The 72,089-nt window shown below is 49.2% G+C and overlaps 9 non-coding genes and 1 pseudogene across 9 annotated transcripts; 6 read left to right on the forward strand and 4 right to left on the reverse strand.

Annotated features, from left to right (window-relative positions):
* Nucleotides 1-2,459: 2,459 nt before the first annotated feature.
* On the reverse strand, nt 2,460-2,531 carry TRNAD-GUC (transfer RNA aspartic acid (anticodon GUC)). The gene has a single exon. It is a non-coding gene; the product is annotated as a tRNA-Asp (tRNA).
* Nucleotides 2,532-3,047: 516 nt separating this feature from the next.
* Nucleotides 3,048-3,133, reverse strand: TRNAY-GUA (transfer RNA tyrosine (anticodon GUA)). The gene is given in 2 exon segments: nt 3,048-3,083; nt 3,097-3,133. It is a non-coding gene; the product is annotated as a tRNA-Tyr (tRNA).
* A 2,062-nt stretch (nt 3,134-5,195) lies between these two features.
* TRNAE-UUC (transfer RNA glutamic acid (anticodon UUC)) lies at nt 5,196-5,267 on the forward strand. Its single transcript has one exon. It is a non-coding gene; the product is annotated as a tRNA-Glu (tRNA).
* Nucleotides 5,268-5,988: 721 nt separating this feature from the next.
* Nucleotides 5,989-6,060, forward strand: TRNAQ-CUG (transfer RNA glutamine (anticodon CUG)). Its single transcript has one exon. It is a non-coding gene; the product is annotated as a tRNA-Gln (tRNA).
* Nucleotides 6,061-10,139: 4,079 nt separating this feature from the next.
* On the reverse strand, nt 10,140-10,212 carry TRNAA-AGC (transfer RNA alanine (anticodon AGC)). The gene has a single exon. It is a non-coding gene; the product is annotated as a tRNA-Ala (tRNA).
* Nucleotides 10,213-16,556: 6,344 nt separating this feature from the next.
* LOC147746761 (RNA demethylase ALKBH5 pseudogene) lies at nt 16,557-17,253 on the reverse strand (annotated as a pseudogene).
* Nucleotides 17,254-21,519: 4,266 nt separating this feature from the next.
* On the forward strand, nt 21,520-21,592 carry TRNAV-AAC (transfer RNA valine (anticodon AAC)). Its single transcript has one exon. It is a non-coding gene; the product is annotated as a tRNA-Val (tRNA).
* A 6,130-nt stretch (nt 21,593-27,722) lies between these two features.
* On the forward strand, nt 27,723-27,794 carry TRNAQ-CUG (transfer RNA glutamine (anticodon CUG)). The gene has a single exon. It is a non-coding gene; the product is annotated as a tRNA-Gln (tRNA).
* A 12,995-nt stretch (nt 27,795-40,789) lies between these two features.
* Nucleotides 40,790-40,862, forward strand: TRNAV-AAC (transfer RNA valine (anticodon AAC)). The gene has a single exon. It is a non-coding gene; the product is annotated as a tRNA-Val (tRNA).
* A 3,558-nt stretch (nt 40,863-44,420) lies between these two features.
* Nucleotides 44,421-44,492, forward strand: TRNAQ-CUG (transfer RNA glutamine (anticodon CUG)). The gene has a single exon. It is a non-coding gene; the product is annotated as a tRNA-Gln (tRNA).
* Nucleotides 44,493-72,089: the final 27,597 nt, after the last annotated feature.

Consider the following 72,089-nt stretch of genomic DNA (forward strand, 5'->3'; position numbering starts at 1 on the left):
CTTTAGGAACTACAGCAAGGGTGAAATTCTTGATGGGCCTCTTCTATCTGCAGTTCTGCAGTCAAGGGCTCAGCTCTTAATTAATATGAAAAGGTGAGCGAGTGAGTAGTTGAAGGGATAGGTGGATGGCTGGATGGATTAGTGAAAGGGTGAATGGATGAATGAAAGGGTGAATGGATGGATAATGAGAGAAAGGATGGATGGATGGATGAGAGAAAAGGAAAGTGGATGTATGGGTAGAAGGGTTGATGGATGGTAAATGGGTGGATGGATGAGTGGATGGATGGGTGGATGAGTGGATGGATGAGTGTATGGATGGGTGGAAGAGTGGATGGATGAGTAAAAGTGTGAATAGATGAATGAAATGATGGATGGAAGGATACATGATGAATAGGTTAGCAAATGGAAGAATATGTTTGGATTTGGATGGGCTTACTTATATACTATTGCGCGACCTCCTCTGATGTGTCTGTAAAACGTTACTTTTGTCCCAAAGTTTGGTCCTGAATTTTTACACTCACTGTCCTGAATTTGCGCCCATGCCAGTTGGTCACCCTACTGGACAGGGTTTTACTTACAATGCAGGGACCTGTAGTCCTATCATGTCCCAATATAGAGGGCAAACACCGACCTGTGTTAGGTGCTCATGCTGGACCCGGGGAATGAGCAGGAGCCCCACTCGCCTAGAGGAGGGGCTCCCTTAGTTGCGCCACGTGACCAAGCATCACTCTGGGGGCTGGTTTGAGGAGGGGTCCAGACTGGCTTAAGTTGCGGTTTCTGGAGTGTCCAGGGGTAAACGAAACCGAATCTTATCTGGCAGGTATTTAAGGCAGTGCCTCGAGGGGGACGTCCTCTTTGTCTCCCTGGACCACAGCCGCAGAGTGACGGAAAAAGACGGTCAAGAGTGCAGAGCTTCTGGTCGTAGGCCGAAGAACAACGCGGTGGGTTCAGGGGGGCCGGCGTAGTTTTATTTACTTCAGGTTTAGCGTTTATAATGACTATCTGTATTTTAGGTTTTGGTTTTCTCCTGGGAGCGTTTTAAATTACTTTACTGGAGGCGCGTAATGGGGTTCATTGCAGCTCATAACTATCGGGGCAATGACTGTGGCTCAATTGTTTGAGAGCGCGCCTTTGGCCTGGGAGTCCCGGGTTCGAGGTCAGGGTTGGAGGAAAAAGCGGGTCATGTTGAGGAAAAGAAGCTGAAATAGGATTTTGCACACAATGAAGAACTTCGTCTGTAGGTTAATTTTGATGGCTGTTTACATTATTGTACAAAGAAGGGGGGGGGGGTTGCATATGGTTTCTTTCACTTTTTCTCCTGTGAAGGCTTTCAGCTTCAATCAGTTTACATGCAAGCCTGTTGCTAACATGGTCCGCCCTAACATTTATTTATTCAACAATTGAAGTGTGGGGTGAGGTAAAACAAACATTTTGAATCGGCATGTTGGGTTCTTTTCCGATTGCTTTTTGCCCTAGGTGAAGTAATGCGCACATCGCTTAGCAGTACACAGGATCACACGAAAACGAGCTGCATCATAGTGTACAGTGCTTGCCTCGGTTCTCTCTTCAGGCGGCAGTTCGCAGGGCTACGATACTGGCATGCTTGTATGCTGGCCCTAGTTGGCGGGTGTGGGTTTAAAAGCTGTGTCGCTTTTGGCCTTTGCTGCAGTTAGTCATGGCAATTAACCTGGCGCTATTCAGCTCAGGCGGGTGTTTTGGTATTAGAAAAAGGTGTGTTTTCCGAAACTGTTTAAGGTTGTAATGTTGGCTCGGAATATGTCAGACAGAGGATCGGAGGAGCAGACCACCCGTATCTCCTCCTTAAATAAAGTTTGGTCCTGAATTTTTACACTCACTGTCCTGAATTTGCGCCCATGCCAGTTGGTCTCCCTACTGGACAGGGTTTTACTTACAATGCAGGGACCTGTAGTCCTATCATGTCCCAATATAGAGGGCAAACACCGACCTGTGTTAGGTGCTCATGCTGGACCCGGGGAATATAAGATCTCTGATGAGGGTGGGGGGGGCGTGCACGTCCGGTCCAGTGGCACTCTTACTTTCACAATGTGTCTGTAGGTTCTAACTGTTACGCCTAAATAGATAAAAGTGACACCTTCGTATAAAACAATTCCCCATTCAGAGCCCGCCTCCAACATTCTATTTATTTAGCATGAAGAATACTCGGTGAAAAGCATTTTCCATGTAGTTTTTTGATTTTAATATCATATATGTTTATATAAATAATAAGCCTCAATTACTTTTTACTTTTTCAATTACTTAAAAGGAAAAGACACAAATGCTGTCCAAAAGGTAAAAGACTTCTAAATATTTAAACTTGTAAAGGTGTGGCCATAATTAAAAAGCAACAGCAAATTGTAATATCAGTATAACTTTATAAATTGCATTTAAAAAAGAGTTTTCTATCGTCAAAACGTTTGCTTACTTAAAAAAGTTCATTCCTCCCCGTCGGGGAATTGAACCCCGGTCTCCCGCGTGACAGGCGGGGATACTGACCACTATACTAACGAGGAACCGATGAAGTTCGACCTGCTGAGCCGCTCCCCATGTGGCCTTCAAGCCGCCTCTCCCCGATATGCTACCGGTTCGTGCCATTTATCAACTCCTTGACACCAACACAGGGGGCCACGGGCTCAACAAACACACACACTCTCTCCCACGATACACACACAAACACACTCCTCCCTCACACCTCACAGCAACCCCCTCGCCTCCAGGCAGACGCTCTCAGCAGCAGCCCCTGATGCCAGAGTCACCACAACCAGCTCCCAAGGCTGCTTCAGACGGGGCCCCGGACTGGCTCTTCAGCCCAGGGGCCCCTGGCTCTGTACGATGAGGGGGCATTGCAGCGGGGGCGGCACACAGGGAGGGGGTGGCGGGAGACACCACCCCCCTCACCCCCGCCGGAGGAGAGAGCTGGGCTGTAAACGTGAAGAGGGGAGGCAGGAAAAGCCCAGGCGTGTGAGGGTCCGAGAAAGAGGCGCTTTCTATTGTGAAGCAGAGGGAAAAAAAGGAAGAGTTTGCAAAAATCCTTCGAGCCGGATTTGAACCAGCGACCTAAGGATGACAGTCACTCCACTACAGTCCTCCGCTCTACCAACTGAGCTATCGAAGGCTCTATGATGTGTGGATGACAAGGCGCTATAGCACATGAAGAGAGGTTCTGTAGTGTACCCAACTGGGCAATATTCTGTGTCTAAACACTTGATAAAGCTGCAAACCCGACAGATATTTAACTAACAGGGAAACTTCAGAGTCCTGACTGATTTCATGATATATTTACATTTATTATTTTGGGATCCAAAAGTTAATAAAGGGTTATGTAATCTAGTTATATCTATATACATGTAGCGCTCAAACACCGTAGGTTTCCTGGTATTGGATCAGAGTTATATTTGTTTATTTATTTATTTAGGGTGTTTCGTGTTTACTTTTGGATACATTAGTGCTGTTGATCCTGGGTAACATGCGTTATGGGGTTTTAAGAGTTAATTTTTGGGGTTCGGATGTTCTTTGTAGCATTAAATACTTAAATGTGCTTTTGAGGTTCATGCATTTTAATGATAAAAATGGTATTCACCACGAGATCCACAAGTTAATAATAGGGTTATGTTATCTAGTTATATAAATGCCAAACTTCATCAGGTGTTACATTTTATGCTTCTGGGCTGTGATGTTGGTAAAGGTGATTCAGTCACTGGAGGTCGCCAACGTCAGCGAGTCCCTGTCTGTGAAACACCCTCAGACCCCAGGGGCCCCAGGGGGCCCCAGGGGTTGGTTTTACTTAAAGTTCAGGGGCTGGTCCTTGTAAAAAAGATCTGTTTAAATACCAGAAGGTGTCAAGAGGGATGTCCCCTCTGACCTATCAGAGCTCTTATATGCCGTGGGTGTAACAAAGGTGATAATAGGAGGAGACTGGGTTGAAATGCTGGGCCATTGTCAGCCCTTTGCCCCTCGGCAGCACCGTCTCACGTCAGTACCACCTCCTCTATGAAAGAGGCCTGCCAGGAATCCAGTCTGAGGGGTCAGAGGGCAATCAGAGGTCACCGGGTCATAGTTGTATCAAGGTGGGGTGTTTACTTCCGGTGCCCCGGGGGCCTCCGTACTCTGGGCCCCCAAACTAGGGACCAGCCCCCCCTTTTAACACCTGAGTCAGAATAACAAGACAGAGCAGCCGAAAGCGTCCTTGGGGACCCGCATGTATGAAAGGAATAAATGGGGGAAAGAAACTGCACCCTGACCCTATCAGTGCACACCTCTTACATCCGGTGTAAACATATATGTTTATTTTGATTTATAGCTTGTTTACATTTGACATGAATAAACATGGAAACATTTGTACTTCTGAGTGTTTTATTTGCCTGCCCAGGCTGCAGTCGTATCCTATCTATATGTAAAAGTCTCGCCATTCGGTTCTTATAAATTGGCATGATGAGAAAAAGGAACAACACAGCAGAGAATGCCTACAAATGTGTGTTTATTGCTTTTAACCTCAGATGTTTACTTTTGTAAACACACACACCACAGAGGCTCCTTCCCCGCTCTCCCAGAATGCCGTGCGGGATTATTCGGGGTCTGCCCCTGTCAAGGCTGCTGATGTCCCATTGCTGCTCCAGGGCCCTGTGGGCTGTGAGTGCTGCCCCCTGGCGGTCACTCTGAGCATCTGAAGATACCTGAGAAGAAGCCAGGGTGACCTGAGCTGGTCCTCCCTCCTCTGTGTCAACCAATCGAGTGTCAGGACTGGGGTCGGGGCTGATGGTAGGACGAAAGGACTGCGTGAGTGGAGCCCCCTGGAGGGAGCCTGGGGCCACTGCCAGGTGCAGGGGATTTGGTTCAAGGAAGCAGCTGGACGGTAACTGCAGAGGGGTCTGTGGGGCCCTCAGCCTGGTGAGGAGATACAGGAGTGAAGGGGGGTCTAGGGGAGAGGGCGTGGCTTTGTCAGGGTGGGGGGGGAGGAAAGTAAGAGGCAATGCGGGGTTCTGGGTCTGGAGAAGTTCCAGGGTTGTAAATAACGAGACATGAGCAGGTTGTTGCAGATGTTTGGAGGAGGGCAAAGGGGTGGGGGGCTGTGACCCCATTGATGGTCAGATCCTGCGAGTGTGATTTAGTGTACAGACAGATAACTGATAGGCCTGACGTGTCTCATAGACACTATGTCAAATGTTTTTCATGCAGCCTCCCATATGGTCTAGCGGTTAGGATTCCTGGTTTTCACCCAGGCGGCCCGGGTTCGACTCCCGGTATGGGAAGTACAGAATTTTGTTGTTGCAAGATTGAAAAAAGTATTTTATTCCTTCCAAACCAAAATGGCTCTGGAAGTCCTAATAACTCTCACTTGCGTCTCTTCCCTTCTATCAGTCTAAAGCCCTCTGCGGTTTACCCCGACCCCTCGGCTCCTGTTCCCCCCCCCCCCCCCCTTGCTGCACAGCTGATGTAGTATTAAAGAACTGGAGTGAAAAAGCCACAGATCGATACTATGAAGGGCTATTCGATGTTTGCCTTTTTTCACACAACGAAGAGTACAGATTATATATAAATTGCGCGTGGCTTAAAACGAAGGCACCCGTTTCCTGTGCTCTCACCGTGTGAAATGCTCGTTTCTTTCCTGCTCCGCCCGTGCTATGGGAGAGGCGCTTTAGAGTCTGTGTTGTGACATTAATAACCCGCTGTGTTGATTTATAGGAGATGAGGATTCAGGAAGTTCCTGTTTTCTCTCCTCTGTGGGGGCAGCTCCTGTGTCGCCGCTTCTCGGCACTACACCAACTTTAAGAGTAAGTTAAAGCGCTGCCCCAAAGGACAGTTTAAAGCATCAATGTGTCAATTTCCATGTGTTGGTTAAAACAAAGTTTCGTGTACAGTGTTTTAAGGATTTAATTGAGAAATAGACTTCTTTAATTGGACGTTTAACATACACTGTTAACCAATCGAAAGTCAGCACTTATGTGAAAAGTGACGGAAAGGTCTGTATGCGGTTCCATGGTGTAATGGTTAGCACTCTGGACTCTGAATCCAGCGATCCGAGTTCAAATCTCGGTGGGACCTGAGATACTTTTATTTTTCACTTCATTTGTTTTATATTATTCTAGGTATTGAGCAGGGCGCCATTTGTATTTGTTATTTGCTTCCAATTATTCAGGGTCTAGAGTAGTGGGGCACCTGTATCTCGAACATACCCCCTCCCTTCCTGTTTTCATTCTCCTCCTGGTCTCTGTGGACATCCATACATTCTCTTTAGGCGGTGCTGGGCAACACAGGTGTTTTATCATTCCTGTGCCTGTGTGGACACCTTTCTCCTGTGGCTGCACAACAGTCACACACACAGTGTGGACCTGACTCCAGCGCCCTTCACACCGGATAATTTACAAGGAGACACACAGACGGGACAGCAGGGTGTAAAAGAAAGACTTTAATAAAGTGTTAACAGATACAAATTAAAAATGCTTTTTGTTTTATTTCTGCACTTTATTGGTAACTACCCAACTTATGAAGGGTGATGACAATTCCACCAGAACTGTTGGGCAAAAACAGTTAAATATAATCTGTTTGTCGCGTAAAGCGCTCTAATGGCAGTGGGCCGAGTTTACGCTAACAGCAACAACAAAAAACAAGCATTGGCATAGCCAATAGGTCTCGCCTTTGGGGCCTTATAAGTGCAACAGTTGATGTTGTTATACCAAGGATATTGAGCTGCATAACTAAATACTTATAAGGTCCCAAAAGCGAGACCTATTGGCTATGCCAATGCTTATTTAAGACTTGTGCCCTTACAGTACCTGTAGATTGAAGTCGTGGTGAGGCACCGTGACTTGACACCCATGCACCTGTTAAAAGCACTCAGCGCCTGCTCTCACCATTACAGGACACAGGCCACTCACCTCCATACACACAACAGGGGAGCGCGTGTCTCCACTCACCTCCATGCACACAACAGGGGAGCGCGTGTCTCCACTCACCTCCATGCACACAACAGGGGAGCACATGTCTCCACTCACCTCCATGCACACAACAGGGGAGCAGGTGTCTCCACTCACCTCCATACACACAACAGGGGATCGCGTGTCTCCACTCACCTCCATACACACACCAGGGGAGCAGGTGTCTCCACTCACCTCCATACACACAACAGGGGAGCGGGTGTCTCCACTTACCTCCATACACACAACAGGGGAGCAGGGGTCTCCAGTCACCTCCATACACACAACAGGGGAGCAGGTGTCTCCACTCACCTCCATACACACAACAGGTGCGCAGGTGTCTCCACTCACCTCCATACACACAACAGGGGCGCAGGTGTCTCCACTCACCTCCATACACACAACAGTGGAGCAGGTGTCTCCACTCACCTCCATACACACAACAGGGGCGCAGGTGTCTCCACTCACCTCCATACACACAACAGGGGAGCAGGTGTCTCCACTCACCTCCATACACACACCAGGGGAGCAGGTGTCTTCACTCACCTCCATACACACACCAGGGGAGCAGGTGTCTTCACTCACCTCCATACACACACCAGGGGAGCAGGTGTCTTCACTCACCTCCATACAGACACCAGGGGCGCACGTGTCTCCACTCACCTCCATACACACAACAGGGGAGCAGGTGTCTCCACTCACCTTCATACACACAACAGGGGCGCACGTGTCTCCACTCACCTCCATACACACACCAGGGGAGCACGTGTCTCGACTCACCTCCATACACACAACAAGGGCGCACGTGTCTCCGCTCACCTCCATACACACAACAAGGGCGCACGTGTCTCGACTCACCTCCATGCACACAACAGGGGCGCATGTGTCTCGACTCACCTCCATACACACAACAGGGGCGCAGGTGTCTCCACTCACCTCCATACACACAACAGGGGAGCAGGTGTCACCACTCACCTCCATACACACAACAGGGGCGCACGTGTCTCGACTCACCTCCATACACACAACAGGGGCGCAGGTGTCTCCACTCACCTCCATACACACAACAGGGGAGCAGGTGTCACCACTCTCCTCCATACACACAACAGGGAAGCAGGTGTCTCGACTCACCTCCATACACACAACAGGGGTGCACGCGTCTCGACTCACCTCCATACACACACCAGGGGCGCAGGTGTCTCGGGGATTCGGAAGGAGACGTCTTGTCCCCCCATGATTTAACAGAGGTGGGCAGCAGCTGCAGTCCCTGGGGGCCAGGGGTCTGCAGGAACTGCCCTTACTGTGGGTTCATGCAATCCATCAGCTTGCAGGGCCCATAGTGGTCCAGCTCTAACCCCTGGCAGTGTCCAGCTTCCTCGCTGTGGCACCGTCTGATTATTTGGAAGATAACTCCGTTGGTGACAGCACAGGCCCCGCAACCTCCGGCTTTGACTCCATGCGAAGCCCATACCGATCCCCATAAACTTTTCTCCTCTTCACACACTACGTTTAACATGAACAAATGAACCATTTTCGAAACACCGACGCTTGGTTATGGCAAATTTAACGTATAAAATTGCACGAGAAGTTTCTTATTTTAATAATCGCAACTAAATGAGCACTTAATCACTTAACGCTCTCTGAAAAACCAATAAATGCAATTAAATGAGTAAAAGCGCTCTTAATCCCATATCACTCTGAAAAACCAATAAATGTAATTAAATGAGTAAAAGCGCTCTTAATCCCATAACACTCTCTGAAAAATCAATACATGTAATTAAATGAGTAAAAGCGCTCTTAATCCCATAACACTCTGAAAAACCAATAAATGTAATTAAATGAGTAAAAGCGCTCTTAATCACTTAACACTCTCTGAAAAAACAATAAATGCAATTAAATGAGTAAAAGCGCTCTTAATCCCATAACACTCTCTGAAAAATCAATAAATGTAATTAAATGAGTAAAAGCGCTCTTAATCCCATAACACTCTCTGAAAAATCAATAAATGTAATTAAATGAGTAAAAGCGCTCTTAATCCCATAACACTCTGAAAAACCAATAAATGTAATTAAATGAGTAAAAGCGCTCTTAATCACATAACACTCTCTGAAAAACCAATAAATGCAATTAAATGAGTAAAAGCGCTCTTAATCACATAACACTCTCTGAAAAACCAATAAATGCAATTAAATGAGTAAAAGCGCTCTTAATCACATAACACTCTCTGAAAAACCAATAAATGCAATTAAATGAGTAAAAGCGCTCTTAATCACATAACACTCTCTGAAAAACCAATAAATGCAATTAAATGAGTAAAAGCGCTCTTAATCACATAACACTCTCTGAAAAACCAATAAATGCAATTAAATGAGTAAAAGCGCTCTTAATCACATAACACTCTCTGAAAAACCAATAAATGCAATTAAATGAGTAAAAGCGCTCTTAATCACATAACACTCTCTGAAAAACCAATAAATGCAATTAAATGAGTAAAAGCGCTCTTAATCCCATAACACTCTCTGAAAAATCAATAAATGTAATTAAATGAGTAAAAGCGCTCTTAATCCCATAAAACTCTGAAAAACCAATAAATGTAATTAAATGAGTAAAAGCGCTCTTAATCCCATAACACTCTCTGAAAAACCAATAAATGCAATTAAATGAGTAAAAGCGCTCTTAATCCCATAACACTCTGAAAAACCAATAAATGTAATTAAATGAGTAAAAGCGCTCTTAATCCCATAACACTCTCTGAAAAACCAATAAATGCAATTAAATGAGTAAAAGCGCTCTTAATCACATAACACTCTCTGAAAAACCAATAAATGTAATTAAATGAGTAAAAGCGCTCTTAATCCCATAACACTCTCTGAAAAACCAATAAATGCAATTAAATGAGTAAAAGCGCTCTTAATCCCATAACACTCTGAAAAACCAATAAATGTAATTAAATGAGTAAAAGCGCTCTTAATCCCATAACACTCTCTGAAAAACCAATAAATGTAATTAAATGAGTAAAAGCGCTCTTAATCCCATAACACTCTCTGAAAAATCAATAAATGCAATTAAATGAGTAAAAGCGCTCTTAATCCCATAACACTCTCTGAAAAACCAATAAATGCAATTAAATGAGTAAAAGCGCTCTTAATCCCATAACACTCTCTGAAAAATCAATAAATGCAATTAAATGAGTAAAAGGCAAAGAGCTGGAGAATGCGGGCATCGATCCCGCTACCTCTCGCATGCTAAGCGAGCGCTCTACCATCTGAGCTAATTCCCCATCTGCAGCACTGACGGGCAGCTGGAGTGATGACGCATTCTACAGGCATGTGTTATCTCACATCACATTTTCCTTCCTAGAATGAGCCAGAGTCTAGACAGAGGTTTGTTCTGTGATTCCCAGTTGCTCCATCTGTTGCCATTGAAGCGTCTGACACAGCTCGTGCATGCCGTGTGCTCCTGCATGTCGTGTGCTCGTGCGCATGCCGTGTGCTCCTGCATGTCGTGTGCTCGTGCGCATGTCGTGTGCTCGTGCATGTCGTGTGCTCGTGCGCATGTCGTGTCCTCGTGCATGATTTCAATGTGCACACCAGCCCCTGCCCCAGTTACGTCATAGGAGTTTGGCATTCATCGAAGTGACTCTGTTGTGCCCACGGGTGGCAGAACGGGTGGTCCTCGCCACACATCACATTTACTTCCAGTTTACCTCACTTGTCTGCAGTGCACTTTAAACTCGCCTCTGCAGGGTGTTGCTTTTTAAGGGTTTTCTGTGCACAATACGGCAGGTCCGCGTTTTATTAATATTTCTGTAAATTGTCAGAACTGGCCAAATCTGAGATAATCTCATTTGAATAATTGAACCCACTGCTATAGAAGCGTCTGGCACATAAGGCTGGCGCATGAGGCAGGCACCTGGGGCCTCATTTATGAGAAATGACGCATCGCTGTCTGAAAGCAGCGATGCGTCACTTCTCAGTGCGCACTCCTTGCGTCATGATTGATGCGTCATATTTATAATATGACGCATCATGTCGCCAGGAGTTACAGATACGTCAGTATTTCTGACGTATCTGTAGGTGCAAAAGTGACGCATTGCTGGAGTGTGTCACAAAAGTGACGCAACTCTAGCAATGTGTACTTTCACATGGGCAAGTCCAATGTTGTTAGTGCCTGCGTCAGTCTTACGCCTGCCATGAAGCAGGCGTAAGATTTTGACGCATTAGTGGACAAGAAATGGCGCAGTGAAATCTTATAGATTTCGCTGCGTCACTTCCATGACCCTTTCGTGCGTCAATACGCCCCCTTGCATACATTATACCTGGCGCAGATATAATGTGGCACAGGGCTTCACAAAGTGACGCATCTACCTAGATGCGTCACTTTGTAAATATGGCGCAACAAGGCACATTTTTTACGCCACTGGTGCGTCACAAAAAGTGACGCACCGGCAGCGTAATGAGGCCCCATGTCGTTTCCTGTCATAGGGGCGTTCATTTAGCGTTCTGCGTTAATCAACCCTGTGCACCAATTATGTAATAACAGTCGGGCATTCATCACACTGAGGGGCTTATTATCAAGGAGAGGAAAAGCCCCCCAGCGTGACTGTTGTATGTCGTACTGTAAGGGGACAGTGTCATGACAGTACGTCTTCTATTTCCGTTGCCAGCTGCAGGCACGTCACCATGGAATGTTGGGCATGTGTATATATATGACGTCACCTGTACTGTTTGACAGATGACAGCTGTCTTTGTTCACGTTAGTTTATCCCGCTCTGCGGGCCCTTGTTATTTCAATAAACTTATACTTCAACACCCCATCTTATCCGTGTGTTGAATACTACAATTGGCGACGAGGGTCTTGTCCAACAAGGGCCAGCGGAGGTTATAAAAGAATCGGCCGGTGATTGATGACCGAGATCGGTTCATGAAGTTTATTGCGGGTAATGAAAACGAAGAAGCAGCACAAAGTGAGTAGAGTGCGACGGCAAATGAATGCTGATTGACATCAAATTGAAAGAGAATGCAATTCCGTGTAAGCACAAGGTAAGAACAGTGCCTTTATCCGTGAGAAATGAACTAAGGGAGGCATTAGAAAAGTTGAAGAGGGAAGGTGTAATTGAAGAAGCAGAGGAATCTGAATGGGTTTCTGCTATTGTAGTGTCAAAGAAGAAAAAGTCAGGGGATATTAGGTTATGTGTAGACCTGAGATCACTCAATAGGAACTTTATAATAAATTGTCATCCTCTACCAAAGATACAAGATATCCTTCAGTCAACGGCAGGGTCAAAATATTTTACACTCATAGATTTGAAGGCCGCTTATCATCAGGTGTGCCTTTCTGAAAGATCAAAATCATTAACTACCTTCATCACGCCGTTTGGAGCATTTAGATATGTGAGACTTCCTTTTGGCCTGGCGTCATCTTCAGGAGTTTTCCAAAAACTCATGGATGTCTTGTTCGGAAAGATGAAAGGGGTTGAAGCCTTTCAAGATGACATTTTATTACATTCAAAAACTGAAAGTGAGCACATAAAATTGATTGGAGCAGTTCTGAGGATCTTGAAAGACAAAGGAATGACAGTTGCTAAAGATAAATGCAAATTCATGGCTAAAGAGGTGGAATATTTAGGGCACGTCCTTACTGCTAATGGCATTTTACCAAAAAACGATTTGGTACGTGCAATAAGGGAGGCCCCTGAACCTAGGAATAAGGATACGCTCAAGTCATTCCTTGGCCTGAGTGAGTATTATGCGAAGTTTATCAAAAAGTACGCAGAAATGGTGGGTCCACTCAGGAAACTGCTGAAGAAAAACGTAAAATATGAGTGGGACGATGAACAAGTTGAGGCTTTCAGGTCAGTCAAGGAGGAAATAGCCAGAGCGCCTGCGCTTAAACCATACGATCCACAACTTGACAATATAGTAACAGTAGATGCAAGCAATGAAGGGATAGGGGCTGTGTTTTGCCAAAGGAAAGGAAATGAAGAAAACACAATAGCTTTTATTTCAAGACAGCTAAACGAAACAGAGATTCATTACAGCACTATTGAAAGGGAGACTTTAGCTTGCGTATGGGCTGTACACAAACTCAAAGACTATTTGTGGGGTAAAAGTTTCAAACTGATAACCGACCATAAACCGCTGGTGTATATGATGGACGGTAAGGGTCGGGGCAATGGCAACGCAAGCTCCAGACTGATCAGACTAATGTCGAAGCTTCAAGAATTCAACTTTCAAATAGAGCACATAAAAGGAGGAAAGAACAGCAGAGCGGATTGCCTATCCAGACTGCCAGTGAGAGAAGAAAAAGATGAGGAACTGGATGACAATGAATGCATAGTTGCGCATATTGACGCAACAGTAATGTGTGAAGGATCAATAGGTGAAGAAGAATGGGAAGAAAGTACTAAGAAAGATACTGTTTTGGGGAAGGTGAAAGAGTATGTACAATCCAAATGGCCACATGTAAGGAACGTGCCAAAGGAACAAAAAAATTATCAACAAGTGAGTGATGAATTGACTCTTGAAAATGGATTCTTGAAAAGAGGTGAAGTCTTTGTGCCGCCAGTGGGACTCAGGCAGAAAATAATTCAAATGGCTCACAGAGGGCACCCTGGCACCACGGCCACAAGGAACGTTCTAAGAATGCACTATTGGTGGCCGGAGGTGGACAGCGAAGTCAGAAATCTTATTGACAAATGTGAACAATGCTTAAGATCTGACAAAACACTGGAGAATGGAGAAAAATGAATTACAAATGGTGCAAATCCCTGATGGTCCCTGGGCTAAAGTGGCAATTGATTTTGCTGGACCATTCAATGTTTTGTCAGATGAGTGCAAACATCTAATAGTTTTGATGGACTACTACACCAAGTGGGTATGTTACAAATTCGTGAAAAGGGTTACTACGGAGGTAGTAATAAAATTCCTAGATAAGATCTTTGAGAGAGAAGGGCAACCAAAGGTCATAGTATCTGATAATGGATCTCAGTTGGTATCACGAGCAATGGTCGAGTTTCTAGGCAAACGTGGAGTAAAACAGGAAAAAACTCCCCTCTACAGTCCTAAGAGCAATGGCCAAGTAGAGAGGATAAACAGGTTCTTCAAAGAGGGAATCCAAATGGCTATGGCAAATGAAATGGACGTAAAAGAATTTATTAAAACAAAGATCAATGCATACAACAATACGCCCAAGGAAGCTACGGGGTTTACCCCTTTTTTCTTGATGAGAGGAAGAGCATGCAACAATGCCATGACACCAAAAATAGATGGATGGGAAAAAGCAACTGTTGAAGCAGGACAAGTATGCGATAAAGAACTAAATGTGAGAGAGAACATAATAAACAAGCAAACGCAGAATAAAACTTATTCTGACAAGGTAAACAGAGCTAAGGATAAGATCATCACACCTGGTGATTGGGTGCTAGTGAAAAAGCCTGGTTTGGTGAGCAAAGGAGAATCGAGACTCAGCAAACCAATGAGAGTTGGAAAAGCGTCAGGGGGAGCAGTGTTTGTTGAAGGAGAAGGATGGCGAAGTAAAGACGATATTGTAAAACTTAAACCAGGTCAAGAGCAAATCATAATGAGAGAAGCTGAAGAGGGAGAAGGTAGTCTAGATGAGAGTGTCCTGGAATGGGGAGACATGTCTAGTTGCTCAGAGGTGCTAGATTCAAGTGCAAGTCGAGGACTGACTAGGGATTCCAATGGGAAATTCTCCAGACTCTCCTCCGATTTGGAGGGTACTACTTTAACTCAGGAAGATTCCATGATAGACAATGAATCTATGAGGAATGAAAATGTTGTAACTGGTATGAATGATGTTGATAACCATCTTGATGGGGGGCAAACTTCAAGAACGGGCAGAGCAATTAGATTACCTGCCAGACTTAAAGACTATGTTATGGAATAAGTTCAGGTTGTGTTTTCATGGAGGAAGGGAGATGTTGTATGTCGTACTGTAAGGGGACAGTGTCATGACAGTACGTCTTCTATTTCCGCTGCCAGCTGCAGGCACGTCACCATGGAATGTTGGGAATGTGTATATATATGACGTCACCTGTCCTGTTTGACAGATGACAGCTGTCTTTGTTCACGTTAGTTTATCCCGCTCTGCGGGCCCTTGTTATTTCAATAAACTTATACTTCAACACCCCATCTTATCCGTGTGTTGAATACTACAGTGACTTTTCCTGTCCTTGTAAATATCACCCCTTCACTCGCAGCGCTGTGCGTGGAAGGGGCGTTCCATGGGTGTTGCTGTGGGTGTTCCCACGCAACACCCATGGAACAAGCACATCTCCAGATTTACGAGAAATCGTAAAATCTGGAGATGCTTGTGAATGCTACTCCACCCTAGAGGTGGCAGAGCGAGGCACAACGAGGAGAAATGTTTTAATTTCTCCTCGTTTTTTCCTCTTTCAATGCGCGCTGCATTCTACAGCACACGTTGAAAGAGGGAAAACCCTCTTGTGATTGTTTTTGTGCAGGAAGAGGCTACTTCCTGCACAAAAACAATCTCCCCACGAAGCAGGCATCCTTGCACCGTGGTGGAAGGGTGCCTGCGCCGGCGCTTGGCTGCAGTTTGTGCGCCAGCGCAGGGGAAGCACAGAGATGCGACATATTCTTGTAAATATGTCGCATCTCTGTGCTTTCCAAAGTAACACAGCACGGCGCAGAAAAATGACTTGCTGCACCGTGCTGCGTTACTTTGTTGTAAATCTGCCCCTTAGAGCTTAAAATTAAAATTAAAATTCCCTGTACATGAGAAGGGATTTTAAATCGGAGGCTAAAAGTGAAGTTGGAGCAGCACACGTAGAGCCAGCGTGATGTGGACGGTTGTTGGCTTCACTGAGGCACTGTCTGCTCCGAGGAAATTAGAGAGGCTGGTTTAGGAGCTTAAAAGAACAAGCATTTGCAATGCAATAGGTCTTGCATTTGCAAACTTTTGAGCTATTGGCATTGTAAACGACAATGCCTTTTATTTATGTGTTTTGAAAACCTTCAAGCAACAACTAGGAGTACAAAGGGCACATAAATAAAAGTAAATGCCATTTAAAATACCAATAGGTTAAAGTTTCAAAAGTATGAGACCTATTGCATTGCAAATGCTTGTTTGGTTAGGCTATCCACCCCTGTGGATAGTGAGCATATATTTCTTTACCACAGGGCAGGGGGCCTTTATACCACCTTACCTCAAAGACTGTAATCCTTCTATCTATCCATCTGCCAAGAAGACTGATAATTACATTTTGAGCTTTGCTTAAGAAGTGTTACAGGTCCCGACACTGGCGTAACGAAAATTGAGGGGGCCTCCCTGCAAGGAACGTGGAGGGGCCCCCTCCGGGCTCAATCAGAAGCTCTCTGGCCTGACTGCAGTGCTGAGGGGGCCCCATGGAGTTTGGCCCCCCGCACCGCGGGGGCTGTGGGGGCTTGTGTTACGCCCCTGGGTCACAAGTTTAAGGGGGCTCGATATTAACGAAAGACTACATTATGACATGCATTGCTGTATAGTGATGATCACAAATGTTTTAGGCTTTTGGCACTTAAAATTACATTACCCATCACTTTCACCATACACGGAGGAGGCATCTTCACACCCACAGCATGACGGTAACCCCATCTTCTCTTACCTGAGGATGGTGACGAAACCCATCCGCACAGGCAAACAAAACACTGGCTCAGACTTCCGGATCGGCTTCAACTGGAAGTTACAGCCAAAGCACAGCGCCGAGTTGCTGAAGAAGGACATGGAAACGATGGACTGTTCGAAAATTTGGATGGGTATCCACGTGAGAGATGATGCAGCCTCCGGGCTGGTAATCCTTGATGATGGCACTTTTAACGAAGCCCTCTGGGATGACCTGGTGCTGCTCCAGTTGGCGGATGACCAGCTGGTGTACCCAGGCGGGGATCTCATCAACGTCACCCTTGGGGTATAGCTGCTCCTGGCCAGGCCCGGGCTTCTACAGCTGCGCCACAAAAGTGTAGCACTCTCTGAAAATATAGTTGTTGTGCAATGGAGTACGGTCCACGGCATGCTCCTTGTACAGCCCCTTCTCAGCAGCGCGCACCACCTCGATGTGGCTCTTGATGCGGGGGCACTCTTCCCGGCTGAATAGAAGCCTCTGCCGGATCCCGTGCTTTACCCGACGTGCCTCCTCGTCCCGGTAGTGGAGAGGCAGCTGAGGGGGCAGTGGCGGCTCCTCATTGTCGCTGTACTCGCCATCTGACAGCTTCCTCTTGGAACCCTGCTCCGGGCCTTAATGGGAAGGCATTATGGACGGCAACTTCTCCCATAGGTCCGTGTATCCACTGACGGCCATACTGCGGGGCTCACATCACTCAAAACCGGCTGCAGCAGGGGGAGCTGCCACCGCGCATGGCTCAGCTCCGCCGATCTGCGCAAGGGCAATATCAAGAACGTAATAAAAAAGCATTTGCAATGCAATAGGTCTCGCATTTACGCAAGTTTAAGCTATTGGCATTGTGAATGACAATGCCTTTTATTTATGTTTTAAAAACGAAAATAAAAATAAAAGGCATTGTTATTTGCAACGTCAATGGCTCAAACTCGGGTAAATGCGAGACCTATTGCATTGCAAATGCTTGTTTCTGTTTGTATCTTTTATGCAACGCTTGTAATCCTAAGTCTTCATGTATCGCAACTGGTTCTTATGTAAAGCGCTCTGACACCTTCGGGTAATGTTTGCACTATAAAAAATCGCATTAAATAAAATAAAATAAATAAAGATACATCTCAGAGGTCAAATACTAGAGAAACTAATGGATAAACTACAGCTTGCAAATGACAACATAATATAATCCTGCTTTATTATAGAAGAGATGATGTCCTTCCTGCAAGCTTTCTTTAAGTTCCTACTTTCCTGTTTTCGTAGAACTATTCTAGGGGTCGTTTCTGTGTACCATCTGTTTAAGATCGTAAGTCCCCTACCGCACAGTCTGTGCAATGCTCAGCGTGCACAGTCTTCCCGCAAGTGAGTTAAGAAAAAACAAAACTTTCCCCAAATATTCGAGAACTGGGCTTGAATATTAAAGTACACTGTCCTCAAAAATGTTGGGATGCAGGTATTTCTATGCCTCTCCTGTTGAAATTCACGGAAATGATGATCGAAATGCAGGCACTTCCGGGAGGCATAGACAGACGGGGATCTTGAGACCGAGGCAGTGTTCTGCCTGTGCACAGGTGCAGAGCCAGCAGGAAGTGATCCGGTACCCCTGGAAGGTAGTCTATCTGCGCATGCGGTAGGCCTATCAGCAGCACAGCAAAGATGCCACTGTACGAGGGACTGGGAAGTTGAGGCGAGAAGACCGCTGTCGTTGTAGATTTGGGGAAAGCCTTCACCAAGTGAGTTATGGGCGTCACGGTCTATGGAGTGAATATGAAGATAGGAGAGTCTATATTCTTTTGGGAACCTACATTCTGGACCAAGCGCCAGGAAGATAAATCCTGCTGTTTTAGAGAAGGGGTGAATGTAATATTCAGTTTTGTGATTTTTCGCTGATAGGCGAGTGGGTCGGGGTGGGGGATGGCTGTGTGCGTGCTTGTTTGTGAGCGTGTGTGTGTATGCAGTGTGTGTATGCAGTGTGTGCGTGTTTGTGTGTGCGCGCATGCGTGAGTGTGGCTGTGTGTGGGAGAATGAGAGAGGCGAGAGGCTGCTGAATGTTGAACAGCAGATGTGCACGGCGCAGGGGGCTGGGCGTACGCGTCCTCGAGGTGAAATCGCCGAGGTGAAGCGCGTAACCACCCCCTGTACCCCATTCCTGGCAAACCCACTAAAATAGGTCTTTCGCTGGAGCAGCGCTTCGCGCTGCTAACACCAGCTAGACCTAAAAAGAGGTGTGGAAGAGCCCAGTTTATGGGTTTATCGCTGAAAAATTAAACTGCAATATTCTCAATAGAATTTCGAATTATGTTTGTGGTTTAACAAAAGTATTTCTTAATTTCTCTATATATAGTTGATGCATTCTGTAGTTTGAGTATTGTTTTAGTTTAACCTCTTAGAACCTCTTTCAGTCAGTGTCCAGGGCTTCCAATGACCCATTCAGTGCGTGGAGGGGGCGTCACCAGAAATCAAAAGATCAATAATAACCACTATGTCACTAAGATGTTTAAAATTGTAACCATTTGTTATCCATGGCTCGAATATTCGGCCCATCATTTAGGAATCAGTGTCATTAAACATGAAATTCTATTTTTTTTAAACTCCATCAAAAGCACAATCAATCAAACAGTTGTGAAATAAAGAGTAAAAAAAAATCACATTTCCCGGACTGGGAATCAAACTCGGGCTGCGGCGGTGAGAGCGCCAAATCCTAACCACTAGACCACCAGGGAGCGCTTGTGCACCTTCCTCTTTCAGCCCCTGATGACTACAACCGTAAAACGCTGGGTTTCAATGTGTGAATGTTGCATTGAGGCGCTATTTATATTCACATTCATCCTACCGCTGCCTGTACAGAAAAGCCCCAAAACAGGAAAGTATGATAAAGAAGTTAAAAAAACTGTTTTGGAGACTACAACCTAAGGAAACGGACAAAACAAAAAACAAAGACGCACTTAGAAGAGAGACTGAGGTCGGGGTGACGTGAGAAACGCCAAGAATCTCCCTTCACTGAGAGACCTCGGCTGCGCATCGTTCAGTGACCTCCGCTCAGTGAGAGCTACATGTGTGAACAGGGAGCTCTTATCTGTGCATCGGTCACTGGTGTTCAGTGAGATTCCTATTAGATGTGAGTGTGGTACACTCAGCTGCGCGGGGTCAGTGATCTGGATTCAGTGAGAGAGGCCATAGCTCTGCAGCTTTCACTCGCACATATTCACTGACGGATATTTCAGCTGTGCAGGGTTCAGGCATGAGCATCCAGTGAGAGCTTACGTGCTCTGATGTTTTCAGTGACATGCAGTCAGTGAGAATCTGCTGACCTGTGCAGCGATCAGTGAAATGTGCATTGAGTGAGAGATCTCTTACTCATGCAGCCCACGGTGATGAGCATTCAGTGAGAGGCGATGCTTGTGCAGCCTTGAGTACTGTGCATTCAGTGAGAGACAATACTTGTGCAGCATTGAGTACTGTGCATTCAGTGAGAGGCGATGATTGTGCAGCATTGAGTACTATGCATTCAGTGAGAGGCGATGCTTGTGCAGCATTGAGTACTGTGCATTCAGTGAGAGGCGATGCTTGTGCAGCATTGAGTGATGTGCATTCAGTGAGAGACGATGCTTGTGCAGCATTGAGTACTGTGCATTCAGTGAGAGACGATGCTTGTGCAGCATTGAGTACTGTGCCTTCAGTGAGAGGCGATGCTTGTGCAGCATTGAGTGCTGTGCATTCAGTGAGAGGCGATGCTGGTGCAGCCTTGAGTTCATGCATTCAGTGAAAGGGGATGCTAGTGCAGCATTGAGTGTTGTGCATTTAGTGAGAGGGGATGCTAGTGCAGCATTGAGTACTGTGCATTCAGTGAGAGGTGATGCTTGTGCAGCATTGAGTACTGTGCATTCAGTGAGAGGCGATGCTTGTGCAGCATTGAGTACTGTGCATTCAGTGAGAGGCGATGCGTGTGCAGCATTGAGTACTGTGCATTCAGTGAGAGGTGATGCTTGTGCAGCCTTGAGTACTGTGCATTCAGTGAGAGGCGATGCGTGTGCAGCATTGAGTACTGTGCATTCAGTGAGAGGCGATGCGTGTGCAGCATTGAGTACTGTGCATTCAGTGAGAGGCGATGCTTGTGCAGCATTGAGTACTGTGCTTTCAGTGAGAGGCGATGCTTGTGCAGCATTGAGTACTGTGCATTCATTGAGAGGCGGTGCGTGTGCAGCATTGAGTACTGTGCATTCAGTGAGAGGCGATGCTTGTGCAGCATTGAGTACTGTACATTCAGTGAGAGGCGATGATTGGGCAGCATTGAGTACTGTGCATTCAGTGAGAGGCGATGCTTGTGCAGCATTGAGTACTGTGCATTCAGTGAGAGGCGATGATTGTGCAGCATTGAGTACTGTGCATTCAGTGAGAGGCGATGCTTGAGCAGCATTGAGTACTGTGCATTCAGTGAGAGGCGATGCGTGTGCAGCATTGAGTACTGTGCATTCAGTGAGAGGCGATGCTTGTGCATCATTGAGTACTGTGCATTCAGTGAGAGGCGATGCTAGTGCAGCATTGAGTACTGTGCATTCAGTGAGAGGCGATGCTTGTGCAGCCTTGAGTACTGTGCATTCAGTGAGAGGCGATGCGTGTGCAGCATTGAGTACTGTGCATTCAGTGAGAGGTGATGCTTGTGCAGCATTGAGTACTGTGCATTCAGTGAGAGGCGATGCTTGTGCAGCATTGAGTACTGTGCATTCAGTGAGAGGCGATGCTTGTGCAGCATTGAGTACTGTGCATTCAGAGAGAGGCGATGCTTGTGCAGCATTGAGTGCTGTGCATTCAGTGAGAGGCGATGCTTGTGCACCCTTGAGTTCATGCATTCAGTGAGAGAACGTTAGAAAAGCTTCCATATCTCTGCGTCTCTCCAGCTGCCTCCAGCGCTCTCTGCTCATTGCAGATAAAGGAGGCCCAGGGCGCCTCCCACGGGTTTCCGTAGTGTAGTGGTTATCACGTTCGCCTAACACGCGAAAGGTCCCCGGTTCGAGGCCGGGCGGAAACACTTTTTTTCCCTTTAAAAAAGCAACTCCCAACAGTTCATTATTTTATTCTTATACTTTTCTGATTCAATCTCGGGCTGGAAACGTGAGACCCCGTGATCGACGCTCTTTCCTTTCCAATGTCCTTGTACATTCAGCTGCTTCAAAGACAGACTCGGACTCTTTCTGTCCCTTTACAGACAGACAGCAGGACGGCTTCCATCCATCACTCACAGGCAGGAGTGTCAACGAAAAGCGGGCGGACAATCCTTGTAACAAAGGATAATACAATATAAACTGGTGTCAAAGCTCGACCCGGCCCCCTGGCAGCACCGGCAGGACGGGTGGTTTGGGATAAATTAGAAGTTTGCTTGAATCAGAGGGCTCTGGAGTTCGTTTCTAATCACTGAGATCATAAATGCATTAAATGCAGAATTTTAGACGTCACAGTTGGCCGCGTGGGCAGAAAACCGTGATTGATTCAAATGTAAGTGGAAACTTCTATAACAGGTGGAATCGCTGCTGGTTTTAAGAAACCCGGATGACAACAGAGGGAAAGTTAGAGCGATCAAAATAAAAGAGTAAAAAGCAAAATCATTTCCTGTTAAAAACCTTCATTTCAAATCTGCTGAAAACCAGAAAAAATCCCCTCCGCCCGAATAGGGACTTGAACCCTAGACCCTCAGATTAAAAGTCTGATGCTTTACCGACTGCGCTGTCCAGGATTCATGAAAAGTTTAAACGCCACCAATATTCTTGATTAAGTGAATACTAGTCATGTGTGAATATTATCTCAGGAGCGCTTTCCAGCCTTGGTCCATGTGGGATTCCAACCTCTCAAAACAAATCAATCAATCAATCAATCAATCAATCAATCAAAGACATTTATAGAGCGCACTACATACCCGTAGGGTCTCAAGGCGCTGGGGGTAGGTGGGTGCCGCTACTGCTCGAACAGCCAGGTCTTCAGCTTCTTCCTGAAGGAGAGGTGGTCTTGGGTCAGGCGCAGGTCGGTCGGGAGGGAGTTCCAGGTCTTGGCGGCCAGGTAGGAGAAGGACCTTCCTCCTGTAGTCGCTCTTCGGATGCGTGGGACGGCGGCGAGGGCGTGGTTGGCTGATCGGAGGTGGCGTTTGGGAGCGTAGAAGTTGATTCGGTTGTTGAGGTAGCTCGGGCCTTGGTCGTGTAGGGCTTTGTGTGCGTGGGTGAGGAGGCGGAAGGTGATTCTTTTGTTGACGGGGAGCCAGTGTAGGTCTCTCAGATGTCCGGAGATGTGGCTGGTTCGTGGGATGTCGAGGATGAGTCTGGCAGAGGCGTTCTGGATCCGCTGGAGTCTCTTCTGGAGCTTGGCGGTGGTACCGGCGTAGAGGGTGTTGCCGTAGTCCAGTCGGCTAGTGACGAGGGCCTGGGTGACGGTCTTCCTGGTCTCGATGGGGATCCACCAGAAGATCTTCCGTAGCATGCGTAGGATGTTGAAGCACGCCGAGGAGACTTTGTTGACTTGCCTGGTCATGGAGAGGGAGGAGTCCAGGATGAAGCCCAGGTTGCGTGCATGGTCTGTCGGTTTGGGTGCGGTGCCCAGGGCGGGAGGCCACCAGGAGTCGTCCCAGGCGGAGGGTGAAGAGCCCAGGATGAGGACCTCCGTCTTGTCTGAGTTCAGTTTCAGGCGGCTGGTCGTCATCCACTCGGCTACCTCTTTCATCCCTTCGTGCAGGTTGGCTCTGGCGGCGGCGGGGTCGTTGGTCAGGGAGAGGATCAGCTGGGTGTCGTCGGCGTAGGAGATTATGCTGAGGTTGTGTTGGCGTGCGATGGCCGCGAGGGGGCTCATGTAGATGTTGAAGAGGGTGGGGCTCAGCGAGGATCCTTGAGGGACGCCGCAGATGACTTTGGTGGCCTCTGACTTGTACGGTGGTAGGCGGACTCTCTGTGTTCTTCCGTCGAGGAAGGAGATGATCCATTCCAGAGCCTTCTCCTGGATTCCGACGTTGCTGAGGCGCTGTACTAGGGTGCGGTGGCAGACAGTGTTGAATGCCGCGGAGAGGTCTAGGAGGATGAGGGCCGCTGTTTCTCCGTTGTCCATCAGGGCTCGGATGTCATCGGTGGCGGCGATGAGGGCGGTCTCGGTGCTGTGGTTGGCTCGGAAGCCAGACTGCGAGGGGTCGAGGGATCCATTCGTCTCAAGGAAGGCGGCCAGCTGCTTGTTGACGGTCTTCTCGATGACTTTGGCTGGATACGGGAGGAGCGAGATGGGGCAGTAATTCTTGAGTTCGGTGGGGTCCGCTGTGGGTTTCTTGAGTAGAGCGCTGAGTTCGGCGTGCTTCCAGCTCTCAGGGAAGGTGGCGGTGTCGAAGGATGTGTTGATGATGTCTCGCAGGTGGGGTGCGATGACAGCGTCGGCCTTGTTGAAGACGTGGTGAGGGCAGGGGTCGGTCGGCGATCCGGAGTGGATGGAGTTCATCGTGCGGATGGTGTCTTCGGTGCTGATCGGAGTCCAGGCGTGGAGGGTGGTGGTGGGGGGTGGTTGTTCGGTCGTGGTGTGCGTTGGTTGGTTGTTGAAGCTGTTGTGTATGTCCGCGATCTTGTCGTGGAAGTATGAGGCGAGGGAGTTGCAGAGGTCTTGCGATGAGGTGATGTCGTTGTTTCCTGCGCTGGGGTTGGAGAGCTCTTTCACGATGTTGAAGAGTTCCTTGCAGTTGTGTGCGTTGCTGTCCAGACGGTCCTTGAGTGCAGTTTTCTTGGCGGCGCGGATCAGCTGGTGGTGCTTCCGGGTGGCAAGCTTGAAGGTGGTCCTGTTGTCCGGTGTAGGTTCCCTTCTCCAGACTTTCTCGAGGGCTCGGCAGTTCTTCTTGAAGCTCTTGAGTTCGTCGGTGAACCATGGGGCTTTCTTGCTGCCGGGTCTGCTGGGCGGGGTCCTCAGCGGGGCGAGCTCGTCCGCGCAGTTGCTGATCCACTTTGTGAGGTTGTCGGCGGCCTGGCTGGGGTTCGCTGAGCTGGCAGGAGGGTGTTGGCTCAGGGAGGTGGCGAGCTGGTCGGCTGTGATCTTGTTCCAGCTTCTGCGGGCAGCCTGTTGCTGGTGGTGGTGGGTCGTCGTTCTTCTGAAGGTGAAGTGAACACAGCTGTTGTCCGTCCATTGAAGCTCTGTGGCGTGGCTGAAGTCGATGTCTGTGCTGGATGAGAAGACTGCGTCGAGTGTGTGTCCGGCGAGGTGGGTGGGGGTGGACACCAGCTGCTTGAGTCCAAGATTGGCGAGGTTGTCGAGCAGGGTGCTGGTGTTGCGGTCGTTGTTGTTCTCCAGGTGGAAGTTGAGGTCCCCCAGGAGGATGTAGTCAGCGGAGGGGAGGGCATGCGGGCTGACGAAGTCGGCGATGTCCTCGCTGAATTGGGTGCGTGGTCCCGGAGGTCGGTAGATGAGGGTGCCTCTGAGGGTGGTCTTCGGGTCGGTGTGGATCTGGAAATGCAGGTGTTCGGCGGTGGTCAGGGTGTTGTCGGTGCTGGTCGTGAGACGGATGGTGTTCCTGTGGATGATGGCGATGCCTCCTCCCATCTGGTTGGCGGTGCGATCCCTCCGGGTGATCTGCACACTGCAGCCCCCCTGAAGCCAGCGCCTGGACTCTCACTGTAAGAGTTCCTGGCGCCCCCAGTCTGTTTTCATAAACCGGCTCCCATTCTGAGAGCGCACAGAGGCAAGAGGGTTTCAAGTCACACAACCAGTAAAGTGCATATTGACGATATTGCCAGAAGCTGAAACACTTAAAAGTGACGCAATGATGACATCATTGAAGTCAATCAAAGTACAGTGGTGCAGATTTACAAGCCCCATGCGTCACCGGTGCATCACATGGCGTGACGCACCAGTGGCGCAGACTGCTAAAGGATATTTACATGCATATGTAAAGTCACCCTGCGTGACTGAACCTGTGCTTGTAAATATCGCACCTGTTCACGCAACACTTTGCGTGTTAGGCGCGGGACATGGGTGTTGCTGTGGATGTTCCCACGCAACACCCATGTCCACTGATGCATTTCCAGATGTACAAGAAATCGTAAACCTGGCAATGCGTCAATTTGCTGCGAAACCATAGGGGTGGCGTAGCCAAGCGAAATGAGGAGAATTTTTTTCATTTCTCCTCGTTTTTTCCTCTTTCGATGAGTGCTGCATTCTACAGCACGCATTGAAAGAGGAAAAGGCCTGCAGTGATTGCTTTTGTGCAGGAAGGGGTCCCTTCCTTCACAAAAGCAATCTCCCCATGCTGCAGGCATCCTTGCACCATGGTGCAGGGTGCCTGAGCCGGAGCATGGCAGCTGTTTCTGCGCCAGCGCAGGGAGAGCACAGGAATGCGACATATCATTGTAGATATGCTGCATTCCTGTGCTCTGAAAGTGCCGCAGCGTGGCGCAGCCAAAGGGCTTGTAGTGCCGCGCTGCGGCACTTTCTTGTAGATCTGCCCCAGTGTGTGGGAATCCGCTCAGAGAAAACACAGCCAAGTGACTTCTGACCCAGATGGCTTTAAAAAGGTGCCATGGCTCAAATGTGCAACCTTTCTGCACCGTGACAGATTAACAGAACTAACACGACCCGTCTGTGGCAAACATACCCATTGGCACAACACAAGAGGTAAAACACCCCCTCCTATAGGCTTTATAGGCTCGACTACAGGCAGTGGCACAAACAGCTAGGAACACACTCAGATATGACTCCCAAGCATGTGTAAGTGAAGGGAACTAGCGGTTAGGATTCCTGGTTTTCACCCAGGCGGCCCAGGTTTGACTCCCGGTATGGGAAGTACAGTTTTTTGTTATTGCAACATTATAAAAGTATTTTATTCCTTCCAAACTAAAATGGCTCTGGAAGTCCCAATATCTCTCACTTGCGTCTCTTCCCTTCTTTATGAAAGAAAAAGGAGGTACCCCTGTAGTATATAACAGGGAGGGGGATCTTAACACAGAGAAAGATTATGTACTTTATGAATTTTTCTTACACTTGCCTAGCTCTTTTTTGAAAAGTTTAATACCTAGACATCCTTAAACATGCTTTACCCCTTAGTTTAAACAACTAATACTAAGCGAATCCAACATTAGGAAAATCGACATGGAACCTCATGGAGAGAGGGTTCTCATTGCATCTGAATCAGATTACTCATTTCATCCTGAAACTCTTGTTAACACCCATGATCTACCTGGGTTCACCCTTATGTGTCTATATATGCTTTATGACTCATACAAGGGTAAGAAAAATTCATAAAGTACATAATAAACGCTAAAATATTCTTATTTAATTTATTCATTTTAATTTATTTAATTTATAGATACGGAGTCAAATGTTGTAAATGTCCTGAAGAAGGTGTCAAGATTGACAAGCACCGAAACGCTGCGTCGACTGTTTTTACTTTGACTGTACATATATTCACTGTATTGCCACTGCTCGGTGGTTTTTTAAATTGTTTTTTTATTATGTTTTAGATTGTAACCCAGCAGGGAGGTAAAGAATAAATATCATGATTTTTTAATTTAAAAACTGTTTGCCTGGTGTCTCTTCCCTTCTATCAGTCCAAAGCCCTTTGAGGTTTACCCGACCCCTCGGCTCCTGTCCCCCCCCCCCAGCCCTTGCTGCACAGCTGCTGTGGTATTAAAGAACTGGAGTGAAAAAGCCACAGATCGATACTATGAAGGGTTATTCGATGTTTGCCTTTTATCACACAACGAAGTGTACAGATTATATATAAATTGTGCGTGGCATAAAACGAAGGCACCCGTTTCCTGTGCTCTCACCGTGTGAAATGCTCGTTTCTTTCCTGCTCCGCCCGTGCTATGGAAGAGGCGCTTTTAGAGTCTGTGTTGTGACATTAATAACCCGCTGTGTTGATTTATAGGAGATGAGGATTTAGGAAGTTCCTGTTTTATCTCCTATGTGGGGGCAGCTCCTGTGTGCGCCGTTTCTCGGCACTACACCAACTCTAAGAGTAAGTTAAAGCGCTGTCCCAAAGGACAGTTTGAAGCATCAATGAGTCATTTTCTATGTGTTGGTTAAATCAAATTGTGTACGGTGTTTTAAGGATTTCATTGGGAAATAGACTTCTTTGGTTGGACGTTTAACATACACTGTTGACCAATAGAAAGTCAGCACTTTGGTAAAAAGTGACAGAAATGTAAATATGTGGTTCCATGGTGTAATGGTTAGCACTCTGGACTCTGAATCCAGCGACCCGAGTTCAAATCTCGGTGGAACCTGAGATACTTTTATTTTTCACTTCATTTGTTTTATATTATTCTAGGTATTGAGCAGGGCGCCATTTGTATTTGTTATTTGCTTCCAATTATTCTGGGTCTAGAGTAGTGGGGCATTTGTATCCCTAACATACCCCCTCCCTACCTGTTTTCATTCTCCTCCTGGTCTCTGTGGACATCCATACATTCTCTTTAGGCGGTGCTGGGCAACACAGGTGTTTTATCATTCCTGTGCCTGTGTGGACACCTTTCTCCTGTGGCTGCACAACAGTCACACACACAGTGTGGACCGGACTCCAGCGCCCTTCACACCGGATAACTTACAAGGAGACACACAGACGGGACAGCAGGGTGTAAAAGAAAGGCTTTAATAAAGTGTTAACGGATACAAATCAAAAATGTTATTTGTTTTATTTCTGCACTTTATAGGTAACTACACAACATATGAAGGGTGATGACAATTCCACCAGAACTGTTGGGCAAAAAAGTGAAATATAATCTTTTTGTTGCCTAAAGCGATCTAATGGCAGTGGGCCGAGTTTACGCTAACAGCAACAACAAAAAAACAAGCATTGGCATAGCCAATAGGTCTCGCCTTCGGGACCTTAAAAGTGTTTTGCCATGCAACAGTTGATGTTGTACCGAAGATATTGTGCTGCACAACTAAATATCCCAAAAGCAAGACCTATTGGCTATGCCAATGCTTGTATAATATGTGTGCCCTTACAGTACCTGTAGATTGAAGTCGTGGTGAGGCACCGTGACTTGAGACCGATGCCCTTGTTAAAGGCACTCAGTGCTTGCTCTCCCCATGACAGGACACAGGCCACTCATCTCCATACACACAACAGGCGAGCAGGTGTCTCCACTCACCTCCATACACACAACAGGGGCGCACGTGTCTCCACTCACCTCCATACACACCACAGGGGCGCACTTGTCTTCACTTATATCCATACACACAACAGGTGTGCACGTGTCTCCACTCGCCTCCATACACACAACAGGTGCACACGTGTCTCCACTCACCTCCATACACAGAACAGGGGAGTAGGTGTCTCCACTCACCTCCATACACACAACAGGTGCGCACGTGTCTCCACTCACCTCCATACACACAACAGGTGCACACGTGTCTCCACTCACCTCCATACACACAACAGGGGAGCACGTGTCTCCACTCACCTCATACACACAACAGGGGAGCAGGTGTCTCCACTCACCTCCATACAGACAACTAGGGAGCACGTGTCTCCACTCACCTCCATACACACAACAGGGGAGCACGTGTCGCATCTCACCTCCATACACACAACAGGGGAGCAGGTGTCTCCACTCACCTCCATACAGACAACTAGGGAGCACGTGTCTCCACTCACCTCCATACACACAACAGGGGCGCAGGTGTATCCACTCACCTCCATACACACAACAGGGGAGCAGGTGTCTCCACTCACCCCCATACACACAACAGGTGCGCACGTGTCTCCACTCACCTCCATACACACAACAGGTGCGCACGTGTCTCCACTCACCTCCATACACACAACAGGGGAGCATTTGTCTGCACTCACCTCCATACACACAACAGGGGAACAGGTGTCTCCACTCACCTCCATACACACAACAGGTGTGCACGTGACTCCACTCACCTCCATACACACAACAGGGGAGCAGGTGTCTCCACTCACCTCCACACACACAACAGGTGCGCACATGTCTCCACTCACCTCCATACACACAACAGGGGAGCAGGTGTCTCCACTCCCCTCCATACAAACAACAGGTGCGCACGTGTCTCCACTCACCTCCATACACACAACAGGGGCGCAGGTGTCTCCACTCACCTCCATACACACACCAGGGGAGCAGGTGTCTCCACTAACCTCCATACACACATCAGGGGAGCAGGTGTCTTCACTCACCTCCATACACATACCAGGAGAGCAGGTGTCTCCACTCACCTCCATACACACAACAGGGGCGTACGTGTCTCCACTCACCTCCATACACACAACAGGGACGCACATGTCTCCACTCACTTCCATACACACAACAGGGGAGCAGGTGTATCCACTCACCTCCATACACACAACAGGGGAGCGCGTGTCTCCACTCACCTCCATACACACATCAGGGGAGCAGGTGTCTCCACTCATTTCCATACACACAACAGGGGCGCACGTGTCTCCACTCACCTCCATGCACACAACAGGGGAGCAGGTGTCTCCACTCACCTCCATACACACAACAGGGGAGCAGGTGTCTCCACTCACATCCATACACACAACAGGGGAGCAGGTGTCTCCACTCACCTCCATACACACAACAGGGGCGCACGTGTCTCCACTCATCTCCATACACACAACAGGGGTGCACGTGTGTCCTCTCACCTCCATAAACACATCAGGGGAGCAGGTGTCTCCACTCATTTCCATTCACACAACAGGGGCGCACGTGTCTCCACTCACCCCCATGAACACAACAGGGGAGCAGGTGTCTCCACTCACCTCCATACACACAACAGGTGCGCACGTTTCTCCACTCACCTCCATACACACAACAGGGGAGCAGGTGTCTCCACTCACCTCCATACATGCAACAGGGGCATAGGTGTCTCCACTCACCTCCATACACACAACAGGGGAGCAGGTGTCTCCACTCACCTCCATACACACAACAGGGGAGCAGGTGTCTCCACTCACCTCCATACACACAACAGGGGCGTACATGTCTCCACTCACCTCCATACACACACCAGGGGAGCAGGTGTCTCCACTCACCTCCATACACACACCAGGGGAGCAGGTGTCTCCACTCACCTCTATATACACAACAGAGGAGCAGGTGTCTCCACTCACCTCCATACACACAACAGGGGAGCAGGTGTCTCCACTCACCTCCATACACACAACAGGGGAGCAGGTGTCTCCACTCACCTCCATACACACAACAGGGGTGCAGGTGTCTCCACTCACCTCCATACACACAACAGGGGAGCAGGTGTCTCCACTCACCTCCATACACACAACAGGGGCGCAGGTGTCTCCACTCACCTCCATACACACAACAGGGGAGCAGGTGTCTCCACTCACCTCCATACACAGAACAGGGGCGCAGGTGTCTCCACTCACCTCCATACACACAACAGTGGAGCAGGTGTCTCCACTCACCTCCATACACACAAAAGGGGCGCAGGTGTATCCACTCACCTCCATACACACACCAGGGGAGCAGGTGTCTCCACTCACCTCCATACACACACCAGGGGAGCAGGTGTCTCCACTCACCTCTATATGCACAACAGAGGAGCAGGTGTCTCCACTAACCTCCATACACACAAGAGGGGAGCAGGTGTCTCCACTCACCTCCATACACACACCAGGGGAGCAGGTGTCTCCACTCACCTCTATATACACAACAGAGGAGCAGGTGTCTCCACTAACCTCCATACACACAACAGGGGAGCAGGTGTCTCCACTCACCTCCATACACACAACAGGTGTGAACGTGACTCCACTCACCTCCATACACGCAACAGGGGAGTAGGTGTCTCCACTCACCTCCACACACACAACAGGTGCGCACATGTCTCCACTCACCTCCATACACACAACAGGGGAGCAGGTGTCTCCACTCACCTCCATACAAACAACAGGTGCGCACGTGTCTCCACTCACCTCTATACACACAACAGGGGCGCAGGTGTCTCCACCCACCTCCATACACACACCAGGGGAGCAGGTGTCTCCACTCACCTCCATACACACATCAGGGGAGCAGGTGTCTTCACTCACCTCCATACACACACCAGGGGAGCAGGTGTCTCCACTCACCTCCATACACACAACAGGGGCGTACGTGTCTCCACTCACCTCCATACACACAACAGGGACGCACATGTCTCCACTCACCTCCATACACACAACAGGGGAGCAGGTGTATCCACTCACCTCCACACACACAACAGGGGAGCGCGTGTCTCCACTCACCTCCATACACACATCAGGGGAGCAGGTGTCTCCACTCATTTCCATACACACAACAGGGGCGCATGTGTCTCCACTCACCTCCATGCACACAACAGGGGAGCAGGTGTCTCCACTCACCTCCATACACACAACAGGGGAGCAGGTGTCTCCACTCACATCCATACACACAACTGGGGAGCAGGTGTCTCCACTCACCTCCATACACACAACAGGGGCGCACGTGTCTCCACTCATCTCCATACACACAACAGGAGCGCACGTGTGTCGACTCACCTCCATACACACATCAGGGGAGCAGGTGTCTCCACTCATTTCCATTCACACAACAGGGGCGCACGTGTCTCCACTCACCTCCATTAACACAACAGGGGAGCAGGTGTCTCCACTCACCTCCATACACACAACAGGTGCGCACGTGTCTCCACTCACCTCCATACACACAACAGGGGAGCAGGTGTCTCCACTCACCTCCATACATGCAACAGGGGCATAGGTGTCTCCACTCACCTCCATACACACAACAGGGGAGCAGGTGTCTCCACTCACCTCCATACACACACCAGGGGAGCAGGGGTCTCCACTCACCTCCATACACACAACAGGGGCGTACATGTCTCCACTCACCTCCATACACACACCAGGGGAGCAGGTGTCTCCACTCACCTCCATACACACACCAGGGGAGCAGGTGTCTCCACTCACCTCTATATGCACAACAGAGGAGCAGGTGTCTCCACTAACCTCCATACACACAACAGGGGAGCAGGTGTCTCCACTCACCTCCATACACACACCAGGGGAGCACGTGTCTCCACTCCCCTCCATACACACAACAGGGGAGCAGGTGTTTCCACTCACCTCCATACACACACCAGGGGAGCAGGTGTCTGCACTCACCTCCATACACACAACAGGGGCGCAGGTGTCTCCACTCACCTCCATACACACAACAGGGGAGCAGGTGTCTCCACTCACCTCCATACACACAACAGGGGTGCAGGTGTCTCCACTCACCTCCATACACACAACAGGGGAGCAGGTGTCTCCACTCACCTCCATACACAGAACAGGGGCGCAGGTGTCTCCACTCACCTCCATACACACAACAGGGGAGCAGGTGTCTCCACTCACCTCCATACACACAACAGGGGCGCAGGTGTCTCCACTCACCTCCATACACACAACAGGGGCGCAGGTGTCTCCACTCACCTCCATACACACAACAGGGGAGCAGGTGCCTCCACTCACCTCCATACACACACCAGGGGAGCAGGTGTCTCCACTCACCTCCATACACACATCAGGGGAGCAGGTGTCTTCACTCACCTCCATACACACAACAGGGGAGCAGGTGTCTCCACTCACCTCCATACACACAACAGGGGAGCAGGTGTCTCCATTCACCTCCATACAAACAACAGGTGCGCACGTGTCTCCACTCACCTCTATACACACAACAGGGGCGCAGGTGTCTCCACCCACCTCCATACACACACCAGGGGAGCAGGTGTCTCCACTCACCTCCATACACACATCAGGGGAGCAGGTGTCTTCACTCACCTCCATACACACACCAGGGGAGCAGGTGTCTCCACTCACCTCCATACACACAACAGGGGCGTACGTGTCTCCACTCACCTCCATACACACAACAGGGACGCACATGTCTCCACTCACCTCCATACACACAACAGGGGAGCAGGTGTATCCACTCACCTCTATACACACAACAGGGGAGCGCGTGTCTCCACTCACCTCCATACACACATCAGGGGAGCAGGTGTCTCCACTCATTTCCATACACACAACAGGGGCGCATTTGTCTCCACTCACCTCCATGCACACAACAGGGGAGCAGGTGTCTCCACTCACCTCCATACACACAACAGGGGAGCAGGTGTCTCCAATCACATCCATACACACAACTGGGGAGCAGGTGTCTCCACTCACCTCCATACACACAACAGGGGCGCACGTGTCTCCACTCATCTCCATACACACAACAGGAGCGCACGTGTGTCGACTCACCTCCATACACACATCAGGGGAGCAGGTGTCTCCACTCATTTCCATTCACACAACAGGGGCGCACGTGTCTCCACTCACCTCCATGAACATAACAGGGGAGCAGGTGTCTCCACTCACCTCCATACACACAACAGGTGCGCACGTGTCTCCACTCACCTCCATACACACAACAGGGGAGCAGGTGTCTCCACTCACCTCCATACATGCAACAGGGGCATAGGTGTCTCCACTCACCTCCATACACACAACAGGGGAGCAGGTGTCTCCACTCACCTCCATACACACACCAGGGGAGCAGGTGTCTCCACTCACCTCCATACACACAACAGGGGCGTACATGTCTCCACTCACCTCCATACACACACCAGGGGAGCAGGTGTCTCCACTCACCTCCATACACACACCAGGGGAGCAGGTGTCTCCACTCACCTCTATATGCACAACAGAGGAGCAGGTGTCTCCACTAACCTCCATACACACAACAGGGGAGCAGGTGTCTCCACTCACCTCCATACACACACCAGGGGAGCAGGTGTCTCCACTCCCCTCCATACACACAACAGGGGAGCAGGTGTTTCCACTCACCTCCATACACACACCAGGGGAGCAGGTGTCTCCACTCACCTCCATACACACAACAGGGGCGCAGGTGTCTCCACTCACCTCCATACACACAACAGGGGAGCAGGTGTCTCCACTCACCTCCATACACACAACAGGGGTGCAGGTGTCTCCACTCACCTCCATACACACAACAGGGGAGCAGGTGTCTCCACTCACCTCCATACACAGAACAGGGGCGCAGGTGTCTCCACTCACCTCCATACACACAACAGGGGAGCAGGTGTCTCAACTCACCTCCATACACAGAACAGGGGCGCAGGTGTCTCCACTCACCTCCATACACACAACAGGGGAGCAGGTGTCTCCACTCACCTCCATACACACAACAGGGGCGCAGGTGTCTCCACTCACCTCCATACACACAACAGGGGCGCAGGTGTCTCCACTCACCTCCATACACACAACAGGGGAGCAGGTGCCTCCACTCACCTCCATACACACAACAGGGGAGCAGGTGTCTCCACTCACCTCCATACACACAACAGGGGAGCAGGTGTCTCCACTCACCTCCATACACACAAAAGGGGCGCAGGTGTATCCACTCACCTCCATACACACACCAGGGGAGCAGGTGTCTCCACTCACCTCCATGCACACAACAGGGGCGCAGGTGTCTCCACTCACCTCCATGCACACAACAGGGGCGCACGTGTCTCCACTCACCTCCATACACACAACAGGGTAGCAGGTGTCTCCACTCACCTCCATACACACAACAGGGGAGCAGGTGTCTCCACTCACCTCCATACACACAAAAGGGGCGCAGGTGTATCCACTCACCTCCATACACACACCAGGAGAGCAGGTGTCTCCACTCACCTCCATACACACACCAGGGGAGCAGGTGTCTCCACTCACCTCTATACACACAACAGGTGCGCACGTGTCTCCACTCACCTTCATACACACAACAGGGGCGCAGGTGTCTCGGGTGTTCGGGAGGAGACGTCTTGTCCCCACATCATCTCGGAAAAACCAATAAATGCAATTAAATGAGTAAAAGGCATAAAAGCTGGAGAATGCGGGCATCGATCCCGCTACCTCTCGCATGCTAAGCGAGCGCTCTACCATTGCGCTAATTCCCCTTCCGGATGACATACTGGAGGCAGCGGTGTTGATGCTGCATTTTTTGTGCTTGTTCCTTTTCATTTTAAATTACATTTTCCTTCCTGAAAGTAGCCACTGGACAGAGGTTTGCTCTGTGATTCCCAGTTGCTCAATCTGTTGCCATTGTCGCGTCTGACACAGCTCATGCGCATGTCGTGTGCTCGTGCGCATGTCGTGTGCTCGTACATGGCGTGTGCTCGTGCGCATGTCGTGTGCTCGTGCATGGGTTCAACTGCAGGGGCGGATTGGCAATGCGGGCATTCGGGCATGGCTGAAGGGCCGGTGTCTTAGTGCCCTCTATGGGCCGGTTTTTTCTCCCCTTTCCCAGTCCACAGAGAGTGGACTAGGAAAGGGGAGAAAAAAAAACGGCCCACAGAGGGCACGGAGACAGAGACAGAGAAATGAAAGCAGCCTCGCTGTGCGGCCATACAGCGATTATCAGCTGTGGTCTCTCCTTCACCCTCTGCCCTGCCAAGCAATCACGCTGAGGATGGGCTGGGGAGGGGTGATTTTTTGCAAGAATCGGCCTCCCTGGGGTCCAGGTGTTGCTCAGGCCTTTCAGCTATTTTCACCTCGGGTCCCCTGGAGGCCCAGAAACAGTGTTAGTCTTAACACCTCGCCCACAGCCCTTCACATTCAGGGCATAGTGGGCGAGGAAGAATAGGTCTTGCTGTGGGGGCCAGGTGATGTTTGGAACTCGCACCATCGTCACCTCAGCCTCCCCCTGGCTACCGTGGATGACCCATCAGCTGTGCTTTGTGCTCCCCTGCCAGGACTTTGCCCTGAGGCCTGGAGGGCTGGGGAGGGCTGATTCATTTACTCATTGCAGGGGCCTTACCTTTGCTGTTCACGTGCTCCTGAGCTGAAGGTCTGGGGAGGGCTAAATAGGTTAGTAATAGCAGGGGCTTTGCCCTGTGTCCTGCTCAATAACAGTATCCCCCCACTTTCATTCCTTGTCTTTGCAAATGGTGTTTTATGAAAGGGCACGCCCCTTGAACATGGGCCACGCCCCTTGAATATGGGCCACGCCCCTTGAATATGGGCCACGCCCCTTGAATATGGGCCACGCCCCTTGAATATGGGCCACGCCCCTTGAATATGGGCTACACCCCTTGAATGTGGGCCACGCCCCTTGAATATGGGCCACGCCCCTTGACTATGGGCCACGCCCCTTGACTATGGGCCACGCCCCTTGAATATGGGCTACGCCCCTTGAATATGGGCCACGCCCCTTGAATATGGGCCGCTTTTTTCGTCAATGCCCGGGCAAAATTGTGATCCCAATCCGACCCTAATGTAGACCCCAGCCCCATGCCCCAGTTACGTCATAGGAGTTTGGCATTCATCGAAGTGGCTCTGTTGTGCCCACGAGTGGCAGAACGGGTGGTCCTCGCCACACATCACATTTACTTCCAGTTTACCTCACTTGTCTGCGGTGCACTTTAAACTCGCCTCTGCAGGGTGTTGCTTTGTAAGGGTTTTCTGTGCACAATACGGCAGGTCCGCGTTTTATTAATATTTCTGTAAATTGTCAGAACTGGCAAAATCTGAGATAATCTCATTTGAATCCTTGAACCCGCTGCTGTAGAGGCATCTGGCGCATAAGGCTGGCGCATGTCGTTTCCTGTAGATCGTGGCGTTCATTGAGCGTTCTGCTGTAATCCACCCTGTGCACCAATTATGTAATACCAGTTGGGCATTCATCACACTGAGGGGCTTATTATCAAGGAGAGGAAAAGCCCCCCAGCGTGACTTTTACTCTCCTTGTAAATATCACCACTTCACGTGCAGCACTGTGCATGGAAGGGGCGTTCCATGGGTGCTGCTATGGGTGTCCCCACGCAACACCCAAATCCAGATTTACAAGAATACGCGAATCTGGAGATGCTTGTGAATGCTAGGTCACCCTAGAGGTGGCAGAGCGAGGCGCAACGAGGAGAAATTATTTAATTTCTCCTCGTTTTCTCCTCTTTCAATGCGTGCTGCATTCTACAGCACGAGTTGAAAGAGGACATTGCCTGTAGTGATTGTTTTTGTGCAGGAAGGGGCCTCTTCCTTCACAAAAGCAATCCCCCCACGACGCAGGAATCCTGCACCATGGTGCAAGGATGCCTGCGCCGGCGCATGGCTGCAGTTTGTGCGCCAGAGCAGGGGAAGCACAGAGATGCGGCATATTCTTGTAAATATGTTGCATCTCTGTGCTTTCTAAACTAACGCAGCACGGCGCAGCAAAATGAGTTGCTGCACCGCGCTGCGTTACTTTGTTGTAAATCTGCCCCTTAGAGTTTAAAATTAAAATTAAAATTCCCTGCACATGTGAAGGGATTTTAAATCGGAGGCTAAAAATGAAGTTGGAGCAGCACGAGTCGAGCCAGAGTGATGTGGACGGGCACGAGTCGAGCCAGAGTGATGTGGACGGGCACGAGTCGAGCCAGAGTGATGTGGACGCTGTTGGCCTCACTGAGGCGCTGACGGCTCCGAGGAAGTGACAGAGGCTGGTTTAGGAGCTTAAAAGAAAAGGAGGTGTGGGCGAGCCCAGTTCATGGGCTTATCGCTGAAAAATTAAACTGCAACGTTCTCAACAGAATTTTGATTTATGTTTGTGGTTTAACAAAAGTATTTCTTAATTTCTATACATATTTGATGTATTTCTGTAGTTTGAGTATTTTAGTATAACCTCTTTAGGTCAGTGCCCAGGGCTTCCAATGACCCATCAGTGGGGGGGAGGGGGCGTCATCAGAAATCAAAAGATTAATAAAAACCACTATGTCACTAAGATGTTTAAAATTGTAACCATTTGTTATACATGCATCGAATATTGGGCCCATCATTAAGGAATCAGCGTCATTAAACATGAAATTCTATTTTTGTTTTTAAACCATGTGCTCAATCAATCAAAAGTAAATCCCACTTCCCTGACGGGGAATCGAACTCGGGCTGCGGCGGTGAGACCGCCGAATCCTAACCATGAGACCACCAGGGAGTGCTTAATGAAGTCCACTTCTCAGCCCTTGATTACTGCAGAGGTGCAGCGCTGGGTTTCAATGTGTGAATGTTGGATGGAGGCGCTATTTATATTCACATTCATCCTACCGCTGCCTTTACAGAAAAGCCCCAAAACAGGAAAGTATCATATAAAAGGTAAAAAACTGTTTTGCAGACTACAACCTAAGGAAACGGACAAAACCAAACAAAGACGCACTTAGAAGAGAGGCCGAGGCCTGGGTGAGTGAGAAACGCCAAGGATCTCCGTTCACTGAGAGACCTCGACTGCGCAGCGTTCAGTGACCTCCTCAGTGAGAGCTACACACGTGCACAGGGAGCTCTTATCTGTGCATCGGTCACTGGTGTTCAGTGAGATTCCTATTAGATGTGAGTGTGGTACACTCAGCTGCGCAGGGTCAGTGACCTGGATTCAGTGAGAGCTACTCACGTGCACACGGAGCTCTTATCTGTGCATCTGTCACTGGTGTTCAGTGAGATTCCTATTAGATGTGAGTGTGGTACACTCAGCTGCGCAGGGTCAGTGACCTGGATTCAGTGAGAGCTACTCACGTGCACAGGGAGCTCTTATCTGTGCATCTGTCACTGGTGTTCAGTGAGATTCCTATTAGATGTGAGTGTGGTACACTCAGCTGTGCAGGGTCAGTGACCTGGATTCAGTGAGAGAGGCCATCGCTCTGCAGGTTTCACTCGCACATATTCACTGACGGATATTTCATCTGTGCAGGGTTCAAGCCTGAGCATCCAGTGAGAGCTCACGAGCTCTGATGTTTTCAGTGACATGCAGTCAGTGAGAGTCTGCTGACCTGTGCAGCGATCAGTGAAATGCGCATTGAGTGAGAGATCTCTTACTGCAGCCCACGGTGATGTGCATTCAGTGAGAGACGATGCTTCTGCAGCATTGAGTCCTGTGCATTCAGTGAGAGGTGATGCTTGTGCAGCATTGAGTACTGTCCATTCAGTGAGAGGCGATGCTTGTGCAGCATTGAGTACTGTGCATTCAGTGAGAGGCGATGCTTGTGCAGTATTGAGTACTGTGCATTCAGTGAGAGGTGATGCTTGTGCAGCATTGATTACTGTGCATTCAGTGAGAGGCGATGCTTGTGCAGCATTGAGTACTGTCCATTCAGTGAGAGGCGATGCTTGTGCAGCATTGATTACTGTGCATTCAGTGAGAGGCGATGCTTGTGCAGCATTGAGTACTGTCCATTCAGTGAGAGGTGATGCTTGTGCAGCATTGAGTACTGTGCATTCAGTGAGAGGCGATGCTTGTGCAGCATTGAGTACTGTGCATTCAGTGAGAGATACGATGCGTGCGCAGCATTGAGTACTGTGCATTCAGTGAGAGGCGATGCTTGTGCAGCATTGAGTACTGTCCATTCAGTGAGAGGTGATGCTTGTGCAGCATTGAGTGCTGTGCATTCAGTGAGAGGCGATGCTTGTGCAGCATTGAGTGCTGTGCATTCAGTGAGAGGCGATGCTTGTGCAGCATTGAGTACTGTGCATTCAGTGAGAGGCGATGCTTGTGCAGCATTGATTACTGTGCATTCAGTGAGAGGCGATGCTTGTGCAGCATTGAGTACTGTCCATTCAGTGAGAGGCGATGCTTGTGCAGCATTGATTACTGTGCATTCAGTGAGAGGCGATGCTTGTGCAGCATTGAGTACTGTCCATTCAGTGAGAGGTGATGCTTGTGCAGCATTGAGTACTGTGCATTCAGTGAGAGGCGATGCTTGTGCAGCATTGAGTACTGTGCATTCAGTGAGAGATACGATGCGTGCGCAGCATTGAGTACTGTGCATTCAGTGAGAGGCGATGCTTGTGCAGCATTGAGTACTGTCCATTCAGTGAGAGGTGATGCTTGTGCAGCATTGAGTGCTGTGCATTCAGTGAGAGGCGATGCTTGTGCAGCATTGAGTGCTGTGCATTCAGTGAGAGGCGATGCTTGTGCAGCATTGAGTACTGTGCATTCAGTGAGAGGCGATGCTTGTGCAGCATTGAGTACTGTCCATTCAGTGAGAGGTGATGCTTGTGCAGCATTGAGTGCTGTGCATTCAGTGAGAGGCGATGCTTGTGCAGCATTGAGTGCTGTGCATTCAGTGAGAGGCGATGCTTGTGCAGCATTGAGTACTGTGCATTCAGTGAGAGAACTTTAGAAAAGCCTCCATACCACCGCTGCTGTCCAGCGGCCTCCAGGGCTCTCTGCTCATTGGATGTAAAGGAGCCACATGGTACCTCCCATGGGTTTCCGTAGTGTAGTGGTTATCACGTTCGCCTAACACGCGAAAGGTCCCCGGTTCGAGACCGGGCGGAAACACTTTTTTTTTCCCTTTAAAAATGCGACTCCCAACAGTTCATTCTTTTATTCTTTTCCTTTTCTGATTCAATCTCGGGCTGAAAACGTGAGACCCCCGTGATCGACGCTCTTTCCTTTCCAATGTCCTTGTACATTCAGCTGCTTCAAAGACAGACTCGGACTCTTTCTGTCCCTTTACAGACAGACAGCAGGACGGCTTCCATCCATCACTCACAGGCAGGAGTGTCAACGAAAAGCGGGCGGACAATCGTTGTAACTAAGGATAATACAATATAAACTGGTGTCAAAGCTCGACCCGGCCCCCTGGCAGCACCGGCAGGACGGGTGGTTTGGGATAAATTAGAAGTTTGCTTGAATCAGAGGGCTTTGGAGTCCGTTTCCAATCACTGAGAGATCATAAATGCATTAACAGCCTTATTCATGAAGGCTAAAGCGGCTCGCAAAGGGGCGGATTCTGAGAATCCGGCCCTTTGCGAGTGCGATTTTTGCTTTTGGGATTCAGCATCCCAAAAGCAAAAATCGCTAATTGCGATGTCGCAAATGTGCGAGGAAATGACATTTAAGGAATCTCTATTTGAGATTCCTTAAATGCTATTCAACATCCTATTTCAATTTGCGATTTCGCTATTTCTAGGCGCAATTTACAGCGAGGTCAGACCTCGCGGTAAATTGCGAAAACTCAGAAAAATGCATTTAAATGCATTTTTCTGAGTTGCACGTAACACACACACATGTCCAAAGGACATGTGTGTGTGCAACACCTGTGTTATTTTCCATGCAGGGGTGCTACAGGGTGTCCTTTGGACACCCCTGGCACCCTTGTACTCGCAATCTCATTTGCGATTAGCTAATTGCTAATCGCAAATGAGGAATGACTCCCCATGCATTCCTATGGGCCTTTTGGCCCATAGGAATGCATGGGGAGTTATTCCTTATTTGCGATTAGCAATTAGCTAATCGCAAATAAGGAATCAGTGGGAATCGCAATTACTATTGCGATTCCCACATGAATACCGTTTTGCGAGTCTCAAATAGCGATTCCTTATGATTCGCTATTTGAGCCTCGCAAAACGGCCCGTACATGAATCAGGCTGTAAATGCAGAATTTTAGACGTCACAGTTGGCCGCGTGGGCAGAAAACTGTGATTGATTCAAATGTAAGTGGAAACTTCTATAACAGGTGGAATAGCTACTGGTTTTGAGAAACCCGGATGACAACAGAGGGAAAGTTAGAGCGATCGACAAAAGAAAAGAGTACAAAGCAAAATAATTTCCTGTTAAAAACCTTCCTTTCAAATCTGCTGATTAACAGAAAAAATCTCTTCCGCCCGAATAGGGACTTGAACCCTAGACCCTCAGCTTAAAAGTCTGATGCTCTACCGACTGAGCTATCCGGGCTCCTTGGGAAGGATGATCGCTACCGATGTCCTTGATTATGTGAATACCAGTCATGTGTGCATGTTATCTCAGGAGCTCTTTCTAGCCTTGGGCCACGTGGGATTTCAACATCCCTAAACTCACACTGCACACTCCAGCCCCCCTGAAGCCAGCGCCTGGACTCTCACTGTAAGAGTTCCTGGCGCCCCCAGTCTGTTTTCATAAACCGGCTCCCATTCTGAGAGCGCACAGAGGCAGGAGGGTTTCAAGTCTTACAACCAGTGATGTGCATATTGACGATGTTGCCAGAAGCTGAAACACTTAAAAGTGTCTCAATGATGACGTCATTGAAGTAAATCAAAGTACAGTGGTGCAGATTTACATGTCCCATGCGCCGCCGGTGCATCACGTTGCGTGACGCACAGGTGGCGCAGCCTGCTAAAGGATATTTACATGCATATGTAAAGTCACCCTGCGTGACTGAACCTGTGCTTGTAAATATCGCACCTGTTCACGCAACACTTTGCGTGTTAGGCGCGGGACATGGGTGTTGCTGTGGATGTTCCCACGCAACACCCATGTCCACTGATGCATTTCCAGATGTACAAGAAATCGTAAACCTAGAAATGCGTCAGTTTGCTGCGAAACCATAGGGGTGGCGTAGCCAAGCAAAATGAGGAGAATTTTTTTCATTTCTCCTCGTTTTTTCCTCTTTCAATGCGTGCTGCATTCTACAGCACGCACTGAAAGTGGAAAAGGCCTGCAGTGATTGGTTTTGTGCAGGAAGGGGTCCCTTCCTTCACAAAAGCAATCTCCCCATGGCGCAGGCATCCTTGCACCATGGTGCAGGGTGCCTGAGCCTGAGCATGGCAGCTGTTTCTGCGCCAGCACAGGAATGCGACATATCATTGTAGATATGCTGCATTCCTGTGCTCTGAAAGTGCCGCAGCGAGGCGCAGCCAAAGGGCTTGTAGTGCCGCGCTGCAGCACTTTGTTGTAGATCTGCCCCAGTGTGTCGCAATCCGCTCAGAGAAAACACAGTCAAGTGACTTCTGACCCAGATGGCTTTAAAAAGGTGCCATGGCTCAAATGTGCAACCTTTCTGCACCGTGACAGATTAACAGAACTAACACGACCCGTCTGTGGCAAACATACCCATTGGCCCAGGACAAGGGGTGAAACACCCCCTCCTATAGGCTTTATAGGCTCGACTACAGGCAGGGGCACAAACAGCTAGGAACACACTCAGATATTACTCCCAGGCATGTGTAAGGGAAGGGAACTAGCGGTTAGGATACCTGGTTTTCACCCAGGCGGCCCTGGTTCGACTCCCGGTATAGGAAGTACAGTTTTTTGCTATTGCAACATTATAAAAGTATTTTATTCCTTCCAAACTAAAATGGCTCTGGAAGTCCTAATAACTCTCAATCAATCAATCAATCAATCATATCACTTGTATAGCTCGCTACTCACCCGGGAGGGTCTCAAGGCGCTTGGGGGAAGGGGGCCGCTACTGCTCGAACAGCCAGGTCTTGAGTTGTCTCCTGAAGGCGAGGTGGTCCTGGGTCAGCCGAAGGTGGATGGGGAGGGAGTTCCATGTCTTGGCCGCCAGGTAGGAGAAGGATCTGCCTCCGGCGGTGGCTCTTCGGATGCGTGGTACGGCGGCGAGGGCGAGGCTAGCGGATCGTAGCTGGCGGGTGGGCGTGTGGAAGGTCAGGCGGTCGTTGAGGTACTTGGGGCCCAGGTTGTGGAGAGACTTCTGTGCGTGGGTGAGGAGCCTGAACGTGATCCTCTTGTTGACGGTTGACGGTTTCCTGCTCCGCCCGTGCTATGGAAGAGGCGCTTTTATAGTCTGTGTTGTGACATTAATAACCCGCTGTGTTGATTTATAGGAGATGAGGATTCAGGAAGTTCCTGTTTTATCTCCTCTGTGGGGGCAGCTCCTGTGTGCGCCGCTTCTCGGCACTACACCAACTTTAAGAGTAAGTTACAGCGCTGCCCCAAAGGACAGTTTGAAGCATCAATGAGTCATTTTCCATGTGTTGGTTAAATCAAAGTTTCGTGTACGGTGTTTTAAGGATTTCATTGAGAAATAGACTTCTTTAATTGGACGTTTAACATACACTGTTGACCAACAGACAGTCAGCACTTAGGTGAAAAGTGACATGAAGTTATGTATGTGGTTCTATGGTGTAATGGTTAGCACTCTGGACTCTGAATCCAGCGACCCGAGTTCAAATCTCGGTGGGACCTGAGATACTTTTATTTTTCACTTCATTTGTTTTATATTATTCTAGGTATTGAGCAGGGCGCCATTTGTATTTATTATTTGCTTCCAATTATTCTGGGCCTAGAGTAGTGGGGCATCTGTATCCCTAACATACCCCCTCCCTTCCTGTTTTCATTCTCCTCCTGGTCTCTGTGGACATCTATACATTATCTTTAGGCGGTGCTGGGCCACACAGGTGTTTTATCATTCCTGTGTCTGTGTGGACACCTTTCTCCTGTAGCTGCACAACAGTCACACGCACAGTGTGGACCGGACTCCAGCGCCCTTCACACCGGATAACTTACAAGGAGACACACAGACAAGGAAGCAGTGTGTAAAAGAAAGGCTTTAATAAAGTGTTAACGGATACAAATCAAAAATGCTTTTTGTTTTATTTCTGCACTTTATAGGTAACTACACAACATATGAAGGGAGATGACAATTCCACCAGAACTGTTGGGCAAAAACAGTTAAATATAATCTGTTTGTCGCGTAAAGCGCTCTAATGGCAGTGGGCCGAGTTTACGCTAACAGCAACAACAAAAAACAAGCATTGGCATAGCCAATAGGTCTCGCCTTTGGGACCTTATAAGTGTTTCGCCATGCAACAGTTGATGTTGTACCAAAGATATTGTGCTGCATTACTAAATATCCCAAAAGCGAGACTTATTGGCTATGCCAATGCTTGTTTAAGATGTGTGCCCTTACAGTACCTTGTTCCATCTGCTGTAGATTGAAGTCGTGGTGAGGCCCCGTGACTTGAGACCCATGCCCTTGTTAAAGGCACTCAGCGCCTGCTCTCCCCATGACAGGACACGGGCCACTCACCTCCATACACACAACAGGGGAGCAGGTGTCTCCACTCACCTCCATACAAACAACAGGGGAGCAGGTGCCTCCACTCACCTCCACACACACAACAGGGGAGCAGGTGTCTCCACTCACCTCCATACACACAACAGGGGAACAGGTGTCTCCACTCACCTCCATACACACAACAGGGGAACAGGTGTCTCCACTCGCCTCCACACACACACAACAGGTGCGCACATGTCTCCACTCACCTCCATACACACAACAGGGGAGCAGGTGTCTCCACTCACCTCCATACACACAACAGGTGCGCACGTGTCTCCACTCACCTCCATACCCACAACAGGGGCGCATGTGTCTCCACTCACCTCCATAAACACTACAGGGGCGCACATGTCTCCACTCACCTCCATACACACAACAGGGGTGCATGTGTCTCCACTCACCTCCATAAACACTACCGGGGCGCACATGTCTCCACTCACCTCCATACACACAACAGGGGTGCATGCGTATCCACTCACCTCCATACACACAACAGGGTAGCACGTGTCGCCACTCACCTCCATACACACAACAGGGGTGCAGGTGTATCCACTCACCTCCATACACACAACAGGGGAGCACGTGTCTCCACTCACCTCCATACACACAACAGGGGCGCAGGTGTATCCACTCACCTCCATACACACAACATGGGAGCACGTGTCACCACTCACCTCCATACACACAACAGGGGCGCACTTGTCTCCACTCACCTTCATACACACAACAGGGGCGCAGGTGTCTTCACTCACCTCCATACACACAACAGGGGAGCACGTGTCGCCACTCACCTACATACACACAACAGGGGAGCACGTGTTTTCACTCACCTCTATACACCCACCAGGGGAGCAGGTGTCTTCACTCACCTCCATACACACAACAGGGGCGCAGGTGTCTCCACTCACCTCCATACACACAACAGGGGAGCACGTGTCGCCACTCACCTACATACACACAACATGGGCGCAGGTGTCTCCACTCACCTCCATACACACACCAGGGGAGCTGGTGTCTCCACTCACCTCCATACACACAACAGGTGCGCAGGTGTATCCACTCACCTCCATACACACACCAGGGGAGCAGGTGTCTCCACTCACCTCCATACACACAACAGGAGCGCACATGTCTCCACTCACCTCCATACACACCACAGGGGAGCAGGTGTATCCACTCACCTCCATACACACAACAGGGGCGCACATGTCTCCACTCACCTCCATACACACAACAGGGGAGCAGGTGTCTCGGGGGATCAGAAGGAGACGTTTTGTCCCCCCATCATTGGGAGGAAGGGCGAGGGGTGGGAGAAAAGTAGACCAAAATGTTTTGAGTGTGAAAAAGGCCGCTTTATTAGGAAACAGGTGCACATTACAATATATAAAACCCTGGCAACGCCTTACAAAACTATACCTCACTAAATAAATAATTAACTACAAACCCCGCCCCCTACCCCCTCCCCTAAAATATTTGGCCCCTCCCCCACCCAACAATGCAGCATTAAAACATTACAATAACATTATAAACATAACATCATTAATAAAGCATTACGTCATCAATCAAATCATTACATCATCACTTAACCCATTACGTCAACAACACCCCAATCACATATTGAAAGCCAGGCCCTCGATAACCAGAAACCCTGCCTGACCCTTCACCCCTGTCAATACCCCCCAAAACCTGAACAGTCAAACAATGACCAACTTCCCCTGTACCTGTCAATCAATGAATCAGACCAATACTCACCAAAACTTTACAATAAACCGCACCGAGACAACAAAACCCCGCACAGCACCTGTTCCTAGCGACAATACAAAGCACAAAAAAAAACCCTGTACACCTATTAACCAGAAAAACAGCCTTTGGATCACAAAAAGAAGGGTTATAAAAATAAAGGAATGAAAAATCACTACCGTAACAAAGATGGAAAAGGAAAAAACTCAAAAGGGGGAAAATATATATATGGAGAGGGAGGGAGGGACAAAAAACGCTAACTTTCCTCCTAGCCACCAGGTCACCAAACCTAAAATGGTGGCTAGGGGGCGGGGAAACAAGAATTTATAATTGGGCTGGCAAAACCTACTAGGCCAGCCCAATTCCAAAAAGTTCTGGCTACTGCGAGAAAACCCCTCGCAGCCCTCCCAAACTGCCCGGGGGAGGAGACCTCCCTTCGGTCAGCTCCCTCCCCCAAGCCCCCCTTGGGAGGGAGGGCGAGGGGTGGGAGAAAAGTAGACCAAAATGTTTTGAGTGTGAAAAAGGCCGCTTTATTAGGAAACAGGTGCACATTACAATATATAAAACCCTGGCAACGCCATACAAAACTATACCTCACTAAATACATAATTAACTACAAACCCCGCCCCCCACCCCCTCCCCTAAAATTCTTTGGCCCCTCCCTCACCCAACAATACAGCATTAAAACATTACAATAACATTATAAACATAACATCATTAATAAAGCATTACGTCATCAATCAAATCATTACATCATCACTTAACCCATTACGTCACCAACACCCCAATCACATATTGAAAGCCAGGCCCTCGATAACCAGAAACCCTGCCTGACCCTTCACCCCTGTCAATACCCCCCAAAACCTGAACGGTCAAACAATGACTAACTTCCCCTGTACCTGTCAATCAATGAATCAGACCAATACTCACCAAAACTTTACAATAAACCGCACCGAGACAACAAAACCCCGCCACCCAGAAAGGTAGGGGGGAGAGAGGAAACTACACCACCTCCCTTTCTGCCCCCCAACCAGGAAAATAGAAGCAGAAACGAACAAAGTTCAACGCTGCATTGCCAGTGAACGTGCCAAAACTTCACGCAACTCTAACAAATAGAGGTCCATCCCCACTCTAGACAGGTGAACACCATCATCCCTGAAAAATTCCGCTGTCTCAAATCGAATCTCTCTATGAGAAATCCTGCTGAAACCAAGGCAACGACAACATCTAGAAACCTCAGAATGTACTTTTTTCCTGGCTCTGTCAACAGCTCTGGGATTTACCGCTCCTCTCCAAATCCTACGGGAACTAGCTCAGTCCAGAAAACATGGCACCCAGCCCAAAACTCCTTGATAAGGCTCAAATCTTTCTTGATAGCTCGCAACAATACAACACCCTTAGTGGTGCAGAGATCGTTCTCCCCCAGATGAATCACCAGAATATCAGGACATAGCCCGCCCACCATATTGTTGTTGAGACATGGAATTAACTCCCTCCAGAGCATACCACCTTTCCCCTTCCAAACCAAATTGAACATGCGAGCATTAAAACCCAGAAGCTCTCCGAAGTAACTCTGCGCCGCCTGGACTCGGGCCCATTTCACAAAGGAATGCCCAACTATCCAGACTGTCACCACAGGAGAACGGGGGCCCGCAACAGATCCTATAAAAGAAAACAGAGTTAAAGCTCATGGTAAGGAAGATGACGCATGCGCCTCCTCCGCTTGACTTCTCACGTAGCGCTGAAAGCAGTTTGAAGACCACCGCCCCAACCTCAGGATATCCCTTTGTGTCCAACCCCTATTAAAAGCTTCGGTTGCAGCACCAATCCAGAAAGAATGTGTACCATATAAGTTCCCATCCAGACCCAAGTGGTGTAACGCCTTGCGCAAAACCATGCGAAATTGGTATGCTGTAACAGGAGTGCCATCAATATGCTGGAAAACAAGCGCATCATCACCACCCCCGGATAAAGAACGCCAGCGCCGAGCCAACAGTAAAGGGCAAGTAATCCTCGGAGAACGCGCTTGCAACCACACTCCCTTCCCCTTCTTCTTCTGATCAGTTTTGGAGCTGGCTAACCAAATATGCACCCCCTCATCAGAACAAAAATCATCCCGCCAAAAGAGGCCACACTTACATTTTGAGCCCAACAATTCCGAAACCCTAAAAGCTCCAAAAAACATAAATGCCATTAACATGGAAAATAAGCATGACTCAAAGTCATCTGAACAAACCGAAGGTAGAATAGTTATCAGCCGAGCCAGAATCTGCCAAGATGAAGGAGCCCTGAATCTACTGGTGTGCCCTTGTTCTCTAGCCCAACCCTCAAGCATTCTCCTGCCAATCTCCCCCGCTGAAGGAGAATAACCCCATACCAACTTACCCATGAAAGCTATCCCTGCCAATTTACCTGCGATGGTTACCCTGGTCAGACCTTTATCCATGAGATCTAGAATGAAATTTACCACATCCTCAGAACGACGCCAAACCTCCTCACGCCTGCAAGCGCCGGACTCCAGAAATTCCCTCCAGGCCAGAGAATAAGCAGAACGCGTAGACACAGACAAAGAACCTACCACCAGTTGTAAGACCCTACGTTGCCTACGTGCCACAGATGAATCGGCATCGGGGTCGGTGCTCTGTCTGCCTCCCTCGCCAGTCCACGGAATCTCCCCCACCGTGAACGAGACAGAGCATCCGCAATGTCATTGTCCACACCCGGAATGTGCAAAGCACGAAAGTGAATGTCGTGTTTCAAACAGCCCAGCACGAAGACTCTCATGAGCTTCAAGACCTGTTCATCCCTGGCAGACTGTTGATTAACAATCTCCACCACAGCCATGTTGTCCACACGAAAAAGCACTTTCTTGTGTGCCAAGACCTCCCCCCACAGGGTCAAAGCCACCAGCAAAGGGAAAAGCTCCAAAAAGGTAATGCTGCGACCACCATTCAACCACTCATCCGGCCAACGTTCTGCACACCATCTTCCATTCCAATACAGACCAAATCCATCACTGCCAGCTGCATCCGAAAACATTTGCACATCCCACTGGAAGTCAACATCCCGAACCAAAGGAACACCATTAAAAGAAGAGAGAAAAAATTTCCACATTCTCAAATCTTCCTTGACACCAGCAGACAAGCGAACACGATGGTGAGGCAAATGTTGACCTGCAAGAGCCCTGCCCAATCTGCGACAAAAAGTCCTTCCTGCTCTCACGACCCTACAGGAAAAATTGAGATGGCCTAGCAACACCTGAATATCTCTCACCAACACTTTCCGTTTTGACAACATGGTTTCCAGCAACTCCAGCATCTTCACTTTTTTATCCTCAGGCAAGCGAGCCCGCATAGCCACAGAATCAATTTCAATTCCCAAAAAGGACAAAACAGTGGCAGGACCCATAGTTTTCTCGGGAGCCAAAGGAACTCCCAGATCCTCCATGAGCCCTTGGAAAGTGTCCAGAGCAGACTGGCACTCCGTGGAGCCCGGGGACCCAACAAAGAAAAAGTCATCTAGGTAGTGCGTTACCAGTGAGTGACCAGACTGATGAGTAAAGTACCATTGTAAAAAAAGTACTGAAACACTCAAAAAGAGCACATGAAATGGAGCAACCCATCTCAAAGCCTTGTCCACATACCATCTTCCTGAAAATTGTATACCTAGTAGACACCAGTCATCCGGATGGACAGGCAGCAGCCGAAAAGCAGACTTTATATCACACTTGGCCATCTCAGCAGCTGCGCCCGCGGTCACAACAAGTGACATGGCCACGTCAACTGAGGAATAAGAGACTGAAACAGCATCTGGATCAATAAAATCATTGACAGACGACCCTTCCGGCCATGACAAGTGTTGAATAAGCCTGAATTGCCCCGGATCTTTCTTCGGGACCACTCCAATAGGTGATATTATCAAATTAAGGATCGGCCAATCGTGAAAAGGGCCAGCCATCCTCCCTTCATGCACTTCTTTATTTAACTTGTCTTGCACTACTGTGCCATACTCAGACGCTGATTTCAGATTAGCAGACCATCTCCTTTGTCTGGAACCCATGTAACCCAACTGGAATCCAAATTCAAAACCATCCAACAATTTTTGTTTCACAGCTACATCATCATAATCCTGAAGTGCAAGGCGCAACTTCTCCAACTTAACCGGCGTATGAGCCCTTGGGCCCAACGCCCTGAGTACCTCTGGATCCCCTACCCCCTGAAAACTGTTGGGACGTCCCCGAACCACTTGCACCTGACTGTTTCCCCTGTGGACCTCCTGCTGGCTTGTTATCCCAGCATCTAGACAATGGGTGCTGCCTACCACAGCCAGAGCATTCGTGTCTAAACTTATAATACTCTCTACTACAGGACCCTTTGTTGAATTCCCAGCATGTTCCCATTCCAAACTGTGTGTTTGAAGTACTCCCCACCCCTCCCCGGGTGGGCTTGCCCTGAAAGGGCCGGTAAATTAAGGGGAGACCACTGGCTGTAAAAATAGTCTTTCCCCCCGATGCAGATCCCATAGTATGCTGCCATAAGTCAGTGTCCAGTTCCCCCCACTTGGCCTCCGGATCCCAAGCCATCCTGGCCCTGAACTCCTCATCATATTGGGACCAAGCAACCCCCCCCCCCCCAGTAAGCTGTGCCTTGCGTATAACATCCATGTACTTGAAAAGAGACACGCTGCACTCTGGAAACCTTTCACAATATACACTCGCATAAATAAGGAATGCAGCCGTCCAATTTTCAATGGTTAACGGAACTCTAGGACGTTTTGCCAACTCAAACTCTTCTTCCTTCGACCCCTCTTTGGACCGGACTTCCCGGTGTAGTAACTTAAGAATTTCAACATACTCTCCCTTCCAAATACGTTCTTTTGTAGACAACATCAAATGGGCACCCAGAGCCTGTGACCCCTATATAAGGCAACTTTTTAATTTTCAATTCCTTGCTGGCCAATGGCTCTTTTACCCCACTTGGAGCATCAGTGCTAGTACCACTCTCCACTTTACCTGTGACTTCTAAAACATCGTCAGTGCCCACAGCAGTATCTTTAACGTAACGTCCTTTCAGCCACCTCCCTTCACCAAACCCAATAGACACTTCCCCTCCTGTGCCCACAGACACCATAGTAGGTTTGGCCTGTGCAGCTAACTGCTTACCTGGTAACAAAGAGACCATTCTCGAAGGCTCCGCCTGTGGTGCTGAAACCAATGTATTCTGTCTTCGAGGCGCCCTGACCGACGGGCCGTGCTCTCTTCTCTCCTGTACTTGACTTTGCACCGCTTGAGCCTGAAAAACACTACTAGACACATGAGAGGGTTCCCCCCCTCTACTTCCCGTAACTCTCCTTCCTCGGGACTATCTTCATCATAATCCAGGACCACCGAATCAAGTTCAGTAGGCAACAGAACACTACGGGTCTTACCTAACCCGGCATCAACAATATTACATTTTAGTGGTTGTGAAGAACCTCCAGGGGGGGGGAGCAGACTGTACCCGCCTGTAACTCCCCTTGCGCTGACTCTGTGGCTCCATAGCCGCCGGTAAGGTAGGCCACCTATACCTGCTACTCGTTGGGGCCAGCGGGGTCACGCCGGACCCTCGTGTGCTGACCGCGGCAGGTTCCCTCAGTGGAACAGAGAGGGCCGCGCTAGGCATTCTCCTCGCTTCACCTCGGCGAAATTGGACTGGACTGCGCCCTGCCAAGTCTGGACCGCCGCACCTATCCCTGTCCTGAAAAGAAAAAGTTTGGACTGGTGTGCTAGGGTCCATAAATACCACATCTAAACCAGACTCTGTCCCCCGCAAATTAGAACCAACATTCATCACTTGAAACCTATCTAAAGAACGTCCTCTAACACCACCTCTCAAAGGTACCTCCCTGACCGGAGAGTCACCTATCACCTCATCATCCCCACTCCAATCCAAATTATCAACCGCCACCGCTGAAGAAGAAGCCCGAACAGGAGCCCCTGCACGCCACTCATGATCCTCACCATCCTTCTGTAATCCACGCTGCGCCAGACCTGCAGCACCAAAATGTTCCCACCCAGGAGAATCAAACATAAAATAGGGGCCTCTTGCATCTCCTGACCAATATGGGACCGCATCTCCAGGCCCCTGTACAGGCCCACCACTCACCTGTCTGAAACCCCCCTCATGCCCCAACATCGTGCCAGGGAAACCCACGCCCCCTACACTCGTTACACCAGGTTGGCAAACCCCTGCAGGATTACCCACAACTGCCCTTCCAGGCCCCGACATCCCTGCACCAGGTGCATGTCCTGCCACATTGATATCACAAGAAAAGGCTCCACGGCCCACCTGTGACACACTCCTACCCTCCCTCTGAAAACGGTCATCCACCTCCAAAAAACCAGAAGACCCAAAGCCCCCTGACCGGGAAGCCTCCTGCCCCAAAGCAACACCAGAAACAGAACCCCCCCCACAGACAATGCAGCACCCACAGAAGAACCAGGAGTAGAAAACAATAAAGGGCTGCCTACATTACCCTCCACCTCCACCATACCAGTACCAGCATCATGGTAAGAAAATACCTGACCGACATGGGGCTCCAAGCCCCCCGAGCCCTCCACCTCACCTGATACAAACCTGCCTGAACCCATCCTTCCCACAGCATGTTTACCTGGCATTGAAAGTTTAGAGGGGGTTAACAAAACTCGGGAGCCTGCATCAGACGCAAACTGAGACTCAGCTACAAACATCTCTGAATTATCTACACTGGGCTCAACCTGCTCCTGGCATGCACCCTGCAAGACGAATTGTACAGAGCCTCTGCGCGCTCCTCGCGCAGAGACCAAATTCATAGCCTGCAACTGCCGTTCGAGGAGCGGGTCCGATGCGGAGCGCTTCTTGCTCCCTCCCTGACCCCCTCTTTCCTGCCTCCCCGCCGAAGCAGAACCTGAAGGCAACGCTTCCTCGCGAGCCGCACCGCCCGCCCGCACAGCCGAAGGGACAAGCAGCGTGCCTCCTGCCGCACGCGCCTGCCCTACCGTAACGCCTGACATGACGGGAGCTCCCCCCGCCCCCACCGCAACTCTCACCTGGGCCGTAGGAGCAGATAGCGTCTCCCTCCCGCACGCCCCAGGAGCGCCGGGCACCGCCGGAGCCTCCCCCTCCCCGACCGACACACGCGCATGCCCAGGAGGGGCCGGTTTCCTCGTACGGGACCGGCCCCTTTCGCTTACCTGGGTCGAACGACGTTTCTTCGGCGAGTAGCACGCCATCACCGCAGCGGACACGCCAGCAGGGGCCTGGCGCTGAGGGCGTGCCGGCCCCCCTCCCACCAGCAAGTCCATGCGACCTGCTTCTGACAAAAGCCTCATGGCTTCAAGAACACGATAATCCTCCATTATACAATAAAGTATAAACAATGAACACTAAAGGGGGGCTAACACTCTACAATTAATCTCTAGACAAAAAACGTTAACTGTCCTCCTAGTCACCAGGTCACCAAACCTAAAATGGTGGCTAGGGGGCGGGGAAACAAGAATTTATAATTGGGCTGGCAAAACCTACTAGGCCAGCCCAATTCCAGAAAGTTCTGGCTACTGCGAGAAAACCCCTCGCAGCCCTCTCAAACTGCCCGGGGGAGGAGACCTCCCTTCGGTTAGCTCCCTCCCCCTAGTCCCCCTTTAAAGAGGTGGGCAGCAGCTGCAGTCCCTGGGGGCCAGACTGTTAGTTTTGGCAAATTTAACGTATAAAATTGCACGAGAAGTTTCTTATTTTAATAATAGCAACTAAATGAGCACTTAATCATATAAAACTCTCGGAAGAACCAATAAATGCAATTAAATGAGTAAAAGCACACTTAATCACATAACTGAAAAACCAATAAATGCAATTAAATGAGTAAAAGCGTACTTAATCCCATAACACTCTCTGAAAAACCAATTAAATGAAATTAAATGAGTAAAAGGAGTAAAGCTGGAGAATGCGGGCATCTGTAGAGAGCCACCCGGCCTCTCACCAACAATGTAGCTATGCACCTACACGCACGCCTTCACCCTCGGGACGGGCACGCCCGAGGTATATATTAAAAGCGCGGAAGACCGCTCGGGGTCTTTCCGGCATACCCTCCATACTGTGTGTGTCCCTATCATTATTGCAACTACTCACCGTGCGAGGCCCAGACCTCGCGCACTACACTGGCGACGAGGCCGGTTCTGCCCCCGCGCGTGCCTGGCCGTCTGCTGGAGTCCCGCGCTCCGTTGCCTGCTGTCGACTGCCGGCCGCATCTGCCTGGTGCCCTCGTGGCCGCGGAACTCGTCCGCCGGCCTGCTGCCTCTGTTCACGTCGGCTCCCCGCCCACGCGCCTCCGAGGTTGGAGCGTGTTCAGCTGGCGGGAGCCGCCCGGTGAGTGGTTCACCCCCACGCTGTGCGTGCTATCGCCTGGGGGCCTGCCCCGCTGCGCGCACAAGCGCTAGCGCGCTCCCTGCAGTGTGCTGCCCCAGAGGGGGTGGGGCGAAGAGGGGAGACGCTGCACGTCAGCCCCGAGGCCCTGTGCTACGGTGCCTCACACGCCTGCCCTGCCTTTCCGCTCCGGACACACAGCCTACTCTGGCCCTGGAGCTGTTTTCCGTGAAGTTTGCATTACGCACTGGCAAAAGCAATCAATCAGACACTGGCTGCCTCGAATACTGCCTATTCCCCACACGGCAGACACATCCTGCTCAGGCCCCGAAGAAAGGGGGGGAAGTGTGTTGCTGCACTGGGACGTGTCACTACAGTGGTACACAAGCACAAGGCTCTCCGTCCCCCGCCTCCTGTGGGAACTACGTGTCAGGAGGCTGGACTGTCACACACTCACTGCCCTGACCCCGCTCCACGCGACGCGACCCGTGCATGAGGGGTGTGATCCAAGGGAGAGGTCATCATTATGTCTGTGCAAGACGCCGCCACAGGGGGCACGTCCACAACATCGACCGCGCATGCCGCTACGCCGCGCCCACCTCCACGGCGCGGAGCAGACACTCACGTGATCAGCCATGCCCACACTGGTGTGGCCCCGCTTCCACCATTCAGCGAGATTGCAGACCCAGCTACTGCGGCGCCGCGATGGAAGGCGTGGCTAGGACATTTAAACCTCTACTTTAGGGGCACCCGGGAAACAGATAACACCGTGAAGAGGTCACTCTTGATCCTGTATGGAGGCCCAGAAATCTACGACCTGTTCGAATCTCTCCCGAACACCGGCGAGGACGATGACTACGACGCGGCGGTGACCGCACTAAATACCCACTTTGACCCCCAAGTCAACACCGACTATGAGAAGTTCAAGTTCAAACGGGCGTGGCAAACTGAGGCCGAATCAGTGGACATGTACTATGCGCGGCTGCGCCGGCTGGCCAGCAGCTGCCCGTTTGCAGAACCACGTGAGGAAATCAGAGACCAGATCATCGTGGGGTGCAAATCGAAACTGCTCCGAAAGCTCATCCTCAGACAGCCCGGCATCAAGATGGACGCCATTCTTGTCCTTGCCCGCTCCCATGAGCTGTCGGATTCCAGAGCAGACGAAATGGAACTGGCGCTCCGGTCCCCCATAGCTCCGCAAGTCGCACCCAAAATGGCGCCCGTCAAGGAAGAAACCGTCGACGCGATACAGAGGAGACCGACGGGTGGAAGAGCGCGACAGTGGCAAACTCGGGACGCTCAGTGTGCCTACTGTGGGGGAGACCATGCCGCGACCGCCGTGTGCAACGCGAAAGGAAAGACGTGCTCGAAGTGCGGCAGACTCAACCACTTTGCCGCGGTATGCCAAGGAGGACGATATAGGCCCAACGCACAAAGGTCGCGAGGAGGATATGGTTCTCGATCAATGACATCCAGAGTGAGACAACTGTCGCTAGAGCAAGAACATCCTCCGCCAGACACGCTGGCCCAAGACCGGAAACCGTACTATGAGGATGAAGAGGATGATGAAGTGTATGTCATATCATATGTCAGCAGGGTAGCCACCCGGAAGAGACCGCCACCCATGTGCACGATCTCGGTGGAAGGATCAGAAATCAGAGCACTGATCGACACCGGAGCCTCCGTGAATGTCATGGACTCTGACCAATATGAACAGATGTCGCCTAAACCAACACTGGCCCCGACGAATGCTCGGATATACACATATGGGGGCACCGAACCCATGCCGCTACGCGGCGTCATCAGCACCACCATTCGAAATGGAGAGTACACAACGGAGGCCCGGTTCCACGTAACTGAAGGGAAGAAAGGCACCCTGCTCAGCTGCAACACAGCGGAGGACCTAGGGCTGGTCTTCTTCGCCAACCAAGTCCACCAGTCGCACGCCGATACCATGCTAGACGAATTCCCTGCACTCTTCAGTGGCCTTGGAAAGCTCAAAGGCAAGAAAGTCAAACTGCATATAGACACCTCCATCCGTCATGTTGCCCTGCGACACAGAAGAGTGCCTTTCAACCTCCGTCCTCAGGTTGAAGAGGAGCTGAAGAAGCTTGAAGCCCTCGACGTAATCGAGAAAGTGTCAGGACCGACCCCATGGGTGTCCCCACTGGTGGTTGCCCCCAAACCCAAACAGCCTGGGGCCATCAGGCTGTGCGTCGATATGAGACTACCAAATACAGCTGTGAAACGGGAGCGCCACATTACGCCCACCATGGACGACATTGTCGCCGACCTCAACGGGGCGAAGTGGTTCTCTAAACTCGATCTCAACGCGGGATACCACCAGTTGGAGCTTGATCAGAGCAGCCGGTACATCACGACCTTCTCCACCCATGTTGGGCTCCGGCGATACAAGAGGCTGAGCTTCGGAGTGTCATCGGCGGCCGAAGTGTTTCAGAATGCGATAAAGGAGGTTCTGTCCGGGCTGAGTGGGGTCATCAATTTGAGCGACGACATTCTGATCTACTCGAACACGCTGGAGGAACACCATACACATCTTAGGGCCACCCTACGAAGACTACAGGAACATGGACTAACCCTCCACCGAGATAAGTGCTCATTCTACCAAGAAGCAGTGGACTTCTTCGGCTACCGATTTACACGCGAAGGGCTCCGGGTTGACCCAAAGAAGGCGGAAGCCATCCAGAATGCCAGCACGCCCAGAAACCCCACCGAGGTGAGAAGCTTCCTCGGGATGGCCACGTACTGTGGCCGATTCATACCCAACCTGGCCGACCTCGCCGAGCCCCTTCGTACTCTCACTAGACAGGACCATGAATGGGAATGGACGGGCGCAGCAAACCAAGCATTCCAGGAAATCAAGGCGAGCCTCCTGGACAAGGCCACGATGGCCTACTTCCAGCCACGCAGGAAGACAGAATTGGTCGTGGATGCCAGCCCCGTGGGCCTCGGCGCAGTTCTACTGCAAGAATATGGCCAAAATGACTGGAAACCCGTCGCATATGCAAGCAAGGCCCACACGGACACCGAGACACGTTATGCTCAAATCGAGCGAGAGGCGCTGGCCATCAAGGGGGCCTGCCACCATTTTCATTTGTATCTCTGTGGCCAACCCTTCACCATTGTGACCGACCACAAGCCACTCCTGCCCCTGTTCACCGGATCCTCCAGGCTCGCCCCACCGCGGATTGAACGATGGGCCGTCCAGCTACAAGGCTACAACTTCACCCTGGTCTTCCGGCCCGGCGCCCATAACCCAGCGGATTATCTGTCCAGGCACCCCGATGTAACCAGAAAAGCAACCCCGCTGGCAGATGGTCCATTGGTGGAGGAATTCGTCCACATGGTATCCGTGGCTGCCTGCCCGGAGACCCTCACCCTGCAGGAGATCGGAAAAGCCACCACTGAGGACGAGACTCTGACCCGTGTCAAGAATGCCCTGGACACGGGAAGCTGGACGAGGTTTCTGGAAGGAGCACAAGGACTTCGTCCGGAGATAAGCCATGCCCGACAACAGCTATGGCAGATCCGCCACGAACTGAGCGTTGGCGATGAAGGCATTGTACTGCGAGGGCATCTCATTGTGGTACCGGCGAGCCTCCAACAACAGACCCTTGCGATCGCCCACACAGGCCACCAAGGAACAGCCAAGACAAAGGCGAGGTTACGCAACAAGGTATGGTTCCCGGCCATGGATCGCATGGTAGATGAGATGGTGCGCTCCTGTCATGCCTGCACCATCACGGGGTCAGACCCTGCCCCAGCCCCAGTCATCACTGAAGAAGCGGCGACAACACCCTGGACTCAGCTGAGCATAGACTTTGGGAGTTTCCCAGACGGTCGACACACGCTGGTGGTCGTGGACTCCTTCTCGAAATTCCCCGTCGTGGAGCTGCTCTCGTTGACAGCGTTTGGACCAGTCAAGAAAGCGCTGGACCACATCTTCGCCACTATGGGACTCCCAGAGGAGGTGAAGTCGGATAACGGTCCCCCCTTTCAAGGGCGAGAGTTCCAAGCATACCTAGATGGCCTGGGGATAAAACATCGCAAGATCACACCGTTGTGGCCGCAAGCAAACGGCGAAGTGGAGAGGCTCATGCGGACTCTCAACAGGGCGCTCCGCATCGCTGTCAACGATGGCAAAGACCCAGAAGCTGCGTTGGACCAATTCCTGAGTGCATACCGGCAGACCCCGCATAGCACCACCCATTGTGCACCGGCGCACGTCCTGTTCAAAAGGGCACCCAGAGGCCACATCCCCGTGTCCTCTGCATGGACCCCGGAAGAGAGAGATGGTGATGCCATCCAGGCACGGAGAGCTATCACGAACCAGAAAGCAAGTGAAAGGAGACATGCAAGGCACCCAGGGTTGCAAGAAGGAGACATTGTCGTGGTACAAGATCGGCACCCTGGGTGGAAATTTAGAACCCCGTTTGAACCAGAGCGATGGATCGTGGAGAAAATTCGAGGAACAATGGTGACTGCCCGCCTCGGCCAACAGACCGTCACACGAAATGTATCCTGTTTCAAAAGAATAGGAATGTCGGATGGCATTCCCCAGGAGGCTGACGACACCGTCGATGATGGTCCAGATGGTCAGGACGATGGAAGAACGGGGGCCCAAAACTCCGTGCCCCTCCAAAGCCATGACCAGTCAGGAGGAGACAGGCGCCACCTTGTCGGGCCTCGAAATGAAGCAACTGGATACACTCCTTCCTCCCGAGACGAAGCAACAGCCCCGGCTGAGGCTGTTGAATCTCCTGTCCGGTCCAACCACAGATACCACCTGCGGCCCAATCCTGGGCCGAGTCAAAGACTCCGAGACTTTATGTGCACGTCCCCTTAGCCATCGGGCTTGGACAGTTTACATGTGAACTAAATTGAAGGAGGGATGTAGAGAGCCACCCGGCCTCTCACCAACAATGTAGCTATGCACCTACACGCACGCCTTCACCCTCGGGACGGGCACGCCCCGAGGTATATATTAAAAGCACGGAAGACCGCTCGGGGTCTTTCCGGCACACCCTCCATACTGTGTGTGTCCCTATCATTATTGCAACTACTCACCGTGCGAGGCCCAGACCTCGCGCACTACAGCATCGATCCCGCTACCTCTCGCATGCTAAGCGAGCGCTCTACCATTTGAGCTAATTCCCCTTCCACATGGTACGTGGGAGGTAGCGGAATTGATGGCCGTATTCTTCGCGCCTGTTCCTTTTCATTTTAAATTACACTTTCCTTCCAGAAAGTAGCCACTGGACAAAAGTTTGCTCTGTGATTCTCAGTTGCTCAATCTATTTCCATTGAAGCGTCTGACACAGCTCGTGCGCATGTCGTGTGCTCGTGCATGGCGTGTGCTCGTGCATGTCGTGTGCTCGTGCATGGGTTCAATGTAGACACCAGCCCCATGCACCAGTTACGTCATAGGAGTTTGGCATTCAACGAGTGGCAGAACGGGTGGTCTTCGCCACACATCATATTTACTTCCAGTTTACCTCACTTGTCTGCAGTGCACTTTAAACTCGCCTCTGCGGGGTGTGGCTTTGTAAGGGTTTCTGTGCACAATACGGCAGGTCCGTGTTTTATTAATATTTCTGTAAAGTGTCAGAACTGGCAAAATCTGAGATAATCTCATTTGGATCCTTGAACCTGCTGCTATAGAGGCGTGTAAAGTTCCTTCTTTCCCCCAAAGATGACACATACAACATGGTACAAGTAAGGGGTTTATTGTTCGTAATTCGCTGTCAGAGAGCGCCGAGCCACTTTTCTCCCGGCTCCGGCACTCGCGCTCTTTCTCTGAGATGCGCGCGCATCCCCCAACATGGCCGCGGGCGCGTTACGTCATTACGCGACGCACGCCAACTAGAGCGCTAACATTACATATCTCCCCTTTTTTCCACCAATGAAACAAACACGAAAACTTATAGTCCATCACTCATATCATAGTCCTGGAATCTGGATGGTCTCACCACCGCTCTCCCCCCTCGGGTACATCTTACCGGGGTAGCTGTATCTTCTCTCTCCTGAGTCTCTCCAATACCTTCTCTCTGGCTCGGTTCAGCTGAGCTCCCCATCGATCTCCTTGCACTCCTCTCCATCTCTGTTCTGGGGTCATTTCTGCTGCCCTGCTCCTCACTCGAGTCTCCCTTTTCCGTGTCCATGTCCAAGTTGGAAAGTTCATATCCTTTATCACGCTCCGCTGCCCCCTCCTGCTCTTGCTCGCCAGAGTTCCACTGTAATATTCTGTTGCACCTTGCCATTCGGTCTAGCGACCATACATTGCCATCGCTTAATAGGGCAGCTCTATCATACACTTCTTTGACCTGAAGGGGTTTACTGTATTTGCTGTCCCCCTTCCTTTACATTATCGCCAGCTTGACTCTCACCCATTCGCCTTTCTCTAATCCAGTGTCTCTCACATTCCTTCGTAAGTTCTAGTACTTGGCATAGACCTCTTGTGCTTTTCCCAGGTTCGCATGAACCACTGCTGGGGACCATTTGCTGGTCACTGTTTTCTCCTTCCACACTTTGTTGTCCTTCGTGAAGGGATCTCGACCCCTCAGGATCTGGAAGGGGCTATACCCTGTCCCAGTGGGGGTGATTCGGTACGCCCATATCATTTTCCATATTTCCTTCTCCCAGTCCTTGTCACTCATTATGGCCGCCTGTACCGATCCCATCACAACTCGGTTAAAGCGCTCGACTAGGCCATTCCCAGCCGGGTGATATATGGCGGTGTGTTTGGACAGGATACCATTTCTCTCCATGAACTTAGTCCATCTTTCTGAGGTGAACTTAGGTCCATTGTCACTCAGTATGGATTTGGGAATGCCTTCTCTTACGAACGTATCATTCAGGAACCTTAGAATTGTCTCTGTGTCCATTACTTCTTCCATCTTCACTTCGGGCCACTTGGAGTATCTGTCTATGAGGACACACACGTATTTCTAGGTTCCTTGTCCGTCTAAGATCGGGCCCAAAATATCAATAGACAGCTCTTCCCACGGGTTCTTCGGGGAGTCGAACTTTCCCAGCACTGGTCTTAAAGGCTTGAGTGCTTTGTCCGCTCCTTGGCACTGGATGCATTCCCTGATGTACCGTTCGGCTTGCAAGTCCATGCCTGGCCACCAGTATCCCTGTTTGGTCCGTAGTTTCGTCTTCCCGATCCCCAGATGTCCTTCATGGAGTATCGTTAGTAATCTCAGAGCGATTCCTGCTGGGAGGATGACCTTGTCTCCCTTTTCATCCACTGACAGTTCCTCCCTGACCTCGTAATACTTCCGTAGATTCTCACTGAGGTGTTTCTTCTCTGGCCATCCATTCACTATGCACTCCTTCACCTCCTGTATGTCACGATCTTCCTTATAGGCTTCGTCGCATTCTTGGTTGCTGATGACCCTTTCCTGGTCCTCCATTAGGGCTACCATTTCCTCTCCAGTTTCCTTGTCTTCTTTTTCTGTCTCCACGGCTGCCGCCCTGCTCAAATAGTCTGCCACTTTATTCCGACTGCCCGGGATATACTCCACGTCGTATCTATACTCCAATAACTTCAGAGTCATCTTTGAAATTCTGGGCGTGGCACTGGCATGCCCACTTGAGGTGAGTACTTTCACCAACGGTTTGTGGTCAGTCTTCAACTGGAACCGTGTACCCCATAGAAATTGCCGGAACCTTGTCATCGCCCACACCACGGCCAGCATCTCCTTTTCTATTACGCTGAATTTTTTCTCCGTGTCACTCAGTGTGCGAGATGCAAAGCTCAATGTCTCAACTACTCCTTGTCCTCTGTCCTGCATCAACACAGCACCTAGCCCCTTGTCGCTTGCATCTGTCGTGAGCACTGTTCTCCCTTAGGGGTCGTAACCTTGCAGCGGTACGGCGCTTACCACGTCCATTGTTATGCTTTCAAATTCCCTTTGTGCCTCTTCCGTCCAATTGAAGGTTGCATTTTTTCTCGTTAATTGCCTCATGTGGTGAGTTTTCGTTGCGAAATGTTGAACAAATTTATTATAGTATTCTGCCATGCCTAAAAAGGACCTGACTTCCTCCTTGCTGGTGGGGGGTGGTGCGTTGCAAATAGCCTTCACATTCTCAGTCTTGTGTGTGATTCCTTGCACCCCAATTTCGTGTCCCAAGTAGGTCACTGACTCCATACCTAGGCGGCACTTCTCCCACTCTGCAGTTACGCCCTTTTCTTCCAGCACCTTCAGCACCTTAGCAAGTTTCACTTTGTGGTCTATTTTGTCTCGCCCCATCACTAGGATATCATCCTGGAAGTACTGGATGCCGTCCACGTTCTTGAACAATTGGTCCATCCGTTTTTGAAACACCGCTGCCGCTGATGCCAGCCCAAACGGCATGCGGCGGAACTGGTAGCACCCGAAGGGGGTGATGAATGACGTTAGCCTCCTACTCTCCGGGTGCAACGCGATCTGGTGGTATGCTGAGGTTAGGTCAATGGTGGAGTACCACTTGACTCCTCTTGTTTTGGCCAACATCTCTTCAATCCGTGACAAGGGAAACTTTTCCACTACGATGTTTTTGTTTAACTTGCGCAGGTCTACGCATAGCCTGACCTTCCCACTGGGTTTCATCACCACTACTAGTGGTGCCAGCCATTCGGCACACGTGATTGGTTCAATTATGCCCCTTTTCTCCAGCTCCTGCAGTTCTACCTGCACCGCATCTCTCACTGCGAGGGGCACATTCCTCACTCTGTGGGACACCAGTTCCGCTCCTTCTGTGAGTATGATCTTGTGTGCAAACTTCTCTAGTTTCCCCACCTTGCCTCCGAACACTTTAGGGTTTTCTCTTTTCCATCTGTCCATATCTGGCCATCGATCTGGTTCAGTGAGCAAAACCTGAACCTCTCCTCCCAGGTCCAGTTTGATGCCCAGGTCACCCTGGTCCATCCATCCCAGTACCGATGGTCCTTTTTCCGAGACATACAGCTTGCAGTTCGCGCTGCATCCTTTAAATTCAAATGTTAACAGTCTGTACCCCACCATGGGTATGCAGTCGCGATTGTATGAGACGGGCCTTATATCCAGCCTCTCTAGCTCCGAGCCCAAATGTGGTTTAAATGTCTCGTTCCACACAGCCCTGTGGACTATCGTGTAGGGTGAGCCCGTATCTGCCACTATGTTTATTGGCACTCCACCAATTGCCATGTCCAGTACAGGCTTGCTCGATCTCTTGGTGTCCAGGCATAACACCTGGTCGTAAATGCAGAGTACTGTGTCCTCTTCCTCGTGGTTGCTCTCCCCTGGGTCTTCTTGTCCTTGGTCGATGTATTTCACCATACTCCTGGTTGTCTTCCTACGGCACACCTTCTCATAATGCCCTACAATCCCACAGAACATACATTTGGCGCGAAACGCCGGACATTTCCTGTCATAGGCCTCGTGTGCCGTGCTTCCACATCGGTAACAGGCATTCTTGCCGCCTCCTGTTTGTTTCCCCGGTGGGCCTGGATTTCCCCGCCACCTGTTCGGTCCTTTCTGTGTGGTTCCTTTGTTCCTACTGTCTCTTCGGGGCTCCTCCTCTTCTATTCTGTTCACCATCGGTCTGGCCAATGTCTCTTTCTTCGCCGCCTCCGCGCATCGTCGTGCCAACTCCACTTTCTGAACTATAGCCATGACTTCCTTCAGCATGGTATCCCCGCTTGCCCATAATTTCTCTTGCACGGCCTTACTTGTGGTGTGCATCACTATCTGGTCTTTTATGAACTCTTCTTGGAATGTGGCATATCTGCACGTGGATGCTAGTTTCCTTAACGCCGCTACATACTCTTCGACCGATTCCCCAGCTTCCTGCTTTCTCTGTTGAAAATTATATCGGTCAATTGAGACACATACAGCTGGTCTGCAGTGCTCGTTTAATTCCTCGATTGCGTGGGCATTAAGCATGGGCGAATTTTGCGAATTGGCAATTCGCAAATTTGCGTATTTGCAAATTGGCAATCTGCAAAATTCACGAATTCGCGCAAATTTTCGGGTTTTTTTTGCGTGTTCACGGGTGTTCGCAAGGCGCTTTGCGTGTTCGCGGGTGTTCGCGAGGCGCTTTGCAATTTCGCAGGTTTTTTTTTTGCCTGCTTAATCACTGCCACCCTCTCGTTTTATATGCCCATCTGCCCTCTGTACCACTTGTTTCTGTGCCCTTCTGCCCTCTGCCCCACTCCTGGAGCTTGAGTTCGGCCCTGGACCAGGGTTCAATTCCCCGCCTCGGCGGGTCTTGGGCTCAAAAAAATTCCACGGACTCGTTAATTCTCGCTCCGGTGCCTTCTCGACTCACGGGTTCACACTCTGCAACTCTGGGCAATAGCTTGCTTAATCTCCACAATGGCCCCTCGCGGTGGGATGCCTGGCTTTCACCTTGTGGATACCCTGCCAGGGTTATCTCACAGGGGAATACCAGGACGGGTTCCCTAAGCAAGCGCTGAGATGCCCCAGGGTAAGTCGTGCGCTATATAAGTTTCATTCATTTCATTTCATTTCATTTGTTGTCCCCTTCTGCCCTCTGTCCCACTTTTGTGCCCTTCTGCCCTCAGCCCCACTTAGAATGGCGCCGGCAAGCTGCCAGCGCCATTCTAAAATAGCTAGAAATAGCTTCAACAGGAAGCACTAATAGATAAAGTAAAGCAGGTGCTCCAGTTCAAGGTCAAATTAAGTTACACACACATTAATCACCCCAAATGATTGTTTAACTGAATTTGAGCAGCACCTCCCTTACTTTATCTATTAGAGCTTCCTGTTGAAGCTGACTTTTGTAACTATTTTAGAATGGCTCTGGCAGCTTGCCGGCGCCATCCTAAAAGAGTTACAAAAGTCAGCTTGAACTTTTGACCCAATCCGTTCCGTTCGCGGATTTCGTTCGCGGATTTTGCAGGAAATTCGCGAATCTCGTGGATTGCGAATTCACCGAAAATCCACGAAATCCGCGAGCGGAACGGATTTTCCGCTCATGCTTAGTGGGCATAGACATCGTCATCGGTGTCATCACATTGTTTAGGTACTAAGTTTTTGAATATTCTGAGCCCCTCCGGGCCCAGGTTGTGTAATAGTATCCGTCTCTTCCTTTTACTTGTAAATTTCTCCTCATTTTCATCCTCTAGTACTTCAATAAAGTTATCAATATAGTCTCTCCAGTCCTCCCACTTCATAAGGGGTTCTCCTGGCTTGGGCAGGAACGGTACAGGCGCCGTTGCAAAATACGCCTGCGCGCACATGATTTCGCGTCTTTCCGGCGGTGCGAACCCGCTTTGGCCCTTGGGACTGCCTGGTGCGCTGTCCTCCTCCTGCTTCTTTGGTTGAAGTTGGGGACTCTTTGTCTCTTCCCCTTCACTCTTCCCTGAAATCGCCAGCTCTCCTGCCCCTCTGGTGTGCAGATACTGTGGGGTTGCCCCTTGCGTTCTTTCACTGCTGCGTGCCTTATGTGACCTTCTGTGTGCCCTGTCCAGTTCCCACTATAAGTGTTTGCGCGGGGGGGCTCTCCGTACCTGGTTTCCTATGTCTATTTCGCGGAGTGGGGTGTTGTGGGCTCTGCTGCGCTCTCTGACGACCCCGGTGCTCTTTGAGTGGCTTGGTTGACATTGTCCTGTCTCTGGACCCCTTTTGTGGCTTGGTCTGAGGATTGCACCACTTTGTGACCACTGCTCGATTTTTCGTTTTTTTTTTCTTCTTGTTCATCCCGTCCTCGTCGCCATTGTAAAGTTCCTTCTTTCCCCTAATGATGACACATACAACGTGGTACAATTAAGGGGTTTATTGTTTGTAATTCGCTGTCAGAGGGCGCCGAGCCGCTTTGCTCCCGGCTCCGGCACTCGCGCTCTTTCTCTGAGAGGCACGCGCATCCCCCAACATGGCTGAGGGCACGTTACGTCATTACGCGACGCACGACAACTAGACTGCTAACATTACAAGGCGTCTGGCACATAAGGCTGGCGCATGTTGTTTCCTGTAGATAGGGGCGTTCATTTAGCGTTCTGCTGTAATCAACCCTATGCACCAATTATGTAATAACAGTTGGGCAGTCATCACACTGAGCATGTTCTGCATTTGAGTGGGAAAACTTGTGGTATTTTCTACACAGACATCACATTCACAGCAAGTTTATCTCACCTATGTGCAGGGGACTTAAAACTGCCCTTTGCAAGGTGTTGGCCAATGGCTTGCACGGTTTCTTGTGAACGTAATGGTACCATTGCGTTTTTTCTTTTTTTCTTTAAATTGTCTCGAGCGGTACAATCCTTGATAATCCCAATATAAGCATTTAATGTGTTATTTCTGCCTGCATGTATAACATTTAAAAAATCTTTCAAACACGAACGCTATTCAAAAGCTTTTAAAACAAGAAGCACCTCTAACAAAAGCAACAAGCATTTGCAATGTAATCGGTCCGATTGCATTGCAAATGCTTATGTTTGAAACTGAGCATGGGGCCACTTCACAGACTCGGTTTCTTTATATATTTCTTAACTCCAACACTGAGCGCAGTGTCCTTAAAGTGGGCGCTGCGCTCAGTGCTAAAGTTAAGAAATATATCAATATATCGAGCATGGTGTCCGTGAAGCTGCGCTGCCCTCAGTTTTAAAGTTAAAAATAAAGTTTAAAAAAAAAAGACGTGCAGAGCGTTTTCCTTGCGGGCGCGCACAGGGGCACCATATGCTTGGAAGTTAATTACAAACATATGGTGTCAAGTTAGCTCCCACAGGTAAATCGCCAAACGTGCATGCGTTGCCATTGAAAGCAATGCAACGCGTGCACGATTTTAGGGTGAAAAACGATTTGATTCCAAAAAGTCTTTTTCCTGGCAGCGCATATGCGCTCCGGAGGCGAGACCTAAAAAGTGGAAGATGGGGCTAAAGCAGTATTTTCACTGGAATATGGCCCTGGGCCCCTGATTAATGGATCAGACTTACCCATGACCAAAGAGAGACATTGTCTGGAAAAGTCATGACTGACCCTCTCCGAGTAACCCATGGAGGGTGCTACACCCAGTGAAAAGTGACTAGGGGCTTATTTACAAGCCCTCTGTGCCCGTGGTGCGTCACTTTTAACAAGGGACTTGTGAATAAATATTTACCATGCGTTTCCATGGAACAGGCTGACCTATCAACGCTTTCTACTACCAGCGACACTCCTACCACCATTGACGGAAGCATCCATTAATCACAATGACATATCAAACCACAACCCCCTACTGGAGATAGATACTGGTACTCATGACATATAAATCCGTCTAGTTACCAAATACCTGCAGACAAAAGTACATTCCACTCACATTGAACAAAATATTCAGACAAGAATGAGGGATCGGGGTATTCAGAACAAACATCATGGGCAGCGGGTAAAGCCTCCCTTAGAGGAGAGACAATGAAAGAAACAGAGATTGCTAGAAAAAAAGATGAGGGAAGCCATTAAAAAGACATAAGCAAAAAAGTAACAATTGGTGTGGGAAAAATGTGTGTCATTTACATTGCAAAAATTACCAGAAATTTTAGAAAAATGACTCAAAATTGTTTGAAATGCCAATCTAGCATATTAAACTTTTATTTCAGCATAAAATGCATCATCACATCCATTTTAGATGTGAGGACGCATTTTGCTTTGAAAAAAGTAATACAGCATTGCCTGCCATGCAAACAACATGCACTTGCGTTATGTTAGATTGCGTTGTTCCGAAGCTGCTGCAACAGGATTTTTATCCAAACACAATCTCAATTATGTGATGCGGTTTCATTTTTCAATCTCATGCATTTCCCTGTGCACAGCCGAAGCCTGTGCGAGGTGTGAGGAAGGCCTACTAAGGTATGGTACTAAAATATTATTTTACACTACAACACATTGTAGAAATTCGCTGAAATAAATAAAGGTTAAAGTGATGTTATAATTACGTGAAAATATCAGTTAACAGCGCCCTCGCAACGCACTGTTAATTACCTCACATATTACATCAAACATGACAGGTTCTTTCACATCAGTGATGACATCACTGATGACATCTGAAATGACATCATAGACGACAACACTGTGCAGGGCGGGTGTACGAGTTATAGGCCCTTGAGTGAACTATAACTGGTGAATTTCAGTGTCATTTTAACCTTTGTTTTTTCTGTGAATATATAAATCAATATATTACATGGGATTCTGTAATCCATGTATAAACGGCTGTCACTGCTTTCTTTATAATCGGTGACTTGTGATGCAGAAAGTCACAGAACATAAAGAGAAGATGACAGAACTCCACTATGCTATTAAAAGGTTATTAAGATCGAGTTCTGACATCACAATGCCTGCTGCCAGAGAAAGCAGCAGAGGTGAAAGGCAGGTCAGGTCACGGTGCAATATTAGAGCAGCTGTTTAAAGCAACAAAAGGAATGTTATTTTTCTTTCTTCTGCTCTATTTAATAGCTTATGATGACAAGCAGAGACAATATGTTTATTTTGTGCCCTCCTACGAAAGGCAAAATATAGAATCTTTTTGCATGTTCATGTTGATGTAGCGGACTTTCAGATTTATTTCTAAAAAGTTCGTGGCAAATGAAACTCTCGTGATTTTTATTTTTATTTTTATTTTTATTAATGTGTGTTGCATGATATATATGTTACTGATTCAACTTAGATTAAAATGCACCATCATGAACATGCGGGTATAACCATTTGTGCTCTTGTTATGTTTGTTGTTTTGCTTTTATTAATACATTCACTTTGTCTTTTGTTTGTCATTTATTAACTGCAGCTATTTTTGAAATAATAGCATGTGCATTCTTTAAATGTGCTTTTGTTTATGTTTTGTCGTCTCATGTGTATGTGTATGTTTACTTGTTTGTAATGCAAAATTAGGTAACCTAGCTAATGGGTTAAATTTAGTGGGAAAAGGGTGGGTAACTGAATAATTATAATTTCTTAAATTAATTATTGTCTTGTGTTTCTTTGCATACTAAACACCCTCATTGCATTGCATTCTATGCGAAAAGGCTTGAGGCCTACTGCTAAAAAGGACATCTGAAGCCTGACCAGAGTGAGCCATGCACAGCTACGCAGAAAATAAAAAAAATATATTTCTACATTTATTCTTGGAGAGTGGTTGTCAAACAAAGGCTGTGTGGAAGCTTAGGACATTTGGTTCAATTTGTTCCTTGGTCAAGGCCGTTCTTGTCGTTCGGCAGCGGAAAGACAGAGAAACATGAGCGGACGGAGGAAGCCTGTGCTTTCGCTAAATGTTGCTTTCTTCGGAAGCTGCCGGTGTCATACTCTTGAACAATAGTACTCTTGAAAAGTGACTTTGGCTATGTGAGCAACGGATGATGACCGTATCGTATGACACCCAGCAGCCAATGAGATTCAGTTCTGCTCGTATATTTGTATTCTTTTAGTTAGTTTTAGATAGGAAAATACTATAAAAATTGCCCCTTGCTAAGAGCACTGTTCGTTCAATCCTGTGCTCCAGAGACGCTGACAGTTTTTCCTTTCACGTAAGACTCTTTGATTTTGCTTTCTTACTGGACTCATCTTTAGTTAAGTTAGGGAAATAGGTTATCGAGAAATAAAAATAACTGTTTAAGCTTTCCTTATGCTGATGTTGGTTCATTGAATTTATATGACCTATTGTGTAAATAATGTTTAACGTTTGAAAAATAAAACTGCTAATAAAGTTTAAGGCTTCTTTATGAAATTAAAATGAATAAAATGGATTTAAGAAATGACAAGCTGGTCTTGATTGTTTATTAGTGTTACCAATAGTTAATCCATTGCCTATATATGTGACTTAATTAATGAATGTGTAAGGTTTAAATAATTAGGTCATATGATTCAGTAGGTCTAAATACAGTTATCTGCAAAATATGGGCCTAGTGTTTTTTTGTAAATAATGGTGAGTATCTTAGTGTGGAAGTCATATATGACACTGAATTTCTTTAGACCCGCTGGATCAATTCTCTGGTAGCAGAGTTCGGTTACTATGGTAACATACATGTTACATGGTAATTACATAGGATACTTAGTTAACACATGTTAAGTTTTGTTCAGAAGCTATATGTTTGTTATTAGGTTTTTCCAGCAGTGTGAAAAACCTATGAGCCGGCCGGCGAAGTAGTGTGACAAGTGAAGTTACACAGTTCCTTTGTTCCGTTTCAGAATAGTGGTACAGAATTATCACTAAGTGTTGTGGTCGTACAACACAAGTTTAGGGATTTTGGTATGACAGATTGCACGAATAGTGAGGATTAACTATGAAATCGTAGCATTGAAGTATAGGGACTTGGAGCCCGTTTTAAAACTTGATGTGAAAAGAGTAGTAGAATTTTCCGAACTTGTGTGAAGGGTAAGATAGCCTTTTTCTTACTGGCGTAAGCTGGGATTCATTGGTTGGTTAAAGCCCAGCTGGAGAATTCATGTATGTGGTTAGGTTTCTGTATGAATGCTGAAAACCTGTTTTAAATGAAAATAGCGTCGTCTATTTCATGCGAGTGAAATTTCTGAATGCTTGGTAAAACTATCACTTTGTTAGCGAATCGGACAAATGGTTTGTTTTATGTAGTTATTAACTGAATCTTTCCGAAAGGAAATGTTTAAAATGGAGCTGTGA

This window comes from Lissotriton vulgaris, chromosome 1_1, assembly GCF_964263255.1.
Source record: "Lissotriton vulgaris chromosome 1_1, aLisVul1.2, whole genome shotgun sequence".
NCBI classification, from domain to species: domain Eukaryota; kingdom Metazoa; phylum Chordata; class Amphibia; order Caudata; family Salamandridae; genus Lissotriton; species Lissotriton vulgaris.